This window comes from Saimiri boliviensis, chromosome 8 (assembly GCF_048565385.1).
Source record: "Saimiri boliviensis isolate mSaiBol1 chromosome 8, mSaiBol1.pri, whole genome shotgun sequence".
Taxonomy (NCBI): domain Eukaryota; kingdom Metazoa; phylum Chordata; class Mammalia; order Primates; family Cebidae; genus Saimiri; species Saimiri boliviensis.
This window is the reverse complement of record NC_133456.1, coordinates 109,620,764-109,692,244: the sequence shown is the minus strand read 5'-3', so window position 1 is coordinate 109,692,244 and position 71,481 is coordinate 109,620,764. Positions and strand designations below refer to the sequence as shown.

At 47.5% G+C, this 71,481-nt stretch overlaps 1 protein-coding gene across 1 annotated transcript; it reads left to right on the top strand.

Moving 5' to 3' along the window:
- The first annotated feature begins 52,197 nt into the window (after positions 1-52,197).
- ECHDC3 (enoyl-CoA hydratase domain containing 3) lies at positions 52,198-70,575 on the top strand. The gene is made up of 5 exons (XM_039478980.2): positions 52,198-52,553; positions 57,775-57,896; positions 59,880-59,977; positions 66,020-66,220; positions 69,723-70,575. The coding sequence occupies exons 1-5, from the start codon at positions 52,384-52,386 to the stop codon at positions 70,041-70,043; spliced, it is 912 nt and encodes a 303-aa protein (XP_039334914.2). The 5' UTR covers positions 52,198-52,383; the 3' UTR covers positions 70,044-70,575.
- The last annotated feature ends 906 nt before the right edge of the window (positions 70,576-71,481 follow it).

The following is a 71,481-nucleotide window of genomic DNA, read 5'->3' as shown; positions in this document are numbered from 1 at the left end:
AGCTTCCTGAGGCCTCACCGGAAGCAGATGCTGCCGTGCTTCAAGTACAACCTGCAGAACTGTGAGCCAATTAAACCTCTCTTCTTATAAATTACCCAGTCTCGGGTATTTCTTTACAGCAGTGCGAGAACAGACTAATACAGTGACTGCTGATGGTAGTGGGTTGGCCACTGGAGAAAATGCTGATACAGCAGAAAGCACTTGGGAAGAAACCATTAAACACTGAAAGGGGAAGAGGTGGTGGAGATACAGTGGAGAAAAGAAATACCATAGACTTATCTGAGGTCAAATCAACAGAACTCAGCAATCGATCAGACGTGGAGAGTGAGAAAGCAGAAAGAGGAAAATAATACTCCACAGTTCTAGCCTGAGTGATTAAGGGCAGAGCCATGTTCTGGACCTTGCTGGGGAATTCAGGAAGAAGAGGGAAATCTGGGTTCATTTCAAGGAGGGCTGGGAAGGAGAGATGACACAAAGGAGGACGGGAAGATCAACTATTTCAAGTTAGACATGCTGCTGGAGGTGCTATTGTGCATTCCAGGTAAGGTGTCCACCAGATAGTTAAGAGCTATGGGTCTGGAACCCAGGAGATACGGGGCTGGAAATGCAGGCTTGTGAGTCATAATTATAATGCTGTTCTCAGTCTTTTGGATTTCAAAATTTAGAAAAATTCTTAAAAGAAAAAAAGGCAATTTGCATGAATGACTTTTTTGTTTGTGAATTACCACCATCTACTTTCACAAAGAACTAGACATTGTAATTCCAAAAAGGTATAAAAGGCATCATCTTAGAATAAAAGGTACTCCTTTAAAGAGAATAAATTTAGCTTTATAGAAAACTTTCTCCATCATCCCCATTTTTTTCATTTTGCTGCAAACCTGTAAAACTTGTGTCCCACAGACAGTTTGGGTTGCATTTGGCCACCAAGGGTTTGAGACATGGGGGAACAAAACTGTGAGGTTTTTTTGTTTGTTTGTTTTTGTTTTTTGTTTTTTTGTGGAGAGGGGAAGAAGTCTCACTCTATCACCAGGCTGCAGTGCAGTGGCATGATCTCAGCTCACTGCAACCTCCACCTCCCAGGTTCAAGGGATCCTCCTGCCTCAGCTTCCCAAATAGCTGGGACTACAGGTGTGTGCCACCATGCCCAGCTAATTTTTATATTTTTAGTAGAGATGGGGTTTCACCATGTTGGCCAGGATGGTCTTGATCTCTTGACCTCATGATCCAGCCACCTTGGCCTCCAAATTGCTGGGATTACAGGTGTGAGTCACCATTCCTGGCCAGAGTTCTTTTGCTTGTTTGTTTTTTAGAGACAGAATCTCACTCCATTGCCCAAGCTAGAGTGCAGCGGCACAGTCCTGGCTCACTGCAGCCTCAAACTCCTGGGCTCAAGGGATCTTTCTGCCTCAGCTTCCCGAGTAGCTGGGACAAGAGGTGTGCATCACCACCTGGCTAATTTTTTTATTTTTTTGCAGAGACGAGGGCTTACTATGTTACCCAGGCTGGTCTCAAACTCCTGGCCTCAAGCAATCCTCTTGCCTTGGCCTCCCAAAGTGCTGGATTACAGGCATGAGCCACAAAGCCCTGCCAACCATGAGGTCTGATGAGACACCTTCTAAGGGCATTTAGAGTTCACAGGGGAGATGGGAACATGGAAGAAAATGGAACCTTAGGAAGTCAACACCTAGCATAGGAGATGGGCACAGAGGCAGAAGCAGTGGGGGAAAATCAGTGAAGAACAAAAATAAGCATGAGAAGCATCCTTCTCCCTTTTAATCACACTCTGATAGAAACTGGCACTCATATCCCTGCATTAGTAGAGAGAGGATTTTGATCAGGGTGGCAAAGATGAAGCCACAAGACCCCAATCGCCAGGAGGAGATTCATGCGAAAGCCACAAATTAAGAAGAGTCAGGGCCAGGCGTGGTGGCTCACACCGGTAATCCCAACACTTTGGGAGGCCGAGGCAGGAGGATCACTTGAGACCAGGAGTTTGAGACCAGCCTGACCAACATGGTGAAAGCCTGTCTCTACTAAAAATACAAAAATTAGCAAGGTGTGGTGGCACATGCCTGTAATCCCAGCTACTTGAGAGGCTGAGACAGGAGAATTGCTTGAACCCAGGAGGCGGGATTGCAGGGAGCCGAGATTGCACCACTGCAGTCCAGCCTGGGTGACAGAACAAGACTCTGTCTCAAAAAAATAAATAAATAAATAATAAAAAAAAGAAGAGTCGGCAAACTGCAGGCTCTGAGCCAGGTCCACCCTGCCTGCTGCCCACTTTTGTGCAACACATGAGCTGAGAATGTTTTTACATTTTAAAATGGTTTTAAAAAATCAAAAGAAGAACTCTATTTCATGACATGTGAAAATTATTTGAAATTCAAATTTCAACACCCAGAAATAGTTTCACTTGAGCGCAGTCACCCTCAGCTGTTCACATATTGTCTGTGGCTGCTTTCCGGCTGCAGGACAGAGTTGAGTCAGCGTGAAAGAGAATGTGTGGTCCAGACAGCCTAAAACGCATCCTGGCTGGGCGCCACAGCTCACATCTGTAATCTCAGCACTTTGGGAGACCAAGGACAGAGGATCACTTGAGCCCAGGAGTTCGAGACCAGCCTGGGTGACACAGCAAGATCTCGTCTCTACAAAAAACAATTTTTTTTTTGAGACAGTCTCACTCTGTCGTCCAGGCTGAAGTGCAGTGATGCAATCTCGGCTCACCGCAGCCTCCACCTCCTGGGTTCCAGGGATTCTCCAGCCTCAGCTTCGCAAGTAGCTGGGATTACAGGTGCATGCCACCACGCCCAGCTAATTCTTGTATTTTTAGTAGAGATGGAGTTTCACCATGTTGGTCAGGCTGGACAAAAAAACTTTTTAATTAGCTGGGCATAGTGGTGCATGCCTGTAGTCCCAGCTAAACAGAGGGCTGAGGCCGAAGGATGGCTCACGCCCCAAAGATCGAGGCTGCAGTGACCTATGATTGTGCCTCTGCACTCCAGCCTAGGTGACAGAGTGAGACCCTGTCTTAAAATAAAATAAAATATGTACTATCTGGCCCTTACAGAAAAAGATTGCCTACCCTTGAAGTGGAAGCAGGAGGGAAGGAGATGGGCTTGTTGGAAACCAGGAAAGGAGGAGTTGGGAGAGCTGCAGGGGGCAGTCCTTTCCCACCTTCACCCAGGACTAAGATCAAGTCATACAAAAGCCCTGCGTTGTTCAGAGGCGCAGAGGGTGAGACTGGAAACTGCAGTGCATGTTGGCACGTGACTTACAGATGCATATTTGGATCTTTATTATGGTTGTTGCTTTATTGAATGTGTGTTTCCCTATTACATTTATTTATTTATTTACTGATGAAGTCTTGCTCTGTTGCCCAGGCTGGAGTGCAGTAGTGTGATCTTGGCTCACTGCAACCTTCGTCTCCCAGGTTCAAGTGATTCTCCTGCCTCAGCGTCTTGAGTAGCTGGGATTACAGGCGCGCACCACCACCCCCCTCCACCGGCTAATTTTTCTATTTTTAGTAGAGAAGAGGTTTCACCATGTTGGTCAGGCTGGTCTCAAACTCCTGACCTCAAGTGATTTGCCTGCCTGGGCCTCCCAAAGTGCTGGGATTACAGGTGTGAGCCACCATGCCCGGCCTCTATTACCTTTAAAAGTGCTCCTTGAAGAGAAAATCCACTCTGCTGTCTCAAGCTTGACTTCCCTCCTCCCCAGTCTTAGGGACTGATCATTGGGACAGAGTGACATTTTCCGACAATGCTGGCTCATTATTTTCCTTCTGGAATTGCAAATCCAAGAGTCAAGTGGTATAGCCTGCACCCATCCAGGAGGGGAGGGAATCCCACCAGAGGTGCCCTGAAACAAAGAAAACAAATAACTTCAAAACCACCTCCTAAAACCTGGCCCTGTGACAGGACAGATGGAACTCTGGATTGTTTGATTCTATCAGCAGAACAGAGGAAGGAAATGTTTTAAAATGAGATTATGTTATTCTCCCCAGCTCTTATTATGAAACCTTCCTGAAATGAACTTTAAATATTGGCCACTGCTTTCATGGTGCTGAATGGGATTCAGTAGTTAGGAGCATTGCAGGGAAGCGTGGCAGGGCAGAAATGGGACAAACTGTAGATCCCTGTGGGGTCCTGCAGCCGGGTGACAATTAGACTATAACCCACAGCTGTGTGTGTAGGGAGGGAATGGTGTCTTCGAAAAGCTCTGTGCCCAACAGGAACATTAATTAAAGGGTCTTTTTTCAAAGGACATTAATTATAATGAATAAAAAGCCTTCTGCAACTTTTGCCCTCAATGAGAAAATGATTGACAATTACTTACTGTATAGAGAAGAAAAAATGTCCTAGAAGTTATGAACATTTTCCCAAAATGAAATCATGCAATAATCCTTTATAATGCTAGGCTTGCTAGACAGAATTTTCCAAAGGAAGCTGTTTATATCATTCAGCCCAAGCACTGCTGAGTAATACACAATAGCTGTGTCATTTGCGTCCTCTGGCCAAATGACTGTCCAGGCAGGATGACAAGGATGTTGCCACTTGTCCCCTCTGCATGGGTGTCCTCACACACATGCCTCTCAATGTCAGCGTTCCCCAAGACCCACTGAGCGTCGGCTCCTATATCCAACTTCTTACCTGACATTGCCTCCAAGAAGCCTTAGAGCGCCTGAAATATAGTAGTCTTCCCCAGGCTCCTCCCAGTCTTCACCATCCCCCTAAATGGCATCAACATCCATCCACTCATCAAGCCAGAACTGAGGATCCATCCCCAGTTCTTCCCTCTCCCCAGACATCCAATTCTTCAGTAGATTCTGGGGCTTCACTCTCCCAGCAATCTCTCCCATCTGATGATTTCCTTCCAGTGGTTGATTGTTGCTGTCCTAGTCTGGGTGACCATCATCTAGACTTCCCCTGGACTACTACAAGAGTCTACTAAGTGTTCTCTCTTCGTCTGTTCCCAAGACCATGGCCAGACCATCTCTAAAGAGTTGAAAAGAATGAGTTCTAAAGGAGTGAATAAAGCCGTCTCATTGCCCTGCTTAAGATCCCTCAGCGACTTCCCGACTTCCGGTAGCACTTAGAATACAATTCAAACTCTTTTTGACTTGGTCTGGCTGTCTTTCCAGCTTCTCAGCACCTCTGTCCTCACCTGGTATTCCAGCAGCTTTGGGCTTTCATAGCCCCCAAGCACTCTTGTTCCTCCCACTTCCAAGCCTCTGTGTGTTCAGTTCCCTGTGCCAGAAAAGTCCACCCTCTGCTCCCCAACTTCAGAGACCACCATTTTGGATACAAAGCATTGGCCTGACATTCTTCCTCTTTAAACTATGAGACTTTGGGACTCACCTAACTGTCACTATTGGAGTTCAACATGGCCCCCAAAAGAGCACCCTGCTGCTCTAAGTTCTGAGCCCATTGAGAAGTGAAACAAAGAATCTAAGCAGATGGAGACCAAATGCATCAGCTCTATTTCTGAGAATATTGATACTGAAGAATGTGGCATATGATACCTGCAAACAAGTGGCTTCCTAATACCCAGATTGGATTTACCCACCCAGATAGAGGCCATGCAGGGTCTGGGCAGATCCCCGAGGTAGGGGTGGGGGGTCTCAGGGCCTTGGTGCAGCCCTCCTGGCACGCCCAGCTTCCCTGTATTATTGTGCCTGTATGTTCTATCAGTCCATGAACTTCCTAAGGGCAGACATCAGGCAAAATAAAGAATGGAGGGAAAGGCCGGGCACGGTGGCTCACGCCTGTAATCCCAGCACTTTGGGAGGCCAAGGCAGGTGGTTACTTGAGCTCAGGAGTTCGAGACCAGCCTGGGCAATGTGGCAATAGTCTGTCTCTAGCAAAAATACAAAGAAATAGCTGGGTATGGTGATATGCACCTGGAGTCCCAGCTAGTCAGGAGGCCGAGGTGGGAGGATGGCTTGAGCCTGGCATGCAGAGGCTGCAGTGAGCTGGGATGATGTTACTGCACTCCAGCCTGGGTGACAGGGCAAGACCCTGTCTCAAAAAAAAAAAAAAAAGGAAACGTTGGGACTTTAAACAAAATGTGAGCCAGCGGAGGGGACCCTAGCAGGGCTGGCCCAGCCATGAAAACCCCAGTTCTGGAGAGCTCTGTCTCTTCTGGGCTCAGCTAGAGGGTATAAGGAGGACAAGGGAAGCTCTTTCCTCCTCACAAAAAACATCCCAGGTCCTTGTGTGATGTTTCTTCTACTCTCTTCTTCCTCCTCCCCTTCCTCCTCCTTCTCCTCCTCTCCTCCCTCTCCCCCTCCCCTTCTCTCCCCCTCTTCACCTCCTTCTCCCCCTCCTCCTTCCCCTCCTCTCCCTCTTCCTCCCTCTCTTTTCCCCCTTCTTCTCCTCTCACTCTCCTCCTCCCCCACCTCCTCCTCCCCCTCTCCTGCTTCTCCTCCTCTTCCTCTCCCCTCTCCTCCTCCTCCTCCCTCTCCTCCTCCCCATCCTTCTTCTCTTTCTCCTCCTCCTCCTCCTCCTCCTCCTCCTCCTCCTCCTCCTCTTCTTCAGTCATTCTAGAAACAGAAAAAGTGGCTGCCCATGACTTCAGGGTTAAATGGTTCAATTAATGTCACAATAGCTTTGACTTCCTGGTGAAAAAATGGGCCCTTAGACATTTAAAACCAGTGCCACTGCATTTGAAGTCTCTCTCTTCCAAAGAGATTTAAGCCACCCCCATACAATACATATGTGGTACTAACCATTGTGCAGGCATTTCTGAGAACTGGTATAATCACTACTTAAATCCACAATCTGTCTAACTCTGCGCCCTCTCACGCTAGCATTTACATTCTTTGCGAAGGGTGATATTTAAGCCTGAAATACTGCCTAGAATGAGGTAGAATGCTCTTACATGTAGGACAGGCAGCCCATGGGGGAAGCCTAACCTACCAGATTGAGGACAGTAGGAAACAGAGTTATTAAAACCTAAGTCACAGCCAGATGGAACAAGCTCTGTTCCCTAAGCCCTGCTCTGCACCCGCTACTAGGAGATCCTGGAGGCCCGGGGACTGAGCAGGGAGGTGGTGCTATTCATTGCTACCAAGAAAGACTCCTTTAGAGCTAGGTGTACATACAGAAACATTTACACAGACCTAGGTGGGTAAATGTGTACAATAAATCCTTAAAGAACCACCCCTCCCACCGTGTTCCATGTGCAACTTCTAAATACACTGGACTCAGGGGCTTCTTCCCTTCTTCCCTTCCCGTGGTGTCTGTGGTGACCTTCAACTTCAGCTGTCAATCAAGGAAGGGATGGGGCCCAGGGGGACTTGCCTGATCCCACACTATTTGTAGGCAGCACTCACTGCCTCTAAAACTAGATGAAAACGGTGCATTTATTGCACACCACTCCTCTCTCTCTCTCTAGATGAAAACGGTGCATTTATTGCACACCGCTCCTCTCTCTCTCTCTCTCTCTCTCTCTCTCTCTCTCTCTCTTTCATACAGACAGACACACACACACATACATGCACACATCCAATGGCAGGGGTGTGGACTCCCAGCTGCCCTCCTAGGCAGAGTCTGGGCTGTACACACAGTAGGCACTTAATAGGTGTTTCTTGAGTAAATGCATCTGTGGATGACAATGCACAGAGAAGCAGAAATGACATCCACCTCCGAACAGGAATGTGACCTTTGGTTCCCCTTTTAATTGTGAATTTGCGTTGGAGTAGCCCCTGCCTTTCTCAGTGGGGCCCTGGAAACGTGGAGACAAGAACCTGAATGGTAGGAGATGAACCCTGAGGTGTGGTGGGCTGGAGAGGCAGGGAAGGTTGGATCCCAGGGCCCCAAAAATGTCCCCTGGCTCTAGAATGTGGTCCCTGGTAAGCCTTCCTTCATGTTCATCTCCTGCATGGAAATCCAGAAGCTGCCTTACTTCTAGAACCCTCCAATCAGAGCCCCTCTGCTTGGCGCCTCCCAGAATCACCCAAGGAAAAGAATCCCCCTTCACCTCTATCTCCTTCTCCCCGATTCACTTCCCCCTCCCCCTCCTAGGGTATATACCCAGTAATGGGATTGCTGGGTCTAATGGCATTTCCAGTTCTAAGTCTTTGAGAAATTGCCAAAGATACATGCATGCACAGGTTCACCTCAGCACTATTCACAATAACAAAGACATGGAATCAACCCAAATGCCCACCAATGAAAAGAAACCATAGTGCATATACACCGTGGAGTGGAATACTATGCAGCCAGAAAAAGGAATGAGATCATGTCCTTTGTAGGGACGTGGATGAAGCTGGAAGCCATTATCCTCAGCAAGCCAATGCAGGAACAAGAAACCAAACATTGCATGTTCACACTTATAAGTAGGAGCTGAACAATGAGATCACATGAACACAGGGAGGGGAACAACACACACTGGGGCCTGTCGGGAGAGGATAGGGGGAGGGAGAGCCTGAGGGAAAAGAGCTAATGGATGCTGGGCTTCATACCTAGGTGATGGGTTCATAGGTGCAGTGAACCACCATAGCACACGTTTACCTATGCAACAAACCTGCATATCCTGCACATACTACTTTAAAATATATATATAAAAAATATTATATATATTTTTAAATACGTATTTTTATATTAAATATATATATATTATATATAATATATATATAATTTTTTTTAAGGAATCTGCCTTTGATAGTCCAGGTCTGCCTGATCACCGGAAAAGCACATCCTTGGTGACCAGTGGGACAAGGCTGTGAAGAGCTGGGCCTTGAGCCCCGGGAGTGGCCCTGCCTGGCCATCTGCGCAAGCAGCTTGCAAGTCCGATCTGCAGCCAGTACACCTCGTTCTTCTGGGCACTCGAGCGAGGCCCACGTGAAACCTCTCGGAGGAGAAGAAAGTCTACCTTTCATCTCAGTGAGCCAACAACAGCCTCACATCTTCAAGTCCCGCCTAATCTTACGTGCCATCAGCCATCGAGTCATCGCTTCTTCCCTGCCAAGTCATTCAGGATTCAGTGACTCCAGCTGCCCCCGGGTCCTGAAGGAATCTTGAAGGCCCAGTTCTGAGACTTGAAGGCCCAGTCCAGGGCAGAGAAGCCCCCAGCTGGGTCAGGGCCTCCTCAGCTTCAGGGCAGAACCCACCCCAAAGCCCCCAAGGCAGTAGAGGCCTGTTTTCTGGTCTATTTTTAAAGATCCCTAGCGGAAGTGGTTTCTGAACACTCTGCAGGAGGAGGCTGTGAATGGAGATTGTTTCACTTGCTTGGGGCTGGGGACCAAGGGATTCACAACCTGTTCTCACCGCGCCAGGGCGGTAAAAAGCACCGCAGACTATCGTTACCTTTTGCCAGTTGGACTGGTTGAGGAAACGGATGGCTTCCCTGCAGATGGGGAGGCTGCCAGCCCCGGGTTTCTTGGGACAGTCCCTGAATATCCTGGTCTGGCTTCGAATGCACTTGCTTTGTGAGTCATCGTCCAATTAAAATAAAAGTGGCCAAGGAAAAGGAATCGAAGGAAAAGACGGGAAAACGACGCAGAGGATCCAAAGCAAGTACGCATTTATGGAACAGGCATGCCTTACCCTAAACACACCGACACAAAATCATCTCAACTTACAATACAGAGATTGCCTAGAATAAAGGCAATTACACTCATGGCAGAATGTGAATGATTTTGTTTTACCAAAAAAAAAAAAAATTCATCAGAAGTTTCCTTTTGGTCTCTTCCCTAATGAATTTTAAACATTACCAAACTCACAGAAATCTGATTTATATCTGACTCTTCCCAACCCCCCTCCCTCATGGTATAAAGTAATCCCTTGGATTCTGAAGCTGGCCACCTAAGCTTGGAAAACACCAAATGCTTTTGTAATTCTAGGCGATAATAAGCGCTTGTTTGGCATGAAAGAACATGAACTGTAAACACCAGCTCATCAAAGGACTTCAAACGTCTTAAAAAGGAAAGAAAACAATCCAGTCCAGGAGCCAAACATGATAACAAACCCAGCTCATAGAAGGCTTCCGTCATTAGGCTCGGAGCCAACAGAGGCTTCGCTCTGGGTTCTTCCTCTTTCGCAGCTGAACAAGTGAGAGAGGCGGGGGTTGGGTTCACCACGTTTACCACTGGGTTGATCTTATTTTTTTAAACCACTTTATTGAAGTAAGGTTGGCATGTAAACAAAAGCTGTACATATTTAATGTCTACATTTCAATGAGTTTGGGATAATGTATACAATGGCGAAACCATTACCACCTCAAATCTATGAACACATCCATCACCTCCCAAAGATTCCTCCTGCCCTGTTTATTATTATTTATTTGTGTGTGCACACATCTGTGTGCATGTTAAGAACACAGCACATGGCTGGGTACGCTGGGTCACGCCTGTAATCTCAGTACTTTGGGAGGCCAAGGAGGGAGGATCACTTGACAAGCTCAGGAGTTCGAGACCCACCTGGACAACATCCTATCTCTACAAAAATATATATACATAAATTAGCCGGGCGTGGTGGTATGCACATGTAGTCCCAGCTACTCGGGGGGCTAAGGTGGGAGGATCCCTTGAGCCCAAGAGTTCAAGACTGCAGTGAGCTATATTGCACCACTACACACTAGCCTGGGCAACCAAGCAAGACCCTGTCTCTAAAAAAGAAAGAACACTTGACTGACAAGCTAAGGTAATGTCAGACAAAAAATCAAATTAAATTAGGTTAAAAAATAAAGAAGGAACACAACACAACATCTGCCCTCTGCACATTTCCATATACAATACAGTAGGGTTAGCTCTAGGACCTATGCTGTCTAGTAAATCCCTAGACCTCGCTTATGTTGCATAACAGAAGCTTCGTACCATTGAACCATTGTCCCACGGCTGGTGACCACCATTTGACACTGCCTCTATGTGTGTAACTATTTTAGACTCTGCATAGAAGTGAGGTCTTATTTTGATCTAATATTTTAAGTGAGGTTTAGGTTTGGCATGGACAGGGTAAGAGGAGCAGAGGGGCCTTGTGGACCCCTGCTTCTAGTCACCCTCTTTCCCACATCTGGCCCAAAGCAAGATGAAAGCCTAGGGACAAACTCTAAAGCAGATAAAGTGTTAGCTTCCTCAGCCTTCCCTCCCGAGTCACTGTCTCACTCCTCTTCCCAGAGAGTCCTCCCAGTCCTGGGTCCTCCTAGAAACCAGATGCTGAGGAGGAATGTGGCTGTGCCTCTCTGAGTAGCAGCTGCGTCTTGCAGGTTGACAAAGCCTTCAGGATGTGGAATGCGCTCTAACTGGAATTTCAGATGTCAGAAGGAAGGGGAGGCACTGGGCAAAACCTCACTTTGTGGTGGGGAGGAAACATACGGAATGAAGTCGCAATGAGGCCCAATGTGAGTCACAGGTGAGACCAGGCACGATGTAGCGGGTAGACCAGTTGCAGGAGAAACCACTGTTCAACGCCATGGGTCTGTCTCCTTAAACCCCTTCGGTCAACTACTTATCTAGTGGACAAAAGTGACCCCAACTGCTGCCAGCTCTTCCCATGTGGCCTCAGTAGTGCTCTCGGTTGGGGGTGGGAGGGTTCTGACTTGAAGAAAGAAGCCTCCCCTCCACAAACTGTCCAGGCACAGGGTCAAGGGGAGCATCTGGGGATAGGAAATGGCATCAGCAGGCATCCGGCGTGGCCCCGTCTGAAGGTGTTCTGGGTTCATGCCAGGTAAACACATGGGAGGATGTCTTATCACCAGCTGTGCCTGGAAAACCAGTTCTACCCGCCCACTGCCTGCAGCTGCCTGGAGGGCAAGCCCAGGAAAAGCCTTAGTGAGACCCAATTCCTGGGCAGAAATACCTCCCTTGACAGCCACACCAAGGCCTCTTTTCTCTTGGGTGAGGAAAGAATGAGAAATAGATGAGCTGGAGGAATAGTCTTTCCATTTCCTCCTCTGGTGTGTTTCACAAAGTGGTTCCCCAAGTTGCAGACCCCACAAGTTAGCACTCAGGAGCCTGAACCACACCACCTTGGGGCCTGGGCCCAGCCATCTGCCGTCAGCCATCCTTGGCTGCAGCATGCTCCTGTGGCAGGGACACCTCCCAGCCTCCCAGGTGAGTGGGCAGCTGAGTTGTCAGCAGCAATGCAGCAGGTCCAAAAAGAGCTGGGGGTCAGCAGCCTCTGCTGCAGCGTGATACGCTGTAGGGCACTGCAACTGACTTCTGGGTCAGGATTTCCTCCAGGCAGGTTTCTGCATCTGTCACTGGCACAGGTGTTTCTTCCTTCCTTTTTCCATTTAATCTATTATTTAGACAGAGTCTTACTCTGTTGCCCAGGCTGAAGGGCAACAGCACAATCTCAGCTCACTCCAGCCTCCGCCTCCTGGGCTCAAGAGACTTTCCTGCCTCAGCCTACTGAGTAGCTGGGATTACAGGCACCCGCCACTACACCTGGCTAGTTTTTGCATTTTTAGTAGAGATGGGGTTTTGCCATGTTGGCCAGGCTGATCTTGAACCCTTGGGCTCAAGTGATCCACCCACCTTGGCTGCCCAAAGTTCTGGGATTACAGGTGTGATCCACTGTGCCAGCTCTTTTTCTCATTACTATGCCTGAGGTCTGCACTGGGGTCCCAACGCTCTGTTTCTCTGTCTTGGAGGGAGGTTGGACTCTCCTTGACATACTTCACTCCTCGTCCTATTGCTTCTGTGCCTACCCTTCTGAACGACACTTTGGGGACAGAGATTTTGAAGTTAGAGCCACTTTCCTGGACTAAGTAACTTGGCAGGAAGAAATCTCAGCGAGAGATTTGGCTAGAGTCTGGTGCTGCCTTTGCTGGAGAAGCTGCGTCCTGCCTTCTCGGCTGAGATTTTGTGAAACATCTTGTTCCAGATTTCACCCTACTTCATTAGGGCATTCTTCCTGCCATATGGAGACCTCAAGTCTTCCAGTCATTGCTTTCCATTTTGTGAAACTCTGGAAAGGGGCTGATATCCTGAGAGCCTGGGATATGCAGGAACTTTTATCCTCATGACATTTCCTGACTCATGAAGCTGCTTTATTTGTTCCAGAGAGTTCGTGAGAAATCTCGGGATTCGATGAATTAACCGTCCTTTATTAGAGTGGAGATTTCACCTTCCTATCTGTAGTCCTGCTTTATTGGAGGGGGGCCAATGAAAGCGGAGTCTCGAGCTACTTTGGGTTGTGCCAAAATCATGTTACTTTCCTCGACAATACTATGCAACTTTTTTTTTTTTTTTTTGAGACAGGGTCTCATTTCAGGCTGAAGTGCAGTGGCACAAACATAGCTCACCACAGCCTCGATCTCCTGGATTCAAGCAATCCTCTTGCCTCAGCCCCATGAGTAGCTGGAACTGCAGGTGTGTGCCATCACACCCAGCTAATATTTTGTAATTTTTGTAGACAGAATTTCACCATGTTGCCCAGGCTGGTCTCAAACTCTTGGTCTCAAGTGATCCTCCCCCACTGGCTTCGCAAAGTGCTTCGATTACAGGTGTGAGCCACCACGCCCGATCAATTTTCAGCATTTTAAATGTGGGCTTGTACTTGTTTCCATGTTTGGCTGTTGACAGTGATTTTCTGTGCTGTACATGACCATGTATTGCTGAATGTATTAAGCTTTGGGGAGGGAGAGAGCTGTGGTCTGGCGTTAATTACTCTTGAGAAATATGGACCCATGGAAGCAGGAGCCATGTCACCTGGCAGGGTGTGGGCAGCAGCGGGCTGCGGGGTTGCCTCATGGTTCTGGAGGAACAAGCAGCTCAGCCAGCTACACAACTCCTTCATCAGCCTTTCCCCCGCAACCTGGAGATGGCCCTGGACTTAGCCCTCAGCCAGAGCCAGAAGATACAGGCCCAGCTTTCAGTGGAACTTACACTGGAGAATAAGAAGTCCTTCTATTTCTTTTAGAAGCCTCCACTGTTTACCAGGCGAGGTGGCTCATGCCTGTAATCCCAGCACTTTGGGAGGCCGAGGCAGGCAGATCATGAAGTCAGGAGATGGAGACCATCCTGGGCAACATGGTGAAACCCCGTCTCTACTAAAAATACAAAAATTAGTTGGGTATGGTGGTGCATGTCTGTAATTGCAGCTACTCGGGAGGCTGAGGCAGGAGAATCACTTGAACCAGGGAGTCAGAGGTTGCCATTGCACTCCAGCCTGGTGGCAGAGTGAGACTCTATCTCAAAAAAAGAAAGAAAGAAAGAAAGAAACCTCCACCCTGACCGCTAATCTCTCTGTGCACATTCAACCCACAGGAATGACTTCACTGGAGGTCCCCTCAGTGTGACCTTGGAAGGAATCCACACTCCCTGATTTCTCTGCCATTACCTTCTCTGGGCACTCAGGAGTCTATCTCCTCTCAGAGAGAATCTTTTCCCAAGGTAATAACTCCCAACTTTGGCGTCTGGAGCTAGGAAGATGAAGAGTACCTTTGTGGGCCAAGTACAGTGGCTCACACCTGTAGTCTTAGTGGTTTGGGAGGCCAAGGTGGGACGGTTGCTTGGGGTCAGGAATTCGAGTCCAGCCTGGGCAACACAGCAAAACCCTTATCTCTACAAAAAATTTAGAAAGCTAGCTGGGTGTGGTGGTGCACACCTGTAATACACCTATGCTACACCTGTAGCTACCTGGAAGGTTGAGATGGGAAGATAGCCTGAGAGTTTGAGGCTGCAATGAGTCATGATCGCGCCACTGTACTCCCGCCCAGGTGACAGGGCAAGAGCCTGTATCTGAACATAAATAAAGACTGGCTGGGCGCGGAGGCTCACGCCTGTAATCCCAGCACTTTGGGAGGCCAAGGCAGGCAGATCACTTCTGAGGTCAGGACTTCGAGACCAGCCTGGCCAATATGGTGAAATCCCATCTCTACTAAAAATACAAAAATTAGCCAGGTGGGGTTGTGGGCACCTGTAATCCCAGCTACTCGGGAGGGTGAGGCAGAAGAATCACTTGAACCCGGGAGGCAGAGGTTGCAGTGAGCCAAGCTGGTGCCACTGCACTCCAACCTGGGCGACAGAGTGAGACTCTGTCTCAAAAAAAAGCAAAGAGTGAAAGGGTGCCCTCAAGTCCATGGAAGAGCATGGTGAGGCATGAGTGCCCTTGCATGAGCAAAACCCTTTTCAAGCACCCTGACATCCAAAGTGGCTGACTCGGGGACAGGGTTCCCTTGCCACCCCCAGCCAGAGAGCTCCCCTCAGGGTGGGGATGGGATGGGGAGAAGCATGGTAGGGTATTTCTTTGGAAGTCAACTGGCAACTTTGCACAATCTCTGAAAATCGTTATTTCAGAATTCAGCCCTCTCTAGAGTGTGGCGTACTGCGGCAAAATACAGCCTCCCTGTCCTGATTTGGACTTTCCACTTTCCAAGGAAGGCTGTCGGCCTGCTCCTGTGTGTGGCTGGGTCAGCGCCAGCCTTTCTGGGCACCAGGCCTCCGCTTCTGGAGGCTTATCGCGGATTCCCAAATTGGGAATGGGAGCAGAGACAGCCAAGGAAGAATTTGCTGAACAGACCTAGGGGCTGTCACACTCTGGGCGTCGGAGGAAAGGCTAGAAAGAAGGAGAGCCGCTATCTGGCAAGCCTGCTCCCGTCTGCCAGAGACGGAGGAATTCCTCACCTGACTCGCTGCTGCAAATGCTCCTGTAACAAGCCATGGCTCCTCCACCTGCCGCCTTGGGAGCCACCTGGCTCTGCACGTGTGGCCTGTGGGCTAAGAGCTCTCAGGGAGGGTACGTGCGGTGGGGGGTCGGGGAGGGGACACCACTGGATTCCACCGCTCCATTTCTGGCTTAAATTATCACTGTTTGATTTTAAGCAGCAGAATTCCTGCATTGGAATAAGGCTTTGTCTGAGAGGTGGTCGCAGAAACAGAGATGTACAGAATCTCCACTTTCAGCAGCAGCTCCCAGACGCAGACATACCCGGGCAGGTCTGGCCCTGTGCGGCCAGTAGGAGGTGCTCCTCCTGGTGTGCGCAGATGGTCACATCTCATTTTATTTATTTATTTTTATTTTTTGTTTTTTTAGAGACAGGATCTCGCTCGCCACCCAGGCTGGAGCGCAGTATGCGATCATCACTCACTGCAGCCTCAAACTCCTGGGCTCAAGCAATCCTCCTATCTCAGCCCTCCGAATAGCTGGGACTATCGGCACACACTGCCACACCCAGGTATGTTGCCCAGGCTGGTCTCAAACTCCTGGCCTCAAGTGATCTTCCCACCTCAGCCTCCCAAAATGCTGGAATTACAGGTGTGAGCCATAGTGCCCGGCCACATCTCTTATTTTTACCATTAATCCCTCAGACCCTATTAACTAGAATTAATGGGAAATCCATCTATCTTCTTCAGGGGACTCTCCCGTCCCCTCCTTAACCCAAAAAGTCCACACTGGCTAAGCAGAGAAAGCCAGCCCTGACATCTAAAGAGCCTCTGCTTCCAGCCACCGCTCAGTATCACTGCTGGAAAGTGGCCCTGCTCCACCCGCCAACAATCCTGCCCACCGCTCAGCCAGGTCCCTGCAGGCCACCTGGGTTCTTGGAGGAAAAGTAACAACCGGAGAGCCCCAAGGTTGCTTCTCAGTTGTACTAATTTTCTGTGGCTGCCAGAATAAATTACCACAAACCAGGTGGCATAAACCAAGAGAATTTTTTTTTTTTTTTTTTTTTTTTTTTTTTGGAGGCAGAGTCTCACTCTGTCACCCAGGCTGGAGTGCGGTGGCATGATCTTGGCTCACTGCAACCTCTGCCTCCCAGGTTCAAGCAATTCTCCTGCCTCAGCCTCCGGAGTAGCTGGGACTACAGGCACCCACCACCATGCCCAGCTAATTTTTGAATTTTTTGTAGAGATGGAATTTCACCATGTTGGCCAGACTGGTCTTGAACTCCTGACCTCAGGTGATCTGCCCACCTCGGTCTCCCAAAGTGCTGGGATTACAGGCATGAACCACCATGTCCAGCCAAAACAACATAAATTCATGTTCTCACAGTTCTCAAGGCCAGAGGTGTGGAATCAAGATGGGGGCAGGGCCAGCCCCTTCTGGGGGCTCTGAGGAGATTCCACCCCATGCCTCTATTCTGGCTTCTAGTGGCCACGGGTGATCTTCTTCATTCCAGCTTCAGCCTCCCTCTCCACCTGGCCTCCTCTGCTTCTCCTCTTCTCTTCTGTGTCTTATATGGACAGTTGTCACTGAGCTTAGGGCCCACTCAGTTCACCCAGAATGTTCTCACCTAGAGATCCTAAATGCAATTACATTTGCAAAGACACTTGCTCTACCAATGCACCATGGCCTTCTCCTGGGCTCAGCATCCCCAGTATAGTATACTTTCCTCAAACAGGAGTTGCTCCACATTCCAAGCCAGAATAGTCCAGAGTGGCTATAGGCACATTGGTCCTGTCCCCTCTGCGATCTTTCTGTGAGTGTGGGCCCCAACACACTTCATTATTCTTACAACTGTCTCCAGCCAGGCTCTGCTCTCACCTGCTCTGCACATTGTTTAAACTGCAACCTTCTAGTTGCAGAACCAAGGTCAGCCCTCAGTCTTCATCTTACTTGGCCTATCCACAGCATTTGACCCAGCTGATCCTTGAAACATTTTCTACAATTGATTCCTAGGCCGCTATGCTCTCTGCCTTCACCTTTCTCTCTACCCCATCCTTCCGTCTTTGTTAATTTCCCTCCTCCCTGCATCCTAGGACTGTCCCCAGAGCCTAATGTTTGTGATTCCTCTTATGCCTAGACCACCACCCACATGGAGGTCACTCCACAAAGAACGCCTCCAGCCAGCCTATAACCAGGGCTCAGTTGCCACTCCAGCCTGTCCATGTGGATGGTCAACTTGACATTGCAAGCTGACCATGGCCAAGACCAGACTCCTTATCTCCCCACCAATGACACCTGCTGTGCTCCCAGCCTTACTTTTTTCAATGAATGTGCTCTTCATCTTTCTGGTGGTTCAGGTCCAAAACCCTGGCCTTGAACTTGACTCCTCCCCCACACCCTGTCCAATGCATCAGCAAATTCTGCCTGTGCTGCTTACAAAACACAGCTGTACCCTTACCACATCCACCACTGTCACCACCTCTGGCTTCCTGAAAACAACCTGCTCCAACCAAATCTCCATAATCGCTCACTTGGATAGTTAAACAATGGCCTTTTTTTTTTTTTTTTTTTTTTTGAGTCTCACTCTGTCTCCCAGGCTGGAGTGCAGTGGCACAATCTCTGCTCACTACAACCTCTGCCTTCCAGGTTCAAGCAATTCTCCTGCCTCAGCCCCTTAAGTAGCTGGGATTACAGGTGCCTGCCACCATGCCCGGCTCATCATTTTGTATTTTTAGTAGAGTCAGAGTTTTGCCTTGTTGACCAGGTTGGTCTCAAACTCCTGACCCCAAGTGATCTGCCTGCCTCGGCCTCCCAAAGTGTTGTAATTACAGGTGTGAGTCACCACACCCAGTCCTCCTTTTTAAATTTGATTTTTTACTGCAGTAAAATAAATAACAGAACATTTACAATTTTAGCCATTTTGAAGTATACAGTGCAGTGGCATTAAGTGCATTCACAGTGTTGAGCAAACACCACTCCTATTTCCAGAACTTTCTCATCTTTCCAAACAGAAACTCTACCTATTAAACACTAACCTCCTCTACTCCCCTACCCAGGCCCTGGCAATGACGCTTCTGCTTTCTGTCTCCATGGATTGGCCTCTTCTGGGAGCGTACCTCACATAAATGGAATCGTGTAATAGTTGCCCTTTTGCATCTGGCTAATTTCCCTTAGCAAAATGTGCTACAGCCTTTTGACTGGTCTCTCTGCTTCCTCCAACTTTTCCCTCCTAAGTTCATTTTCAAGAAAACTGCGAGAGCAATCCTTTGAAAATGCAGGTCATTTGCACTGCTCACTGCTCTGCCCACATCTGCCAGTAGCTTCTCAGCTCCCTTAGCGTAAAATGCAGTCTACAGTATCACAAACTCCTTCTGCTCTGCTGCCCCAGCTCCTTTGTTTGATCCGCAATGACCTCCCTGTGTCACTGAAACTCACAGGAGGCATGCTCACCTCAGGGCCTTTGCACGGGCTTTGCCCTCTGCCTGGGACTCTCTTCCTCTAGATGGTGACATGACTTAACCTCACCTGCTAGCCTCTGCTCACTTGGCACCTGGGTGACACCTTCCCCCACCCCACTCCCTATCTCCTTTTCCCACTTAATTTTTTTCTAAGCGCTCTTCACTTAGAAAATATATAACATGCTATGTCATGTACTTGTTTTGTTTATTGAGTGTCTCTTCTAAGACTCTAGTAAGTCTTCCCTAAAGACTTACTGACATATTCACTGCCTGACATATTCACTGCTCTGTCCCAGAGCCCAGAACTGTGGCTGGCACACAGTAAGTATTTGTTGGCTGACTTACTGAATGTAGGGGAAGCTGTTGGTATTCCCCCTAGGACGAACAGTTCTCTACTTCTAACTCCACAGTGCAATCACCTAGAAATATATATATATTTTTTTTATGTAGAGATGGAGTCTGGATATGTTGCCCAGGTTGGTGTCGAACTCCTGGGCTCAATTGATCCTCCCATCTCAGCCTCCCAAAGTGCTGGAACTATAGGCATGAGCTCCCATGCCCAGTCAAAGGAATTTGTTTTTGTTTTTGTTTTTTTGAGGTGGAGTCCTGTCGCCAAGGCTGGAGTGCAGTGGTATGATCTGGGCTCACTGCAACCCCCGCCTCCCGGGTTCAAGAGATTCTCCTGCCTTCAGCCTCTCGAGTCACTGGGATTACAGGTGCCTGCCACCACACCTGACTAATTTTTTCTATTTTTAGTAGACACCAGGTTTCACCATATTGGGCAGGCTGTTTTCAAACTCCTAACCTCAGGTAATCCACCAGCCTCGGCCTCCCAAAGTGCTGGGATTACAGGCGTGAGCCACAACACTCAGCCAGGAAATTTTTTTTTTAACTGACTTCAGGTCAGGCATGGTAGTTCACGCCTGTAATTCCAACATTTTGGATGGCTAAGGCAGGAGGATTGCTTGAGCAGGGAGGTCAAAGCTGTGGTGAGCGGTCATTGATCATACCATTGCACTCCAGCCTGTGACAGAGTATGACCCTGTCTCAAAACAAAACAAAACCCTGACCTCCAGGACAACAATAACAAAAGACTATCTGGTGGCGAGGTCTGAACACCAGTATGTTTTTCTTTACATTTCTTAGGTTATTTTAATGTGCAGCATGAGTTAAAAATCAGGGTCTTATCCAAACACATCCCTAAAGACAAATATTAATTCTCAAAAATAATATGTCTAAACCCACAATGAGAAAAGTGCCATTTTCCTAATGGACCCATAATTTGCGGTATTGCCTTTCACAGCGGAGCAGGCCACACATTCTGTCTCCTCCCCATTCCGTGTCAATCAAGCTCCTTGTACCTGCTACAAATCAAGCACTGGCCTAGTGACTACTGGATTAGATGCAGCCAGACTAGGATATTCCGCTAAGATGTCCAAGTACTTCTTTGTAAGAGTCAGAGTAACATGAGAGTCAGGGGTCGCCTTCCCTCCAGGTCTCTGTCCAGAAGTGGCACAGAGCAGGGAAGTGTTCTAGCTCCTTAATTTAATGTTTAAAACAATTCTACAAAGTAGGCGTATTGTATCAACTTGCTGGTGGGAAAAAAAGGCTCATCGAGACAAACTAGCCAGGATTATGCACAAGTAAGTGTCAGGATCGGAGACGCTACTCGGATGGTTGCACTCCAGAGCTTGTTACAGTTTAACCACCGTGCCCTTGGCCTCTGGGGCACAAGGCAGCAGATCATATGGAGTTGGGTTCCCGGGAGCCCACGCTAAAACTTGGGGGACCACATAGCCTAATCCCTCACCTTCTAGAAGTCTTTTGTTTGCAGACAAGTTCAAGCTCTAACCCAAAGAAATCAGACAGGAAGAGGATCAAAAGCAAGAAGTGTGCCCGGGCGCGGTGGCTCAAACCTGTAATCCCAGCACTTTGGGAGGCTGAGGTGGGCCAATCACCTGAGGTCAGGAGTTTCAGACCAGCCTGGGCAACATGGTGAAACCCTGTCTCTACTAACAACACAAATATTAGCCAGGCGTGATGGTGGTGCCTATAACCCCAGCTATTCAGGAGGCTGAGGCAGGAGAATCACTTGAACCTTGGAGCTGGAGGTTGCAGTCAACCAAAATTGCACCACTGAACTCCCGCCTGGGTAACAAGAGTGAGACTCTGTCTCAAAAAAAAAAAAAAAAAGCAAGATGCTGTTATTGATTGAACTGTGTTTCCCAAAAATTTAAACGTTAGAGTCCTAACCCTCAGTACATCAGAATGTGGCTCCATTTGGGGCCTTAACAGAGGGGAGAAAGTTAAAATGGGGCAGTTAGGGTGGCCCTAATCCAGTCTGATTGGTGTGATTGGTGTCCTTATAAGAAGAGAAGATTAGGACACACAGAGACGCCAGGGGCACACACAGAGGGAAGACCATGCGAGGACGCAGTGAGAAGGTGACTATCTTCTTCCACTTATTAAACTCACTGGCCACAAGATGAAATCACATGTTATGAAGAAAACAGGGAGTATTGGCTTCAGATCTTACTTCCTCATAGATTTTCTAGGACAACCTTGACTTGGTCACTAAACATTTTAGAAGAGATATAGGGAGAGGTAAAGGCTGGTGACCTAACGTGAGGATGGTGCAAAGGTTTTCTGTCTCCAGAGAAGCTTTGCACACAGGCACAGGTGGCCTGTCTAAGGATGATCCTTGCCATGTAATTTATGGTAGCAAAGAGTTCAGCGTAACCTATGTGTCCATCGGCAGGGGAATGGGTAAGTAAAATGTACTTTGGACACGCAATGGAATACCATGTAGGTGACAAAAGGAATGAACTAGAATGATCTGATCTATAGTAACATGTTTGAAGGCAAAAACCTAAGAGCAGCTAAGTGCAATGGCTCATGCCTGTAATCCCAGCCCTTTGGGAGCCCAATGTGGCAGATCACATTAGGTCAGGAGTTCAAGACCAGCCTGGCCAATATGGTGAAACTCCGTCTCAACTAAAAGGACAAAATTAGCCAGGTGTGGTGGTACATACCTGTAATCCCAGCTACTCGGGAGGCAGAGGCAGGAGAATTGCTTTAACCAGGGAGGCAGAGGTTGTAGTTAACTGAGATAATGCCACTGCTCTCAGCCTGGGTAACGAAGTAAAACTCTGTCTCAAACAAACAAACAAATACCTAATAGCAATGAATATAGAACTAAAATAAGACATGTTATAGCATAATGCCTTTTTTTTTTTTTTTTTTTTTTTTTTTTTTTTGAGACAAGGTCTTGCTGTCTTGCCCAGGCTGGAGTGCAGTGGCACAATCATGGCTCACTGAAGCCTCATCCTCCTGGGTTCAAGTGATTCTCCACCTCAGCCTCTCTAGTAGCTGGGACCACAGGTGCATGCTATCATGCCCAGCTAGCACAGTATCTTTTTAAAAATCTTTTGAAAGCATTCACAAAACAATGAATACTATATGCTTACATCTATTTATTAGAGAAAAAGTATGGACATGGATTCAAAGCACGATGGGTGATTTTGAGAAGAAAAGGAATGGAGTTGGGGATGAGGCCTCAAGGGAAAATGAAATATAATAAAACTATAGCTAATGATAAAGGATAACACAGTTAACTCTGTGTAGGGCACTTCTCTGGAGTGCATTCATCAAAAAGTCAAGTTATGGCCAGGCGCAGTGGCTCATGCCTGTAATTCCTTCACTTTGGGATGCCGAGGCAGGTGAATTATGAGGTCAAGAGATCAAAACCATCCTGGTCAACATGGTAAAACCCTGTCTCTTCTAAAAATACAGAAAATTAGGCCAGGCACTGTGGCTCAAGCCTATAATATGAGCACTTTGGAAGGCCAAGGCAGGTGGATCACCTTAGGTCAGGAGTTCGAGATCAGCTTGACAAACATGGTGAAACCCCATCTCTATTAAAGATACAAAAAAAGTTAGCCGGGTGTGGTGGTGCATGCCTGTAATCCCAGCAACTTGGGAGGCTGAGGCAGGAGAGTTGCTTGAACTCGAGAGGCAGAGGTTGCAGTGAGCAGAGATCATGCCATTGCACTCCAGACTGGGCAACAGGAGCGAAACTCCATCTCAAAAGACAAAAAAATACAAAAAATTAGCTGGGCATGGTGGTACATGCCTGTAGTCCTAGCTACTTGGGAGGTTGAGGCAGGATAATCGCTTGAACCTGGGAGGTAGAGGTTGCAGTGAGCCAAGATTGCGCCACTGCGTTCCAACCTGCCAACAGAGTGAGATTCTGTCTCAAAAAAAAAAAAAAAAAAGTCATGTCATTTTCACTGTGAAGTAGGTATTATTATTTTCCTGTTTTACAAAGAAGAGAACTCACGCACAGAGAAGTTGAGTGATTTACAAAAGGCAGCACGGCTGGGAAGTCAGTGTGCTGAACTCTCAGAGCCGCGCAGTCCCTGCCCTGAGAACCATTACACCATCCTGGAGGGATTTAAAAATAAATAAAACCTTGATTCAGCAACACACCCATTTTCTACATCTGCAGATGAAGTGAGCAGGTTTCTTTAAAGCAAAAAGGCAGACATCAGGGTAATGCAACTCTAGTTTTTCACAGCATGCCTGACAGATCTCCCTTGCCCACACAGTGACTGCAGAACTCAAAGGCAAGGCTGTCTCTTCATCCTCAGGACAGTCGGGCAGCCTCTGATCCCTTTAGGATCGAGTCTCTTCTTGTTTCTCCTTGGCGAATTTAGGTTGCAGAAGTGCATTAAACCTGGGTTCACCATCTGACGGAGTGGAGGATAATAATAGTAACTAATATCTATCCCCCATCCTTTTCTTATTTTTGAGGCAGAGTCTCACTCTGTCACCCAGGCTGGAGTGCAATGGCGTAGTCTCGTCTCACTGCAACCTCCGCCTCCTGGGTTCAAGCGATTCTCCTGCCTCAGCCTCCGGAGTAGCTGGGATAACATGTGCATGCCACCATGCCCAGCTAATTTTTGTATTTTCAGTAGGGACATGGTTTCACCATGTAGGCCAGGCTAGTCTCAAACTCCTGACCCCAAATGATCCACCCACCTCAGCCTCCCAAAGTGCTGGGATTACAGGCCACCACTCCCTGTGTCCCCTCCTTGCTTAGTACCTGGCACTGTGTCATGCAGCTTTGACAAACATCATTTTATTCAGTCCTTATAGCAGCCCTCTGAGACAGACAAGGAAGTCCCCTATTGCAGAGGTGAAAAAGCTCAGCCCCCGGAGAGGCCAAGCGATCCATCCAAAGTTAATTAGCCATGAAATGGCAGAGTCAGGCCTCAGACTCCAAAACCTGGTGAGTCCTGCCGTCTGCTTGCCACCCAGCGAGCCAGTGATCAAAAAGCTGGCTGGCCAGGAAGGTCCCCCAGAGGCCTACAGATGCCACCAGGATCCCTGCAGGGAAATCTTCGCAGGGACTACAGAAAAGCTAGACACAGGGGGATTTCTTTTCTTTGCCACATCAGAGTATAAGCACAACATTTGCATTATGGGCCTTCGGCAGGCCATGTGGTGGTTTGCAGCATCAAATGGGGGGCTGTGGGGTGGGGAAGCGCGCTGAGCAGTTAGGGTGGGCTGCTCCATTACGCTTCTCCCAGGGTGCTTTTAAAATCAGAGTCCTGGCCTCCACCCCAGACCTATTAAATCAGAATCTGTAGGAGGGCTACTGGTACCTCTAGTTTTTGTCTTGTTTTGTTGTTTTCTGAGACAAGGTTCTGCTCTGTTGCTCAGGCTGGAGTGCAGTGCTGCCATCTTGGCTCACCGCAACCTCTGCCTCCACCTCCCAGCTTCAAGTGATTCTTGTGCCTCAGCCTCCTGAGTAGCTGGGACTACAGACACGTGTCACCACACCCGGCTAATTTTTGTATTTTCGGTAGAGATGGGGTTTCATCGTGTTGCCCAAGTTAGTCCCGAACTCCTGGCCTCAGATGATCCACCCATCTTGGTCTCCCAAAGTGCTGGGATTATAAGCGTGAGCCACCACATCCTGCCTGGTTTTGTTTTTGAGACAGGGTCTCTCTCTGTTGCCCAGGCTGGAGTCCATTGGTGCCGTCTCAGCTCACTGCAGCCTCAACCTCCTGGGCTCAGGCAATCCTCCACCCCTCAGCCTCTCAAGTAGCTGGGACCACAGCTGCACACTATGACACCTGGCTGATTTTTGTATTTTTTGTAGAGATGGGGTCTTGCTATGTTGTCCAGGCTGAACTCACTCCTGGGCTCAAGTGATTCCCCCACCTTGGTCTCCAAAGTGCTGAGATTAGAGAAAGAGGCATGAGCCTCTATTTTTGACAAGCCTCCATGTAAACCATTGGAGCACAGAAGTTTTAAGTCTTACTGGCTGTTACAGATTGAATTGTGTCTTCTCCCCCTAAATTCATATGATGAAGTCCTAACTTTCAGTCCCTCAGAATGTGCAGTTATTTGGGGCTAGGGTCTGTAAATGAGGTCATTAGAGTGGCCTTAATCCATCATGATGGGTGACCTTATAAAAAGGGAACATTTAGGGCCAGGCCTGGTGGCTCATGCCTGTAATCTCGGCACTTTGGGAGGCCAAGGCAGGTGGATTACCTGAGGTCAGGAGTTTGAAACCAGCCTGGCCAACCTGGAGAAACCCTGTCCCTTCCAAAAATACAAAAATTAGCCAGGCATGGTGGTGGGTGCCTATAATCCCAGCTACTCGGAAGGCTGAGGCAGGAGAATCACTTGAACCTGGGAGGCGGAGATTACAGTGAGCCAAGATCATGCCATTGCACTCCAGCCTGGGCAACAGAATGAGACTCCATCTCAAAAAAATAAAGAGAACATTTGGACACAAAGACATGGATAGAAGGAAGGCAATGAGAAGAGATAAGAGAAGAAGATGACCATTTACAAGCCAAGGAGAGAGACCTGGAACAGGTCCTTCTTCCCCACCCAACCTGGCTGTGCTGCTGACCCCTTGACCTTAGACTTCTGGCCTCCAGAGCTGAGAGACAATAAATTTCCATTGTTGAGGCCACTCAGTTTGTGGTATTTTGCTACAGCAGATAAGATATTGCCTCTGCAGAGGGAAGGATCTCAGCAGTCTGTCTCATGACCACAGGGCTGCAGGGCGGGGCACCCAGAATCTTCTGAGCTGCAACACCCAGATAGGAATTAGGATCCACTTTCCACCAAACATAGAAGGAAGCAGCTCACACAAAGTTCCTCAAGTGAAGTAATCTGAGAACAGCAGGAAAATCAGCCAGGGTAACACTGGGGCAGAGAGGAACGAATGGAACACAAGGGTCTGGCCCAAGGAGCTGAAAAAAGTGGGAGAGAGAGAAGGATTAAAAGTCAGAAAAAGGGAGAAAAGATTAAAAGGCAAAAAAAAAAAAAAAAAAAAAAGGCAGGGAGAGAACCCAGGGTCCCAGGAGATTATAGTTTTCATTCATCATTTGTTCCTAACTTACTGGCTGGCTACAGGGGGTCTTCTTTTCTCTACTTGCAGGAGTTTCAAAACTAGGACCCTTTGTTGGTATTCTGAGCGAGTCTGTTACTTTACAAGATCAACGCGCCTCTGAAGGGTTCCTGTATTCCAGCCAGTGTCCTCTGGGTTCTCCAAGATTACAGGCTGCTGTCCGTACTCGAGGGTCTCTGTGCCCCTAGAATGGGGTAGGGGTTGCAAGAAGTGATGCCAACCACTTAATGAGCCACCTTCTGTTCTCTCTAGTGAGCTCAACAGCCCTTTGTCCCTTCTGCAGAGGCCTTGAGGCTCCAGGCCCTTGAAGTCCTGCCTTCGAAAGGAGGGAGCAGCTGCAATGTGGGGTACCGTCTCCAGGTTTCCCTGTGGGCTCAGGGCAGGAGCCCTGAGTCCCTTGCCCTTAGCACAGAGCCCTTCATCAATAGCAGCTGTTGAGTCACTGCATATTGAAGTGCGGACCCCATGAATACTCGATTTCTAACTGGGTCACCCAAGGCTTTAGGATGGCAGCCATACTGCACTTTTCTACCCCAACCTCCATGAGCTGAATTATTTCCCATCCAGACTAAAATTTCTCCTGTTTACAATTAGTTCTACCTCCCTTCTCTCTCTACCCTAAGAAATGGAAGAGCATTCCCATGAGATCCTAGCCTGCCGTAGCTGCAGGGAATCTTAGCCATCTTACTGTGGTCTACCCCTAATTTTACTGATGAGAAAAACAAGGCTCAAAAAAGGCAGCTCCAGTGTCACCCAGACAATCAGCGACAGTCTCAAGTCCCTGCAGAGGTTTTTCTATGATACCAAAGCCAAATTCTAGTCCACCCAGCAGGCTGGAGACTTGGAAGGGGTATGAGGGAAGGATTTCCTGGTTAGATTAATTTTCAAAATGGAACAGAGACTCCAAGCACTTTCATTTCCAGGGCCTTTGCGTACACCATCCCCCTACCTGAAATGCTTCAAACCCACGCTCCTTTCACTTAGGAAACACTGCTTTCTTCTTTGGATCTGAACTTAAACGTCATTTTCCCAGAAAAGCTATTTCTGATTCTCCAGACTTGAGCAGGACCTCATGATGAATGTTCTCTCAAAACCCTGCTTTCTCTTTTGAAGCACATATAATTGCATCATTAGCGGGTACTTAGTTGGTTAATGTCCATCTGCTGCTAACATAAACTGCAGGCAGGAGCCACGTCTTTCCCAGGCCTCTGTTCCCAGCACCCCAAGAGTACCGTGCATACAGCAGGCAGTTCATCAATGCGTGCTGATTTGATGGCTGAACTTGCATATTAAAGACTGAAACAAGTTTGGCAAGAGGGCCGTGTATGGTGGCTTGGGAAGCTAAGACAGGAGGATCACTCGAGGCCAGGAGTTCAACACTGCAGTGAGCTACGATTGCACCACTGCTAGACCCTGTCTCAAAAAAAAACAACAAAAAAATTTGCAATAAAGAAGTCTATGTAACTTTGCTTTAATTTCACATTTCCCAGACTTACTAGACCACAATCATTTTTTGTATAGTCTGTTCTCATGCTGCTGATAAAGACATACTCAAGACTGGGTAATTTATAAAGGAAAGAGGGTTAATGGGTTCACAGTTCCGCATGGCTGGGGAGGCCTCACAATCACGATGGAAGGCAAAGAAGCAAAGGCACATCTTACATGGTGGCAGGCAAGAGAGTGTATGCAGGGGAACTGCCATTTATAAAAACCTCAGATCGGCTGGGCAAGGTGGCTCATGCCTGTAATCACAGCACTTTGAAAGGACAAGGCGGGTGGATCACGAGGTAAAGGGATCAAGACCATCCAGGCCAACATGGTGAAACCCTGTCTCTACTAAAAATACAAAAGTTAGCTGGGTGCAGTGGTGCGTGCCTGTAATCCCAGCTACTCAGGAAGCTGAGGGAACAGAATTGCTTGAACATGGGAGGCAGAGGTTGCAGGGAGCTGAGACTGCACCACTGCACTCCAGCCTGGTGACAGAGCGAGACTCTGTCTCAAAAAAAAAAAAAAAACCCAAACAAAACAAACAAGCAAACAAAAATCATCAGATCTCATGAGACTTACTATCATGAGAACAGCATGGGGGAAAATCCTGCCCTATGATTCAATTACCTCCCACCAGGTCCCTCCCACAACACATGAGAATTATGAGAGCTACGATTCAAGATTCGGGTGGGGACACAGCCAAAGCATGTCACTCTTCTTGAGAAACAATGACAGTCTGAGGCGTTGATCTATTCATATAACAAGGACAAGCTTTGGAAAACGCTGTGCTAGACTAGTCACAGACTGCCAAAAAATAAACAAAAGTGAAACCAAAAAACAGTGCTGGTGCTCCCTGTCCCTCATCCCAGAGAGGACCACACATGGCTTCTGCATTAGAGATGGAAACAAGTTTCACCTTCACAACTGTGGAGGACACAGTTCCCGTGGCCACCCGAGAAAAGAAAGTGCAGGGCTTTCCTTGCCTGATCCACACTCTCAGATCACACAGATCTGCAGAATTCAGGACTCCACAGTCAGGTGGTTGCAGAAGCAGAGATGTGCAGAATCTCCACTTTCAGAGGCAGCTGCAAGACGCAGACATACCCGGGCAGGTCTGACCCTGTTCGTCCAGTAGGAGGTGCTCCTCCTGGCGTGTGCATATGATCACATTTCATTTTATTTATTCATATTTTTTATGTTTTATTTTTTTACAGACAGGGTCTCACTTCACTCTGTCACCCAGGCTGAAGTGCAGTGGTGTGATCATACTCACTGCAGCCTCAAATTCCTGGGCTCAAGCGATCCTCCTGCCTCAGCCTCCCTGGGTTCCTGCAGCTCTTCCAAAGAGGGCAGACAGTGAAATCAGCATTGATCGTGCGTTCCTTAAGGCCAGAGCAGGGCCGGACTCTCAAACAGCATGGAGGAGGAAGGCGGACATTCAAAGGGATCATGAGAGTTTGAGGAAACCAAGTGCCCACAAAGGGACGGTATTGGGGTGCCAGACAATGCCTGGATGATTTGTTTATGCATGGGAGATTAAACAATGCCAAGTGAGTAGGATTCAGGGTGGAACCAGCCTGCATCATCGTGAAACCAGGAGGAACAAGCCAGAGTGCAGAGGAGAGTGAGAAGGAATACACATCTCTGGCATTGCCAGGAGATCAGAACCCACTGGAGGGCTGGGGATTCCAGGAAAGCACCAGCTGCTTCCTGGCCAGTAGGTGGTTTGTCTCTGTCCATTATCTTTGCTGGCTGCAGCTGCAGCACCTGGACAAGGAGCAGAGCCTGAAGGAAGTGCATGCGAAGAGAGCTGTCCAAGAAGCGGAAAGTGGATCAAGGGTGAACACCTCGCTCAGATGAAAGTGGGTGGAGGAAGACGGCTGGCTGACTCTACAAAAAAAGGCGCCATCTGTGACCTTTGGAAGGAGAACACTTGCTGCTGCTGAGCGTGGAAACAGGAAGGACATTGAGGAAAGGGCAGAGAGGTGACAAGTATGGCCGATGCTATCTGCTCCATCCACAAAGGAAGAAGAGAAAAGGGTAGAAGCCAGAGGGGCAGCGGATTCAGGTTCAGATTGTTTCCATATTAGGGAGGAGCTCAATGTTCTCCAGACAAATGATATGGACCCACCACGTTTCTTGCAGGTCCTGCTGTCTGACCGAGATGTGGGCTGGGGTGGAGGAGTCTCACACAATGCCCTTACAGTTTATGAGTTATCATTCACGATAATAGCAAAACAATACTTAAGTGATATATTACTTTTGTGGTTGCCTAAAAGTGTTCCCTTGGTGAGGGACAAATGAATGCTAGGAATTAATAATCCAGACGGACCTAGAGCCTACCTGGGTATTTCATTCCATTCATTCAACAAATATTGCTTTTTTTCTTTTATTTTAGATGGAGCCTCACTCTGTTGCCCAGGCTGGAATGCAGTGGTGCAACCTCGGCTAATTGCAACCTCCGCCTCCCAGGTTCAAGCAATTCTTGTGCTTCAGCCTCCTGAGTAGCTGGGATTACAGGTGCATGCCACCTTGCCTGGCTAATTTCTGTTTTTTGTTGTTGTTGTTGTTTTTTTTTTTTTTTTTTTTCAGTAGAGACAGGGTTTAACCATGTTGGCCAGGCTGGTCTCAAACTCCTGATCTCAAGTGATCCACTGGCCTTAGCCTCCCAGTGTTGGGATTACAGGTGTGAGCCACCATGCTGGCCCCATTCATTCAACAAATATTTCCTGTTGAAATATTTTCTAGGAACTATTCTAGGCACTGTACTCTTTATTTGTTTATTGATTGAATCAGGATCTTGCTATCTTGCCCAGACTGGTCTCAAACTCCTGGGCTCAAGCGATCCTCCCACCTTGGCCTCCCAAAATGCTAAGGTTACAGGCATGAGCCTCCCTGCCTAATCTGTTCACTATATTCTTTGGCTTGGGCTGCCATCGCAAATTCTCACATACTGGGAGTCTTAAAACAACCAAAATGTATGGTCTCATGGTTCTAGAGGGCGGACGTCTGAAATCAAGGCATCGGCAGGGCCACGTTCCCTCTCAGGGCTGCAGGGGAGGATATTTCCTGGCACTTCCAGCTTCCGGTGGACCGTGCTGTTCCTTGGCTTACAGTAGCATAACTTCCCTCTATAACCACACGCCGTCCTTCCCTGAAACTTTGACTATGTATCTCGAATCTCCCCCTCCCTTCTCTTACGAGGACATCAGTCATAGAATTTAGAGTCCACCCCAAATTCAGGATGATTTCATCTTAAGATCCAGAACTTAACTACTACATCTGCAAAAACCTATTTCCAAGTAAGGCCACATTCACGGTAATGGGACTTGGGACTTGGGCATATCTTGGAGGTGCAGACCAACCTTCAAAGCTGGTGTCAACCTGCGACACTAGCTATGGACAATTGCTTATTCCTTTTGCATCTCAATTTTCTCGCCTGTGAAATACAAAATCTAACTTGAAGGGGTTGCTATGGAGGTTTAAAAACATTAGGATCTGCCAGGTGCGGTGGCTCATGCCTGTAATCCCAGCACTTTGGGAGGCTGAGGCGGGCAGATCACCTGAGGTCGGGAGTTTGAGAGCAGCCTAATGAATATGGAAAAACCCCGTATCTACTAAAATTATAAAATTAGCCAGGCATAGTGGTGCATGTCTGTAATCCCAACTACTCGGGAGGCTGAGGCAGGAGAATCGCTTGAACCCGGGAGGCAGAGGTTGTGGTGAGCCAAGACCACGCCACTGGACTCCAGCCTGGGCGACAGAGTGAGACTCTGTCCCAAAAAACAAAAAACAAGAACAAACAAATGAAAAACATTAGGATCCTATGGCACCACGGGGATGAACCTTAGACACCACGCTGTGAAAGAAGCTAGTCACGAAAAAACAAGAACTGTATGGTTTCCCTTATCTAAGATTCCCAAAACAGTCAAATTCATAGAAACAGAAAGGAGAATAGTGGTTCCCAGAGGCTAGAGTGGCCGCCAGAAAGGGGAGTTACCATTTAGTGGGTAAAAAGTTTCAATTTTGCAAGATGGAAAACTTCTAGAGATTGTTTGCACAGCAATGTGAATGTGCTTAACATGACTGAACTATACACTTAAAAATGGTTAAGCCCGGCTGAGTGCAGTGGTTCATACCTGTAATCCCAGCACTTTAAAGGCTGAGGTGGGCCTTTAAAGGATCACCTGAGGTCAGGAGTTCGTGACCAGCCCAGCCAACAGGGAGAAACCCTGTCTCTACTAAAAATACAAAAATTATCCGGGCATAGTGAGCGTACCTATAATCCCAGCTACCCAGGAGGCTGAAGCAGGAGAATCGCTGGAACCCCAGAGGCGGAGGCTGCAGTGAGCTGAGATCACACTTTCAAAATACCTAGTTTTAAAACCAGATATTCAGGTTTCCCCCACAGGTCCGAGTGGAGTTGGAAATACCCGTTGTTAGATTCTACACAAAGAGTGTTTCTAAACTGCTGAATCCAAACATAAGTTAAACTCTGGAAGGCGAGTGCACACATGGCAAAGCAGTTTCACAAATAGCTTCCCATTGGTTTTGATCGTGAGATATTTGTCTTTTCACCATAGGCTTCCATTCAGTCTGAAATGTCACTTTCTAAATTCAACACGAAATGTGTTTCTAAATTGCTGAGTCAAAACATACGTTTTGACACAGCAAGACTCCGTGGTAAAAAAATTTTTTAAAGATTAAGCTGGCATTTTTTTTTTTTTTTTTTTTTTTTTTTTTTTTTTTTTTTGGAAGACAGAATCTTGCTCTGTCCCCAGGCTGGAGTATGGTGGTGCAGTCACGGATCACTGCAGCCTCTGTCTCCTGGGCTCAAGCAATCCTCCAACCTCAGCCTCCCAAGTAGCTGGGACTACAGGCACCCGCCACCACACACTGCTAATTTTTTATATTTTTTATAGAGATGGGGTTTCACCATGTTGCTGAGGCTGGTCTAGAACCCCTGAGCTCAAGCAATCCTCCTGCCTCGACCTCCTGCTTACAGGTGTGAGCCATCATGCCTGGCCTAAGCTGGCTAATTGTGTGTGTGTGTGTGTGTGTGTGTGTGTGTGTGTGTGTGTGTGTGTGTGTTGGCCACAATAAAAAAATTGCCTAACGAACAACAGCAACAAAAAGATGGGGTGATTGCACTGCAAGTGCTTTGTGAACTGGAAGGCACGCTGCACATGCAAGGTGACTGCCACGTCCCACACAGGCGGTGCCTGGTGCCTAGCAAGCGCTCACTCAGTGTTCACTGAGTGAGGGAATAATCTCTATTCTTGTTCTTATGATTGATGGTGGGAGAAAAGAGGCCATGAGAGAGGGGCACTCCGGGGCAAAAGCCAGCCCTGGTGATAGGGTTTGGATGTCTGTCTTCTCCAAGTCTCATGTTGAAATACCATCCGTAGTTTTGAAGGTAGGGTCTGAAGGGAGGTGTGTGGGTCATGGGGGCTTGGTGCCCCCATCCCTTTATCCCCCATGGTAATGAGTTACAATGAGATCGGATTGTTATAGTCTCGGACCTGCCCCACCTCTTGCGCGCGCTTTCTCTGTCTCCCTCTCTCTGTCACTCCCTCTCTCACCACAAAATTCCTGCTTCCCCTTCTGCCCTGAGGAAAAGCCTCCTGAGGACTTCCCAGAAGCAGATGCCGATGCCATGCTTCTCATACAGCCTGCAGAGCTCTGAGGCAAAAATCCACCTCTTTTTTTTTTAAAAGGATCCAGTCTCAGGCATTCCTTTAGGGCTGCACAAAGCGGACTAAGACGCCCGAGGATCAGAGGAAAAGTCTCAGGACTGCTGGGACCCCCAGGAGGACTCCTGATCCCCCAAACCTGCACCAGCTGGGAGGAAAGTTGTCCACTGTGTCATCACGTCTTGAAAGCCTGGTAGAGTCCTGTGATTCCTACGCAGAGGCCCCTTGATTCCACAGTCACCATCTCCCTGCCCCCACATTTTCTGCAGGGGCGACAGGCCGGAGGGAGGAGGGGATTCTGACACACCAAGAAAGAAAGGCAGGTGTGGAGCAGAGGCAGGGCAGCTGGTGATCCCCCTATGTCTGCGGAGACCCTCAGGAACATCTTAGGAGATCTCTGAACCTGAAAAGCTTCTCTGTACCCCACACCCAGAGCTGCTCCAGCAGAGAGGCCAGCACTATGGGGTTTGTCCCATACAAGAGATGGTCTGCTCCATTCAGGACCTCTGGGCTCTCCTAGGAGTCTTGTCACTTTCTCACCTGCTTTGGTGTAACTCCAAGAGCACATGGGACAAGGCTGCACCTGTGCATTTTTTTTCCATTTGCAAGGAGACATCTCTGGCATTGAATCAACGTAACATCAATATATGTTTCCTTTCATCCTGAAAAGACACCTTAAACTCACAGAATCCTTGCTGCATTTGTTGCCTTTGAGAAACATCTCTTATTTGGCACTCCATAGCTCCAGTTCTTTCTCTCTGCTGTACCCCCTTGAGAAGTCTACTGTAGTGGAGGTGTGGGTGTTTCCAGAACTCCAGGACAAAGAGCCAGTATGCGCCCCGCTCACATGAAATCACAAGAAGCAGAAGTGGAATTGGCGTGAAGCCTCAGCCCGGGGGGGATATGTTTGAACTCGCCCCCGCTGAGTGTACATGCACAAGTGAAAGGAAGCCTGGGTGGCCATGGAAATCTAGATAAAAGGACACCCACACACTCCCACACACTCCCGTGCGCCAGCATCCACACACATGCTTTGAAGAAACTGCCAGACTCCAGCCACGCCTGGGGAGAAGGGAGCCCAGATAGCCAGGGGTGTTTGCCTGGTATAAGGTGTGGGCACCTCAAGCCTGTTCTCAGCCTTCTGAAATTCCTTTATCCTCATAAGGAACTTTCATAAAAGTCACAGGAGACAGCAGACATCTACCCTTAGAGGTGGTGGAGAAAGATAGTATGGACGTTATTGAAAGACTCAAGGTCTTGGTTGGGAAAAATCCCTGCTGCATTTTGCAGGGGCTGGTTCAGGAGGGGGAGTTTTAGAGAATAAAGATGCCGATTCATCAGGGGTCCCTCTGAATGGCATAGGGCAGATTCTCTCTTCTGACATGATGGCCGGAAAAATCTGGAAAGCCTTCTCAGGAATCCCAAACAGAGAGGCTGGTAAGGCTGGCCTCAGCCCAGCACTGAGCACCAGTCCCCAGGAGGAAACCTCAATCCAAAGACAAAAGCTAAGCAGAAGCCTGGGCCCTGGTCCTGGTCCCCTCTGCAAGAGGGTGTGAAAATTCACCCAAAACTACAGGGGTGATGCCTTTGCACCACAGACATGCCTGAGACTATGAAGCGCCTCTGAGGATGGGTGGAGTGGAAACTACACTTGGCCCTGAATAAAGAACTGTCCTTTCATAAACGGAGCTGGCATGGCAGGGAGCCAGGGGAGAAAGGAGGGTAAAGGTCCTGCTGGCACTGGGGACAAGGAGGGACCTCTATGCTCCAATCTCTGCCGGCCAGCAGGCCCAGGATGTCTGGCTGGACACAGGGGCCATCTTTGTATCAGCTACCTCCCCCGGGGACCCTGCTTCCCTCCCTTCCAGGACAGGCTGACCAAGGGCCAGAGCCCATGAGGAGCCAAAGGAGAGGCAGCTTGGGACCTCAGCCGTCCAAACTCACAGCAGCAATGCACACTTTCCATCTCAGTGCAAAAGATGCATTCAGCCTGCTGGAAGCTACCTGTCCCATCTCAGAGAGAGAGAGAGAGAAAGAGAGAGAGAGAAAGGGACTGGGAAGGATGGACAGAAAGGGGAAAACAGATGCCTCTTTCCTCTGCCTGGGTTTAGAGGACACTTGGCAGGAATCAGAGCACAATGTTTTGGTGATGAATGGGGAAGGGGGTCGTTTCTGTTTGTTGTTGAGTTTTGTTGTGTGAGCTATTGATTCTTCCTGGGGGAAGTAGCCTCCCCTCCTGCTACACTGGAGGCTGTAGAAGCCCCTGCCTGCCTGGCATGTGCCACGGTGTAGGCACAATTGAATTACTTGGAATGGGCCAAGTTTGGACCACTGAATCCTCTTAGTGGCTGCTTGGTAGGCATGAGTAAGGGGTGGCCCTTCTCCATCTATCATTCTAGAAGAGACCCATGCTGGGGTTAGGAAGCAAAGGAAGAGAGGGAGACAGGAGAAACAGAGAAACAGCGAAACAGCTTCCTGCCTTTGGTCCCCACAAGGTGAGAAAGTGGGACTGGACTGCAAGATCAAAGTCAGGATGGTTCAAGGGTGAGTTGGTTCCTGCCTAACAGAACCCTGACAAACAAAGAGTCATTCACCCTAGGCCTGTGGGCTGAGAGCGTGGTTCATTTATTCAGCAAATATTTATCCAGTGCTGCTCCAGGCCAGTCACTGAGCTGTCATTCTCTGTGGCACAGTCTCTTAAAAAATAAGGTCTCTCCGAAAGTTACCACTGACTTGAACCTTGCCCACACTTGGGCGAAAGCCCTAGAACTCCTTGTTCCAGAAACTGTGGGAGGCAGTCTCTCGGGAAGGTCGCGGAGCCGTGGCCAGCAGTCACCAAGGCATACCTCAGAGTGCTGGAGCAAACTAGCAGGGTGAGCAACAGCCAGGAGGGGTGTTTGCAACACACTGGCGTCCTCAGATAGTCCCAGAAACACTCCGGAGGTGATCCCAGGAAAGGGGCTTACTTATGTTTATAGTAAAATAAGATAAAAATCTAACCAGGCAGCAGTGTCGATATGACCTCACAGGCCATCTCACTCGGGTGAGTGGGGCACAGGTGCAGTAACAAATGGGATAATTTGCTTCAGAAGGAATAGGAGAGGGCAAGAGCAATATAGTCAAATATAATAATTTTTTTAAAATTTACCCTTTGATCAAACTTCAAAAAATTCAAACTTTATGTCTGGATCCATCACAGAAACATCTACAACGCTTGGACCCTGTACAATGGGAGAGGGTCTGTCCTGGCAGGTGGCTCAGAATGTTGTTTGCATCGAGCTCCTTTTTACCACTTAGCTTTCCTGAGGAAGTCAGTCTGGGTGAGACCAGCTGAAGAAAGGAAGTGACTCTCAAACTAGTGGCCAGATGGCTGAGCTGCTGCCATCTTGGGAGGAAGCCTGAGTGCTGGGGGCAAATCCAGCAGTGACTCTGTCTTCTTCTGGTGCATGTTCTGTTTTCTCCTCATTTATGAGTTTTACGGTCATCCATGTTGTAGCACATGTAGTACAAAAGAATTTCCTCCTTTTGTAGGATGAATAATATTCTATTGTATGAATAGACCACATTTTGTTTATCCATTCATCTGTCAATGAACATTTGAGTTGCTTCTGCCTTTTGGCTATTGTGAATAATGCTGCTATGAACCGCAGGGTACAAATATCTCTTTGAGTCTCTGCTTTCAATTCTTTTGGGTCTGTACCCAGCATTGAAATCGATGGATCATATAGTAATTCTGTTTAAGTGTTTAGGGAAAAGACACACTGTTTCCACAATTATTCTGCTTTCTCCTGGAGTGTGAGTTTTATGGTCACAAACCTCAGCATGCAGATGTAGGCTTTCTATATTTTTCTGTGATAATATCATTTCTGTCTTGACAGCAGAAATTAATCTTGTCACTTCCAGGAAAGCCCAAGTCATATTACTGACTTCTCAGTCATTTCAAATTAGTCAGATCAGGGTTTCCCTGTCCCCACTTCTCTCCCAGAAGGCTGAGCCACTGCTGCAGGGGCAGGTGAGGAGGGGCCATCTTCTGTCCTCCAGGCATCTCTACACAGATGCCACTGGCTCTAGCAGAGGTGACTTCTCCAAGACTCGAGCTTTTCCCAGATCCTCCCAAATCTATTTTCAACTTCTAAAAATCTCATGTGTTGAATTGTTTTTAAATTGTAGTAAAATGCACATACTGCATAAAATTTACCATTTCAGCCATCTTAAGGTCAACAGTTCAGTGGCATGAAGCACATTCACATTGTGGTGCCACCATCACCATCATCCATTACCGGAATCTTTTTGTCTTACAAAACTGAAACTCTATACCCATTAAACTACAACTTTTGACCAAGTACAGTGGTTCATGCCTGTAATCCCAGTACTTTAGGAGGCCACGGTGGGTGAATCACCTGAGATCAGGAGTTTGAGACCAGCCTGGCCAATGTGATGAAACCCCGTCTCTACTATAAATACAAAAATTAGCTGGGCATGATGGGGGGTGCCGGCAATCCCAGCTACTCAGGAGGCTGAGGTAGGAGAATCACTTGAACCCAGGAGGCGGAGGTTGCAGTGAGCCAAGATCGCTCCACTGCCCTCCAGCCTGGGCAACAAGAGCAAAACTCCATAAAAATAAAAATAAAAATAAAATAAAATAAAAACTACAACTCTCCATTTCCCCGTCCCCCAGCCCCTGGCCACCAGCATGCTACTTTCTGTTTCTATGAATGTGATCACTCTAGGTACAGCAACAAGAATGGTTTCTTACAGAAACCAGTAAGTGAAATCATATAGCATTTGTCCTTTTGTGCTGGCTTATTTCACTTAGCATAATGTCCTCGGGGTTCATCTATATTGTAGCACATGGCAGAATTTCCTTCTTATTTAAGATTGAATCATATTGCATCGTGTGGATAGACCACAGCTTATTTATTCATCCATCTATCAGAGAACATTTGGGTTGCTTCCACCTTTTGGCTATTGCAAATAATGCTGCTGTGAACATCAGGGCACAAATATCTCTTCGAGTCTCTGCTTTCAGTTCTTTTGGGCCCATACCCAGAAGTGGAATTTCTGGGTTACATGGTAATTCTATGTGTAATTTTTTGAGGAAGAGCCATACTGTTTTCCACAGCAGCTGCACCATTTTACTTTCCCAACACCAGTGTGCAAGAGTTCCAGTTTCTCTGCTTCCTCACCAACACTTGTTATTTTCTGTCTTTTGGGTAGTAGCCATCCTCATGGGTGTGCAGTGGCTTCTCATCACAATTCTATCTTTAATTTTTTAAAAATTTTACTTCTAGCCCCTTAAAGACTCTACCAGAGAAAAAGCCCTTTGTAGAGTATCCACATCAGAGTCTTGCTCTGTTCTCTGCAGTCTACACAGTTTTTAATTTTTATTTTTTGAGACAGAGTTTCACTCTATTGGCCAGGCTGGAGTACAGTGTCGTGATCTCACCTCACTATAACCTTCATTTCCCAGGTTCAAGTGATTCTTCTGCCTCAACCTCCCGAGTAGCTGGGATTTTATGGTCATGCGCCACCAGGCCTGGCTAATTTTTGTGTTTTTAGTAGAGATGAGGTTTCACCATGTTGGTCAGTCTGGTCTCAAACTCCTGACCTGAAGTGATCTGCCCACCTCAGCCTCCCAAAGTGCTGGGATTACAAGCATGAGCCACTGGGCCCAGCCTAGATGTTATTTTTATCTCTTATTTATGGGAAACACAGCTCTCACATCGTGAATTCTTTGCATTTCGTGGTTTACTTGGCAGAACTACATGTGGACTAGCAGCAAGGGGATACGATGTTGACCCCTTCAGCCTCAGGTGGCCAGGTAGGGCGCAGTGGATGCTCACCCTGGGTGGTGGCAGGGCGTGACTCAGTGTGCTGGACAAACACAATGTCGTCTATCTCCTCTGTTGCCACAAAGTGGAAAAGCTTGGCTGGGAAGCTTGGCCTGATGGTATAAGCTTTGGGTGTTGAGTTCCTTGGGCTTTCCCTATTAGCACTCAGAGTTCAGACTTTGGAACTTGAAAATCCTTTTCCTTTCCAAAAAGCTCAACTCTCGCAAATGAAATAGGCCTGAGCTGTCACATCATGAACTCTGCTGTACATTTAAATATTATCTTGAAACTCAACTGCCTGCTTGGTTTCTCCTGGATCGTGCTGTAACCTTCTTTATGCCGTTTGCTTCAAAATATGAATGCCCAAGGGCAACAAAGGGCTCAATGAGACAGGGTCAGGCAACAAGGGTGAACCGCCTCCTTATTTTCTCCAGCTACCCAGGACAGGTGTCCTCACCAGCCTCTCACCTCCACCCAGAAGGTGGTCTTTGGACTCGGAGGCCCCGCCTTTCTCAGCCCACAACCTGCCAAATGATGATGCACTTCCCAGAAAAAGAAAAGTGAAAGAGAAAGAAGCAGTCCGGGGGCCACCAAGAGATCAGAAAAGAGAACTAAGTCTCTCGGCGGCAGGGCAGCGCGTAGCAGAAAGGGAACTGTTTTTAGGAAGCTCAGATCCTAGTGCATTGGCTTGGATAGACAATGTGGGCCATGCGAGGTCAGTGGCTCATCCTTTTCGCGCCCCAGTTTCCGCTTCTAATCATACTACACCATGTGTCGTGGAAATGGATGAATAATCAGGGCCTCCCACAGAGGACGAATGCCCCAGAATGCAAAGTTAGGAATGGCGGTGAATACTGATGACTGGGAAGTGAGAGAGACGCGTTCAGACACCAAGCTGCCGCCTTGGCTGTGCGCATGAGCTTCAATCTCTCCTTGAAGGATGCATTTCTGACAAAATAAAGAAGTGACTCAGCGTAGTAAGTTGCTGTCATTCATAAAATCTCTCCCTCCTCCTCATGCGAAGTTCCGTGGGAGAAAAATTAAGCTCTTCGCTTTCTTTAGACTGATTCAAAATCGTAAAATGTCGCATCTGAAAGCCCCTCTCCCCACCCCCGCCACATGTCTTGTTTAATGGCCTTCAAAATTGGTTTGTATTTAATCAGTAGAACTCAGGTTTCAAACAAATTTTCGACAGTGCGGTGGTGCGTGCCTGTGATTCCAGCTACTTGAGAGGCTGAGTCAGGAGAATTAATTGCTTCAGGTCAGGAGTTTGAGACCAGCCTGAGCAACATAGCAAGACCCCCATCTCAAAAAAAAAAAAAAAAGGCCTGGCGCAGTGGCTCACGCCTGTGATCCCAGCACTTTGGGAGGCCAAGGCGGGCCAATCTCAAGGTCAGGAGATCGAGATCAACCTGGCTAACATGATAAAACCCCGTCTCTACTAAAAATACAAAAAAATGAGCCGGGCCTGGTGGCACGTGCCTGTAGTCCCATCTACTCGGGAGACTGAGGCAGGAGAATCGCTTGAACCCAGGAGGTGGAGGTTGTGGTGAGCTGAGCCGAGATTTCGCCATTGCACTCCAGCCTGGGTAACAAGAGCAAAATGCTATCTTAAAAAAAAAAAAAGGCCGGGCGCAGTGGCTCAAGCCTGTATGTAATCCCAGCACTTTGGGAGGCTGAGGTGGGTGGATCACGAGGTCAAGAGAACGAGACCATCCTGGTCAACATGGTGAAACCCCGTCTCTACTAAAAATACAAAAACTAGCTGGGTGTGGTGTCACCTGCCTGTAATGCCAGCTCAGGAGGCCGAGGCAGGAGAATTGCTTGAACCCAGGAGGCGGAGGTTGCGGTGAGCCAAGATCGCGCCATTGCACTCCAGCCTGGGTAACGAGCGAAATTCCGTCTAAAAAAAAAAAAAAAAAAAAAAATGGAGAGAACCCAATATATCAAACAGGTAAGGGGGGACGCCGTTGAGGCAACTATGAGGTTGGCACCTGTCCCTTCAGGCCTCTTAGCACCACCCCCTTTCAATTCATAGTCCGAAGCCTTCTCCTTAGAAGCCCTAGGGCTTCCTGTCAAACTGTGAAAATATCTCAAGGAGCTTAACTCTCTTATTTGACAGTTGAGTAGACAAATCTAGAGACAATTCTAGGCAAATCTAGACAGATCTAGATGTCTTGATTCCGGGCTCAGTTCATTTCCCCTTCCTCCATGCCAAGAATGGCAGACCCATTGGTAGAGAAGAGATCCCACTGTATGGTCCAGTGATGGTGGTGGGGATGAGGGCATCAAGGTGGGCAGGCAGGAAGACAGATACAGTGCAAAAGAGGGATATGAGCAACACTTTAAAAAAAAGAGCAAGTGTGTCTAACTGAAGGAGGTCAGAAGCAGTTTCCTCATAGACAAAGACAATGCAAATCAAAGCAAGGAGACCTCTTTCTTCTAACCTGGGAGAGGGAAGGTGACACTATGTTCTGCTTGAGTCACTTAGGCAAGAGGAACTTTTTTTTTGGTGACAGGGTCTCACTCTGTCTCCCAGGCTGGAGTACCGTGGCATGAGCATAGCTCACTGCAGCCTCAACCTCCTGAGCTCAAACGATCCTTCCACCTCAGCCTCCTAAGTAGCTGGGATCACAGGTGCACCACTACACCAAGCTATCTTTTTTATTTTTTATAGAAATGAGGTCTCACTATACTGTCCAGGCTGGTCTTGAACTCCCCAGCTCAAGCAATCTTCCCCCCTTGGCCTCTCAATATGCTGGGATTACAGGCCACATTTCTGGGACTTAAATTAAATGAGATTGGATAATACCAAAAGAGGCATTTTGTAAGATGATATTTCTCAAACCATTGGTGATCTAACCTTAAGTATTGTAACGTGTGGGTCTTTTGCTGGAGTCTTTGCTAACCAGTCTGTGGAATACCTGGAAAGATTAACCAGCCCAGCAAAGCTGTAGTGATTCTGAGATTTCCCTGTTCTGTTCCCCTCTGCTCATCCCCATCTCTGCCACGGTGATGGTTAATTTTCGTGTCAGCTTGACTGGGCCTGGGTACCCAGATTCGACACTATTTCTGGGTGTGTCTGCGAGGATATTTTTGGAAGAAACCAGCATTTGAGTCAGTGGACTCAGAAACTAGATCAATCTCCCCAACGTGGGCAGGCCTTGTCCAATCTGTTGAGGACCTAAATAGAACAGAGGAAGAAAAATGCACCCTTTCTTTCCTGCCTCACTCCTTGAACCGAGCCGTCTTCTGTCCTCCTGCTCTCCACCGGGGATTTCCTCCACTGGGACTTAGGCCATGGCTCCCTCAGGCCTTCGGACCCAGGCTAAATGACGGCACCAGCTTGCCTGGGTCTCCAGTGCACAGATGGCCGGCCGTGGGATTTCTCAGCTTCCATAATCACATGAACACATTCCCCATAATAAACCTTCTTCTATACATTTGTAACATATTTTAATATTTTTATACAAACATTTCCTACTGGGTCTGTTTCTCTGGAGAACCCTGACTTACTGCAGCCGCATTTCCCTTACTTATTATTGGAAATGCAGAAGAGGTCTTGAAAATACCTGAAAAGCTGTTCATTCTACAAGGTTGTGTGTGTGTGTGTACACTGTAGGGCATCCAGCGGGTACTGTCATCTTTGTGGAGCAAATTCAACCACATCAGTAGGTAGTTTTCTTTTATTTTTGGAGACAAGATCTCACTCTGTCACCCAGGCTGAAGTGCAGTGGTGCGATCACAGCTCACTGCAGCTGCAACCTCCCTGGTTTCAGGTGATTCTCCCACCTCAACCTCCTGGGTAGCTGAAACCACAGGTGCATACACAATAACAGGCTAATTTTTGTATTTTTTGTAGAGTCGGGGTTTCGCCATGCTGCCTAGGCTTTTCTCGAACTTTTTTCTTCAAATGATCCTCCTACCTCAGCCTCCCACAGTGCTGGGATTACAGGTGTGAGCCACCACACCCAACAGGTAATTTCTAAGCTGGTCATGCCCTTTCTCTTAAAAACACCTGGACACTATCAGCTACATTCCTATCCTTTTACCTAGCAACACTTCTAAAAATGCATCTGAGAGAAAGCAGAGACATGCAGAGAAATTTATGTTAAAGTTTGTTCACTGAGGTATTATTTATAATATGAAAAATTAGGAATAATTTAAATGCCTGTCAAAAGAGACAAGCATTTTGTAGGAAATATTTTCCTGCAAATGACCTGAATGGCACCATGCTATTTTATCATATAGTGCTACCATATATGGAAGGATTTATAATGTATTGGGGGAAAAGCAGGTTACAAAGCATTACACTATCTTATTCCAAGTTTATATTATACATTACAAAATTTATACATTTAGAAAATATGTGAAACTTAGATATAAACTGGGGCCTCTCTGTTTATCAAATCTATTTATACTTAGTTATAAAATAAAAATAGAAGGCCGAGAATGGTGGTTCACATCTGTAATCCCAGCACTTTGGGAGGTTGAGGTGGGCAGATCATGAGATCAGGAGTTCGAGACCAGCCTAACCAACATGGTGAAAGCCCATCTCTACTAAAAATACAAAAATTAGCCAGGTGTGGTGGCACATGCCTATAATCCCAGCTACTCAGAGGGCTGAGGCAGAAGAATTGCTTGAACCCAGGAGGTGGATGTTGCAGTGAGCCAAGATCACTTCACTGCACTCCAGCCTGGGCTACAGAGAGAGACTCTGTCTCTAAATAAATAAATAAATTTAAAAAACCCTAACTTCCTGACAAATTCCACGGATTGTGCAAGTTCAAAGACTTTCTGGGGATGCCCATGATCCCACGTGTTTGGATGGGAGAGAAGACACGTTATCATGGCTGTACCATGTTGACAGACATAAAACTCAGCCCTGTCTTTAACTGATACAAATATACGATTATGTACAGACACACACACACTGGTGCAAAATATTTGGGTGGATGGACAAGTAGAGAAAAGAAAGAAGGAGTTTATATTTCAACCTTGTAAACCATTTGAAATGGCACCTTACACTTGTTCACTACGTGCCTTTGAATTTTGCCAGTTTCTTCAGTTCATTCAACATGAAGTTCACTTTGTTCAAATAAATAAACATGTAAATTCTAAAATGTAAAAGTCTTACAGTAGTGCAGGAAAGCAAAGAGGTGTCAGGAAAGTCACGGTTTGACACATGTAAATCCAGCCTGTCAACATGCCGCAGGTAGCAGCATATGTAGCTACAGCTGTACAGACATCCTGGGCTAATTACATTTACTGCTTTGCACATTTAGACCAAGAATTTTTAAAACTCCATTTAGCCCAGCTGACAAAGCTGTTGCAAGCCATTTCCCACATCATGTCCCATCATTAAGAGTAGAAAGATGGCCAGGCTTGGCGGCTCAGGCTTGTAATCCCAGCACTTTGGGAGGCTGAGGTGAGAGGATTGCTTGAGCCCAGGAGTTCCGGACTTGCCTAGGAAACATAGTGAGACCCTCCTGTCTGCAAAAATAATGTAAAAATTAGCCAGGCATGATGGTCAATACCTACAGTCCCAGCTACTCAGGAGGCTGAGGTGGGAGGATCACCTGAGCCCAGGAGGCAGAGGCTGCAGTGAGCCATGATCATGCCACTGCACTTCAACCTGGGTGTAACATACAGCCCAGTGACCATAGTGAATAATACTGAATGGTATACTTGAAATTTGCTAAGAGATCTTAAGTGTTCTCATAACATGCAAAGCATAGCAACTGTGTGAGGTGAATAATTAGCCTGATTACATTTACACATTTTGAAGAACCTGTCTCCAAAAATGAACAAAAAAAAAAAAAATGGAAAAAGAAAAAAGAAAGATTACATTCAAAAATATAAATAAAACTCTAATCCAAGCAAACCAATGAAAGAGATTTGTCACCAACACACCAGTGATTGAAAGAAGAGAATGGTTACAGTTTTTATCACACGTAAGACAGGCCTTCAAAACACCACACTTACTTTAAGAAAACAGCAATCAGAGGATCTGATGGGGGAATTGAAATCCTACATTTCAGCATTTTCTCATCTGAATGACGATTTCTCCGGGCGGGGGTGGGGGGTGGGGAGGCGTGAAGAAGCTGGAAAGGCGTCTCCCAAGCCCGCAGCCCTTCCTCCCTGAGAGGTCCAGCCTTGCAGTATCACATCCACAGCTATCACAGGGCCCTCGCTCTGAGAAAGCAGGTGTTGCCTTTTCTCTCTGAACAGAGGCTGTCCCCGCATTTGATGTACTTACTCTCTTATGTGACCCATTAAGTCGTCCTTTACATTTCTTTCCTGTGCCATCCCTAGCTGGTCAATATGACCAGTGAGACAGAATTCAAAAGAGGCCTCATCATCTTTAAAACAGCTTAGACCTGAACCCAAACTGGTAGAGCCCAATGCAGCTTTGCTTGTTTAGGCCACCCCCATGTGTCTCTAGAGGGGAACTACCATTTCGGCACCGTCACTTTGAATCCATCTACATAAGCAATTTTTGTCTACTTGCAAAGAGGACCTGCTGTGTCTGAAGCGTCATGGTGACAGACACAAAAGTGATTAGGGCATTGGTCCTGCCCTCAGGAAACTTGTGGATTACCAGGGAAGAAGAGACGTGCAGAAAGAAACTTTAAGATGGCAGAAAGCAACAAATGCCTTTCCTTGCCACAGCAAACATGCTAGGAAGGCGGGAAGAAAGTAGAATTAATTCCAGCAGGGACAGTATCTGAAGAGGCTCCCTGGATGTGGTGCTTGATGTGGGCTGAAGACTGGGGATGATTTGGCCGGGCACAATGGCTCATGTCTGTAAATCTAGCACTTTGGGAGGCCGAGGCAGGTGGATCACGAGGTCAAGAGATTGAGACCATCCTGGCTAACATGGTGGAACCCTGTCTTTACCAAAAATACAAAAATTAGCTGGGCATGCACCTGTAGTCCCAGCTACTCAGGAGGCTGAGGTAGGAGAATCGCTTGAACCTGGGAGGCAGAGGTTGCAGTGAGCTGAAATCCCACCACAGCACTCCAGACTGGAGATAGAGTGAGACTCTGTCTCAAATTAAAAGACTGGGCATGATTTAGGGCCATTTATTCACTCACAAAATAGTTTAAGCAGTGGTAAAATCATGTCATCAAGGCAGAAAAGCACAGGACCTATAGATAAAGTAGCAAGGTTTGTGTTTCTGAAGCATGGATTTTTGAAGGGCGATAATGTGAATTTCGATGTGAAAAGAAGGTCAGGGCCTTGTGTATCAAACTAAACAACTTGTGCTTTTTCGGGTGATGTAGCAGGAGCCAGAGAAGGTGTTTGAGCAGAGCAGTGAGCTCCTATATGCTTTTATGTATTCAACACATAGCAGTGTGGCTATCTGTGCCAGGTGCGAGGCATTGGGTACACAGTGGTAAGAAAAATACACTTGGCTCCTGCTGTCACAGAACTTACAGCACAGTCAGGAGAGAGACGATAAAGAAATATGCAAAGCAACATCTGGCCAGGCGCCGTGGCTCACACGTGTAATCCCAGCACTTTGGGAGGCCTAGATGAGTGGATCACCTGAGGTCAGGAGTTCCAGACCAGCCTGGCCAACATGGTGAAACCCTGTCTCTATTAAAAATACAAAAAAATTAGCCAGGCATAGTGGTGCATGCCTGTGGTCCCAGCTACTCTGGAGGCTGAGGTGGGAGGATTGTTTGAGCCCGGGATGTAGAAGTTGCAGTGAGCTGAGACTGCAACCCCTGCACTCCAGCCTGGGTCATCCTGCCTGGAAAAAAAATCACATTGTACTCCTTGAATCTGTGCCATTTTTATTTCTCAGTTATATCTCAATAAAACAAACAAACAAACAAAAAAACTAGAAGCAGGCTGCTGTGAGGGGAGGGCAGGAGCAAGGAAGAGGGTGGCAGGGGCTGCTCAGAGACAAACGGGACCCTGTCATGCACACGGCAAGGAGCCTGGGTGTTTGGTGCTGTGGGGGGCTAGGGAGCAACTTGATCTCATCTGCAATTTAGAAACAATGCTCTGGGCACAGCATGGAGGATGCCCTGGAGGGGACATGGGCAACTCTGGGACATCCATTAACAGGCTTCTGCAGCTGCCAAGTGGGACTGTGGTGGCTGCAGCAAGGCAGGCATCAATGGGGTCGACAGAAAAGCTCCCAGAAGGTGAACGTGGTCATGGCAGGGCTTGGAGGAGACAGGCTGGAGGCAGGGAGGCCAAATTAGGAGGCCACTGCAATTGTCTTAGTGGGATATGGGAACAAGACACGAGAGGGAAGGAGGCTCAGTATGTTGTTTGGAAAACACCCCAGCCGACTCCTAGGGTGGTGAGTGCCCTGTTGAGGGGGAAGGCACAAGTCAGAAAGGCACTCAAGGGGAAACAAAAGCTTTGAGCCTGCATGGCTTTGAGCTGGCCACAGGATCAAAGTGTGACCAGGAGAGGGCAGAGGATGGGTTTGCCCTGGGACCTCTCAACTTTGGGGAGTAAGGACATGACTCAGATGGAGAGATCTAGGAGCAAGAACTCAGTCCAGACACAGGGTTCATTAGACTGCGATGATTCTCCAACTCCCGACCAAGCTGCATTTCATGTGGGGAATGGAAGAGAAGACACCCCGGCTGGAGTGGGGTTGCAGAGGAAGGACTGAAGGTATCACTGGGGGTGGGGAGGGGAATGAGGAGGGGAAATGCAACATAGTCACCCACAGCCCAAGGCAGCTCCAACACACACACACAGAAATGCACATGGAGGTTACCTAAAATAATTTTCATCTATTTTGACATTGTATTAAATTATGTTATATAATCATCATAACAACAGCTAAACATTTGCTCAGTTTCTTTGATGTAACAGCTCATATTATGTGTCCATGTATGTACTAGGCTGCTCTTGCACTGCAATAAAGAAAGACTCGAGACTAGGCAATTATCAAGAAAAGAGGTTTGATTGGCTCACAGTTCTGCAGGCTGTACAGGAAGCATGGTGCTGGCATCTGCTCACTTCTAGGGAGGCCTCAGGAAGCTTCCAATCATGGCAGAAGGTGAAGGGACAGTAGGCATGTCACCTGGCGGAAGCAGGAGCAAGAGAGATTGAGTCGGGGAGGAGAGCACCGGGACTACTGGTGTGAGCCACCATGTGTGACCTCTTCCCGAATTATCAAAATGTAACTGAACCTTCTCTTTGTGTTGCAGGATTAAAATTATTGTGAGATGTGAGGCATGTAGCCGAGTTGCTGTATTAGTCTGTTTTCTTGCTGCTAATGACATACCCAAGAATGGGTAATTTATAAATAAAAACAAGTTTAATGAACTCATAGTTCCATGTGGCTGGGGAGGCCTCCCAATCATGGCAGAAGGTAAAAGGCATGTCTTACATGGTGGCAGATGAGAGAATGAGAGCCAAGTGAAAGGGATTTCCCCTTTATAAAACCGTCAGAGCTCCTGAGGCTTCCTCACTACCATGAGAACAGTATGAGGGAACTGCCCCCCATGATTCAATTGTCTCTCCCACAACACATGGGAATTATGGGAGCTACCATTCAAGACGAGATTTGGGTGGAGACATGGGGGCAAACCATATCAGATGCAGAGAGAGGCAGGAGGTATAGAAGATAGAAGTAAGTGGCTTTGGGACTTGGCTTGATCCTTGGTCTCCTGGTCCGTCCTCACTGAGGGACCCTGACTGGTGATCAGCAGCCTGAGCTCTGCAGCTGCCCCCCAGCTGTCCTTCTTTCACAGCAGCTGATGAATCCAACATCAAACATTCCTCTGCCAGGCGACTCTTGCCCTCCAGATGGTCTCTATCACTGTCATGATCATGATCCTTTAACTTTTCAAGCTTATTTAAAGTGTTATCTGTAACCAGGACACCATGAAATCCATACCTCTTCATCAGTTTACAGAGCTCTTCCAGATCCCTTACCTGAAGTTACTGAATCTGTTTTGTTTAAGGCATATAAGCAAACTCAAATATCCATGCTAAGTGGGGAGCAAAGGAAGTTCATTTCACCCTCACACCTCCATTTAGCTGGTTTTGTTTTTTTTTTTTTTTTTTTTTTTTTTGAGATACAGTCTTACTCTGTCACCCAGGCTGGAGTGGAGTGGCATGATATTGGTTGACTGCAACCTCCGCCTCCCAGGTTCAAGCAATTCTCCTGCCTCAGCCTCTCAAACTGCTGGGATTATAGGTACGCATCACCATGCCCAGCTAATTTTTGTATTTTAAGTAGAGACAGGGTTTCACCATGCTGGTCAGGCTGGTCTCGAACTCCTGACCTCAAGTGATCTGCCCGTCTTGGCCTCCCAAAGTGCTGGGATTACAGGCATGGCCTCCACTTAGCTTCTAAACTAATTTTCACCCAACTAGAGGTCTGAGTTCTTATGAAGACATTTAAGTTTGCAAAAGACACATGGGTAATGACTGATAGATTATTAATAAAATACAGAATCATAAAACCAGGACATGGCCAAGTATCTCCCGCTGTGTAGATCAATGAAATTCTGAAACCTTTCCGGTTTACAGGTGCTTGATCCTCCTTTGGCTTTGCAGGGCCAGGGGGACAGAGGTGGGGTGGATGAGGGTGGGAAGCTGGAATTTGATCATCTGTTACATGCCCAAGGGCTCTCACTGAAAGTAAGCCCTGCCATCTTCCCCACTGCACCTCTGAACCATGTCATTACATGTCTACCCTAGAAGGAACTGAAATGAAAAAATTTAAAAAGTTCAAAAACCACTCCATAAGAAGCTGAAAACCTGAACTTCACTTTCCCCAAACCCTGAGGGAGGAGGTCTAAGTCTTCCTTCATTCCTACATCAAGCCTGAGACCAGCTGCCCCAGAACCGTGTTTTCATTCTGCATTATTTCTGCATCGTTCTGTCAAGCATCTGCGGAGTCTTTAAAGGAAATGTGAAAAGGTAGCAAAGACACCTCCGTGCAGCAAAGACATGTGGCACAGTAAAGAAGTGCAGAAACCAAGGCCAGAGAGAAGCCTGCTGGCGACCTGGAAATCAAATTGTGTCAGGGAGAAGGCCCAGGTGGAAAATAGATTAGAAGGGCACTGAACAAGAGAGAAGACGGACAGGCAGCCCCTGCAAAAGTTAATGAGAAGCAAGGAGCCCAGGAGAAGCAGCCTGAATTTGAAAAGAATCCTGCACTGCTTGAGGAAGACTCAAGGTTCAATAAGTTCTGTCGATTTCTACCGCGTAACGCTGTGGCCGTCCACCTGCACGGCCCTCTCTGCACATTAGGCTCAAACTGCAGCTGCAGGCTCTGAAAGAAATCCAGGGAAGAGCCAGACATGAAAGGAATGAGAGAGCGGGGCTAGGACGTCAGATGAGAGGGGACCCTCCCTCCACAGCGCCATCCTTCATCTAACCTCCAGCCTCATCCTGACTGTAACTGCCGATCCTCGTGCCAACAGGGTTGGTGAAACCAGTGGGAACTGGGATAATGATACCTGCCTGGACTACCCCAAACGTTGAAAGAGACGGCAGAGGTACAGGCACTAGCAGAGTGGGGATCCACAGTGACCTGTTATTTTTAAACCAAATGTAGACGCAGGTGGAAATACCTTTTTTTTTTTTTTTTTTTTTTTTTTTTTTTTTTTTTTTTTTTTTTTTTGAGAAAGGGTCTCTCTCTGTAGCCCAGGCTGGAATGCAGTAGGGTGATCCTGGCTCACTGTAACCTGAGCCTCCAGGGATCAAGGATTCTCGTCTCTCAGCTCCTTGAGCAGCTGAGACAACAGGCACGCGCCACCACGCCCTACTAATTTTTTATATTTTTAGTAGAGATGGGGTTTCACATGTTGGCTGGGCTGGTCTCGAACTGCTGACTTCATGTGATCCGCCTCAGCCTCCCAAAGTGCTGGGACTGCAGGTGTGAGCCGCCGCGCTTTTGCGTTTCGTCTGCACCGCCCAGGCTCGGAGTGCTCTCGTCGCCCCTTCGCCTTCCCCAAATCCCGACTATCAGCTCCGTCTCGCGCAGCCCCGCTCAGGGGCGAGGCCTCCTCACCTCCTCCCAGCCAGCGAGAGACCCGCAGTGACCCTGGGCCCTGAGGGCGGTCACTTCGGTCAGGCTCCGTGACCCCGTGCTCGGCCTCGTCTGCGGCACTTGGCATGACTGAGGGGCCAGGCTCAGGTGTTCTAGAAACGTAACTTTACTTTGTGTATGAACTCACTTTCCATTTCCAGGTACCTGGTGGCAGAAACTTGAAGTGTGGACCCCCCGCGTCCGGAGGAGAGGACACAAAGCATTAAAAAGCCCGGCTTTTCCTGGGCAGGCGGGGAAGCGGTTGCTAACAGTGCAGCGTCCCGCACCCCTGACGCTGGTTTTCCTAATGCAGGCAAACGCCACTTTCCTGGTGCTGGTGCAAGAAATCATCCCACTCTTCCCCTCGCTTAAACTCTCCCACGGCCTTGCCAAATAACCCCACGAGCCCACCCGCGGGTTATCAACGCCCGCCTTTCACCCTGGGGGGCGGGGCGTGCCGGGGCGGGGCGTCGCGGGGATGGGCGGGGCGTCGTGGAGGCGGGCGGGGCGTCGCGAGGGCGGGGCGTCGCGAGGGCGGGGCGTCGCGAGGGCGGGGCGTCGCGAGGGCGGGGCGTCGCGAGGGCGGGGCGTCGCGAGGGCGGGGCGTCGCGAGGGCGGGGCGTCGCGAGGGCGGGGCGTCGCGGGGGCGGGGCGTCGCGGGGGCGGGGCGTCGTGGGGGCGGGGCGTCGTGGGGGCGGGGCGTCGTGGGGGCGGGGCGTCGTGGGGGCGGGGCCTGGCCTGGGGCGTCCCCGCGAAGCCTGGGCCTGTTGCGCTGCTCTGTCCGTGTGTCGGCTGCCGTCGAATTCAGTCGCGGCTCACAGTAGCGCCCTGGAAGCGCCCAGCGCCTGCGGCCGGCCGGGCAGCGCGATCTTGCGGCGTCCGGCCCCCTCAGGCATTTCTGGATGCCATGGTCGCCGTCGCCATCTTACGGGCCTTCGGGGCGAAGGGGCCCTTGTGGCTCCGGCGCGGCCCCTGGGCCCAGCTCCCAGCCCGCTTCTGCAGCGGGGACCTGGCCGGGGCGGGGCGGCGGGAGTCAGACCCGCGGCCCACCAGCGCGCGGCAGCTGGACGGGATCAGGTCAGCCCCGGGCCGCGCGAGGCCTCTCGAGGTGGGGCGGGCAGGAGCTGGGGTCGGGCCCGGGGCCGGGGCGCCGCCGCCATTGACCTGGGAGGACACGGACAGTCGGAGTCCCGTTTACGTCCCTGGGAGGGAACCCCAGCACCCCAGACCCGGGCCAGGCAGCGAGACGCGCGGGGAGACTGTAGGACCGTCGGCAGGACTGCCCGGGGTCCCGAAGCCCTCAGGACCGCCCGCGGGGTCACCGGGCGTCCAGCCGCTGGGCCTAAGGAGAGGCCTGGAGAGGAGGGCTCTGGGACCCAGACCTGGCTCCGAGGGGTGCGTGGGCTCTGTCGAGCTGCTCCTTAGCCCTCACCCAGAGGTGCAGTACTGGGGGTGGGACAGTAAATAGGACGAAGGACACAGTGTCCTGATCGCTGCCTTTATGGCTGCAGGCCCAAAACCCTTAAAAATGTGCTGTTGCGCAAACTGGAAACCGGGCGATGGAGTCATGAAGGTGCAGGGCGCTGCCTCATCCCGGCCTGAGGCTGGTGCATGCCTGGCCCGGGCCCGGGTGCAAAGGGAGGCCTGCACAGCATGTTTCAGTTCTAAATCAAGCTGTTAAATAAACGCCTTCTCCTACCCTGAGACATAAACCTTCCCAAAAAGACCTTGAAGGCCACGTGTGAACTGATAATCCTCACACAACCGAGTGGTTCCCAGCAGGGGTGGAGAGCCAGCCCCAGTTTCAGCGTGTTCCTTTTCTCCCTACCCTCCTCTCACCCTTTCCCACCTCCGCATCTGTCCTTTCTGCTGCTCTGCAAGGGCCTGGGTGCACAGATCTGCAGACACTCTTCCAGCATGCCCTGTTGTCTGTCCCCTCATGCCCTATAGACAACTGCTCTTGGCCACCTTTGAGCCTGGTGCCCATGGTATGGCAGGGAATTCCAGGGAGTCGGTAATGGCCCAGGGTTTGAAAAGGGGATGGTTCCCTTCCCTGTGGACCCCTTGCTCATCGTCTACAGGAGCACAGGAGGCCAGAGCAGGGGCCAGGCGAGGCCTTTCTTGCCCATTCTGCTTCTGTAAATCTGACCACAGCTGGTTGGAAGCCTGAGTTCTGGGCATGGCGGCCAGAAGACAAAAAGGAGGCCAGTGGAGCTCTCCAGAGTTAAACATGAATCAGCAAGGAAAATGACCGAAACACACTCGCATGAATGCTAGGGGTTGTTTAGTGGAAAAGAGGAAAACTTAACCGAGCATTAAAGCAGCACCGCAAAGCAGGTGAACTTGAGCAAGAACTTGAGTGACCCATCACTCTTCAAGTGTCCCTTTTCCATGCTTCTCCTCCCAGCAGCGCTGCTGTCATGTACCCAGGGCCTGCTCTGTGCTGGGCTCTCTGCATCCATGATCCCAAATTCTTAAAATGGCCTGCAAGGTGGACAATTTTATGCAAGTGAGGAAGCAAGTTCAGAGAGGTGACAGCCTGTTCAGGGCCACATGGCCAGTAGGTCAGATCACCAGGGTTCAGAGAGGTCCCTCTGCCCCAAAGTGGTGTCTACTCCTTTGCTACTCACCACTCGGGTTGAAAAGAGATGGTGAAAAAAACGATGTGATGTAATTCCACTGCAGTGGATGGAATTAGCTGTGAAAAATAGAAATGCTGTTTTTTGTCTTGAGGTCCACAGATATTGAGTGTCCTCTGGGTGAGAACGTGACAGTCCCTTGCCTCAGGGACCTTCTTGTGGTTTGCAACAGTGATCTTCAGACAGCTCATGGGGGCATTTATAGGGACCATCTGTTACCTTGACACTTATCACATGCCCTCATTCTTTTTTGAGGTCTTGGTGACCTCATTCTTTCTTTTTTTCTGGAGACCGAGTCTTGCTCTGTTGCCAGTTTGGAATGCAGTGGCACAATCTCGGCTCACTGCAACTTCTGCCTCCCAGGTTCAAGTGCTTCCCCTGCCTCAGCCTCCCAGGTAGCTGGGACTACAGGCATGAGCCACCACGCTCGGCTAATTTTTTGTCTTTTAGTTGCGATGGGGTTTCACCATGTTGGCCAGGATGATCTCGATCTCCTGACCTCATGATCTGCCTGCCTCGGCCTCCCAAAGTGCTGAGATTACAAGCATGAGCCACTGTGCCCCAGCCTATGATCTCATTCTTAAAGAGGTTTCCTCTTCAGATAGGTGATATTGGTGAAGCTCTCGGTGCAAGGTCTCACATGTTTCGAACCAAGATGGCCATTGGGAGGGTTCAGTGATGAGATTTTTTTAGGAGGTATTATTCACAGGCTTTGATGCCAGTTGAATTGGTAAGGGACAGAAACTTAGAATGACTTTTTTTTTTTTTCTGATTCGGGCAACTAAATGGCAGTGCTGAGATAAGGAAGAGAGGAAAGGAGCAAGTTGGGACTGGGAGGAGATGCCCAAGGACACTTAGATGGAGAAGTCCAGTAGGCATCGGGATGAACGCATGGACCTGGAGCTCAGCGCAGAAGCGGCCATTGATGTCAGGGCCTCAGTGAACTTGCCTGGGAAGGGTGCAGAGGACAGAACTCAGGATGGCTGGCATTCAAGTGTTAACAGAGGACTAGTAGCCCACAAAAGAAGTCAAGAAGGACCGGCCAGAGAAGTACAGAACAACCAGGAGAGAAGAAATCTGTTTCCAGAAGGAGGGAGTGATAGAGATGGCCAGTAGATTTGGATCTGGCAATTAGGAGATGGTTGGTGGGAAGAGCTTGGCTTGAGCAGGCAGAGCTGAGCCTGGTTCCTCTGGGTTGGCGAGTGAACTCTGCTTTAGAACGCTCTCAGTGTGGCTCATGTAGGAGCCAAACAGCTAACGGGACACATGAACAGATTCCACAGCGCACAAGGGCTTCGGGAGCTGGAATCTTTTTATACAATTTTGCCTGAGACCTTAGCATTTCGTTTCAGCAGATGTCACTGATGGGATGGCAGCTTTTTATATTTGCTACAAGAAGCACCCTCATTGCCGGGCGCGGTGGCTCAAGCCTATAATCCCAGCACTTTGGGAGGCCGAGGCGGGTGGATCATGAGGTCAAGAAATCGAGACCATCCTGGTCAACATGGTGAAACCCCGTCTCTACTAAAAATACAAAAAATTAGCTGGGCATGGTGGCGCATGCCTGTAATCCCAGCTACTCAGGAGGCTGAGGCAGGAGAATTGCCTGAACCCGGGAGGCGGAGGTTGTGGTGAGCCGAGATCGCGCCATTGCACTCCAGCCTGGGTAACAAGAGCGAAACTCCGTCTCAAAAAAAAAAAAAAAAAAGAAGCACCCTCATTATTTGATTGAGAGGTTTATAAGCAGTTCTCCCACCACACCCACCAAATAGAAGTTTTGAAGTCTATCAGCAAATCAGCAAAAGCAGTTTTTGTGCTTAGGACAGAACAATGTTTATAAGAAACAACAGATGAATAGCACAGGCACCTGAATACTGTGGCAACCTTGAAATGGTATTGCAAAGAAAGTGCTTATTATTGAAATAAATTCAGTCATCAAAGTTGTTTTTCAGAAAACCATAACCTAGAATGCTACTTACAGAGGATCCAAGTTGGCTGTGCCGCGGGAGGAATATCAGATTCAAAAAAGAATGAGGAAGGCAGGAAACACGTGGGTGAAAACTGATAGGAAACATATAAAATATATAATAACAATCTGGTGTTCGGCTCTTTGCCCACTTCTTGTAACAGCCAAAAATAAGATATTTCTGGGGACTGGCAGCAAGATGACAATACAGGTTATTTTATTCAGCATGTGGGATGCCTTAAAAGATCAAGGAAGCCCTTTGGATGCCAGCTTTTTGTGAGAGGTTATGTCCGGAAGAGCCCTCTTGCCGTATGGCTTATACTTTTATTCTTCATGGATCATCCCATTCTCAGACAGCACAAATTGTTTTGTAGACTTACAGAATGCCACTATTAAAAAAAAAAAAAAGACGGGCCTGGGCACAGTAGCTCACACCTGTAATCCCAGCACTTTAGGAGGCCGAGGCAGGTGGATCACCTGAGGTCAGGAGTTTGAGACCAGCCTGGCAAACATGGTGAAACCTCAGCTCTACTAAAAATACAAAAATTAGCTGGGTGTGATGGCACACACCTGTAATCTCAGCTATTTGGGAGGCAGAGGCAGGAGAATCACTCGAACCCAGGAGGCGGAGGTTGCAGTAAACCTAGATCACGCCACTGCACTCCAGCCTGGGCAACAAGAGTAAAACTTGGTCTCAAAAAAAATAAAAGATGGACTGGGTACAGAAAAATAGAATGAATGAATAAGGCCTAGAATTTGATAGCACAACAGGGTGACTATAGTCAATAATAATTTAATCGTACATTTGAAACTAACTAAAAGAGTATCATTGGGTTGTCAATTTTTCCTTTGTTATCCACAAAGGATAAATGCTTGAGGGGATGGATACCCCATCTTCCATGAAGTGTATTGCACGTTGAATGCCTGTATCAAAACATCCCATGTACCTCATAAATATATATACACCTACTATATGTACCCACAAAAATTAAATATAAAAAATTGGGTCAGGCACAGTGACTAATGCCTGTAATCCCAACACTTAGGGAGACTGAGGTGCGATTACCTGAGGTCAGGAGTTCAAGACCAGCCTAGCCAACATGGCAAAATCTCATCTCTACTAAAAATACAAAATTAGCTGGGCATGGTGGCACATGCCTACAGTCCCAGCTACTGGGGAGGCTAAGGAAGGAGAATCGCTTGAACCCAGGCGGTGGAGGTTGCAGTGAGCTGAGTTCTGGGGCGTTATGTTCATTCTGGGTTTCTTTCCTAACCTTTTTCTAAAGAACAATGAAAGAAAGCTGTGGAAGGTAGCCACCGTTTGTGAGATTTCTCTGGCTCCTGCTGCTGACTTGCTAAGCTTGCAGCCTCTCTGGGCGGTGTTGATTTTGGAACCGCCATGCTTTGCTCTCTCTGTGGAGGTGGCAGTCGTGTTTCTGACAGCAAACGTGGAGAAAAGAGAAACGAATCGAGGGAAGAGGGAGGAAACCCAGCCTGTATTTCAGGTTGCCTTTTTCTTGTTTTGACTTGGCTGTAACTCCAGAAAGTTGACAGACCCTCTAAATTGGCACTAAGCCCCAGTGGTTCTCTTTTCTTGTGTTTAAAAATAGCTCCTAAATTAGACAGGAATCACAGGGGTCCTCACTTGTTTTGACTCATGCGTGACCTGGTGATTGTAAAATGTTCTTCACAGGAACATTGTCTTGAGCAATCCCGAGAAGAGGAACGCATTGTCACTTGCAATGCTGAAGTCTCTCCGAAGTGACATTCTTCGTGACGCTGAGAGCAATGATCTGAAAGTCATTATCATCTCAGGTATGTGTCTGATATCTATCCTCAGTATTCTGCAGCACCTCGAAGAGCTTTCTTGAGAGTCTGGTTAACTGGGGGCATCCCTTCACTTAACTGGAGAATTGTTCTGAAGCTCCTTTATAAGAATATTAATTATGGAAAACACCTGTGAGGTTGCTGTGTTAGTCCTAACACTATTAACTGCAGAATTTGTAGCAAAGGTGAAAATATGTCTTTTCCTTTTTGTCAGATACTAAAACATTTCTGTACTTGGCTAATGCTGGTCTTCCCCTCAAAATCAGAGAATTTATTTCTTCATGGACCTTATAAAATGGTTTTAACCACTAACTCTTTGGGGCGTTTGACTGGTTTTTCTGTTCTTACCAAGCTTTCAGACCTGCAGTGTCTTATTTAATGGTGCTGGAAAGGGTGCCATATTCTGCTCATTTGTCTGCTTGTTCCAAAAAGAATTTTTACAGAATTATATCTTCTTGTGATAATGAGACTGGTGTAAATAATCGTAATACTAGCATTTTAAAGCATGCACAAAAAATATGACGATGATGCTTTGTGATGCTTTGTTTGGCAAATTAACCATCGGTGTTTTTAGAGGCAGAAATTCAGAATGTTACCATCTTATCCATGGTTAATCAAAACTGTTCAACTGTTTTATATGGTGAAGAGAAAAGAAATTAGAACCAGTATAGTCCAGCAGCCATGTGGGATGTTTCCTGGATAAAGCAAAGGCAGTTACTTCTTTTTTTTTTTTTTTTTTTTTTTTTGATACATAGTCTTGCTCTGTTTCCCAGGCTGGAGTGCAGTCATGTGATTATAGCTCACCGCAGCCTCAAATTTCTGGGATCAAGTGATCTCCCAGCTTAGTCTCCTGAGTAGCCGGGACTATAGATGTGTGCCACTACACTCAGCTGAGTTTTTCTTTTTTGTGGAGTTGGGATCTTGCTCTGTTGCCCAGGCTGGCCTCAAACTCCTAGCCTCAAGCAACACTGACACCGCTGAGCCTGGCTAACTTTTAAGGTTTTCTTTTTCAGAGACAGAATCACACTATAACTTCTTAACTACACAGTTACCTCACTTGTAAAAAGACAGTAATATTGCCTATCAGTCAAGAGAACTACAATAGCCAGGAATGGTGGCTTATGCCTGTAATCCCAGCACTTTGGAAGGCCAAGGTGGGCGGACCACTTCAGGCCAAGAGTTGGACACCAGCCTGGCCAACATGGCGAAACGCCGTCTCTACTAAAAATACAAAAATTAGACAGGCGTGGTGGCAGGTGCCTGTAATCCCAGCTACTCGGGAGGCTGAGGCACAAGAATTGCTTGAACCTGGGAGGTGGAGGTTGCAGTGAGCTGAGATCATGCCACTGCTCTCCAGCCTGGGCAACAGAGCAAGACTCTGTTTCAACAACAGCAAAAGGGAAGTATGAGAAAATGTTACCAGCTCATCAGTAGGATGATGTTTCGTTGTTGATGACAGCAGTGAGAGCAGCCACATCCTCTGATTCCTCATCTGTAAAGTAAAGACCAGAAGGCTTCTGAGATCTCTTCCCACCCTCACCTTCCCAGTTCAGCCACGATGGCTGGTCACCACTTGTAGAAGAAATGACAAGGACACTGCCTTCAGCATAGGGGATTTGGATGAGCTTGCGTGACTCAATAAACGCAGGCCAGACCAAATCCCCAAATGAAAGCTCTGTATAAAATACCTTTGCCTTGGTAACTGAACCTTCTTCTTATGTAATTATATATTTCCATCATTTTCCATCAAGGACTTGTAGGACACAGATGCCTCACCTTGCATCTTTCATCACAAAATTCTGGCTGGAACTTTTCAAGCAAACTAGAATTATTATTTTCAAAAGTAGGCCATTAACTTGCCCTAAGGGAAAGTTTGCAGAAGTTGCTCAGTAGACAAGGAAGGGAACTAACTGCCCAACTCTGGCTGTTTACATCGTTTTCTCGTCTTTTCTCAATTGGAAACATTTGCAGCTGAGGGGCCTGTGTTTTCTTCTGGGCATGATTTAAAGGAACTGACAGAGGAGCAAGGCCGTGATTACCACGCTGAAGTATTTCACACCTGTGCCGAGGTAAGCCAGGACGATGGTCAACAGTGCAAACTTGCAAATGATCATTATATTAAATGTTGAGTTCACCTTCTAGCTTATGGGAAAGGTTTTATTCATGAGACCCACCACCCAGAGCTACTGGAAACTCTTTGGTCATCAGATCCCTCATCCAAGCAATTACTTGGTTTAGACATTTTTTTTTTTTTTTTTTGGATACAGAGTCTCCCTCTGTTGCCCAGGCTAGAGTGCAGTGGTACGATCTTGGCTCACTGCAGCCTCTACCTCCCAGGTTCAGGCGATTTTCCTGCCTCAGCCTCTCCAGTAGCTGGGACTACATGCCTGACCAATTTTTGTATTTTTAGTAGAGACGGGGTTTCACCATGTTGGCCAGGCTGGTCTCAAATCCCTGACCTCAGGTGATCCTCCTGCCTTGCCTCCCAAAGTGCTGGGATTACAGGCGTAAGCCACCATGGCCTAGTTTAGACTTTTAAGAAGTGACTGTAATTTGCTATTGATTTTGTTTTGTACCAAAGAAAGTAGAATATAGGATGGTACTCATAGTTGCCGTGTCTAGCATTGTGGGAGTGTGTCTTGGTGTAGAAGTCTGGAGTAAGAGGAAAAAGGTGAAAATGTATGTGTTTAGAGAGGAAGAACCCAAGATTATCATAGTTAAAATTTTTTAAACTAAAACAACTATTAAATGAGAAAGAACGTTCATACATGGAATAACAATTATGGTTTTTAAAATTATTTTCAAATGCTTCTTTCAACCAACCTTATAATCACCATCTCCAACTAGGAAAATTAACTTCTTCGTTTTTGCTTCGTTTCTGCCTCTTTCACCATATTAAGGATGAAAAATACCAACAGCCACAGAGGAAGAAGAGGTACAAAAAGTTTGAATGATTGATAAATGCATGAAATCAACCCCTTGAATAACGAAAAATTGAATAGAGAATCCAGCTTTAAGGAATAATACATTGTTCATCTAGTGACTATTTATTGAGCACATATTATAATACCTGCAAGGCATTGAGGGAAACAGAAGAAAAAATTGTTTTCTGTCAAACTGAAAGTGAAATTTATTTGGGAAACAACACATATACTAGTTTTATAACCTGCTTCTAAGATAGTTTAAGCTAGTTTTCTATGCATTTATTGACTTATTCATTCATGTATTTGGTAATTAATGATTTCACAGATATTTAATGTTACCTACTATGCAGACAAGACAGAAGTGAGGAACAGGAAAGTGAACAGGAAGATGATTAAGACATCCCCATTTGTTTTCCTCGGCCTTCCAGAAACCCATAGAGAGATCAGGTTATAGTTTTCTCACTCCGTGGAAGGACAAACAGGAAAAACAATTTACTTGAAGCTTCGTGGGGAAGTGGGAGCAAGTTAGAGCCAAGACCTGGGTCTTTAGTTTCCTACATTAATTATGTTTACGTAACATTCCGCTCTTGGGTTTGCCAAGGCTTGGTGCTTTAAAAGTTTTTCTGCCAACATCCAGTATATTTGGTTAAAGTTGAAAAGCGTCAAAGAGAACTAGTAAAGCCCTTTATCCTCCCTGAGGATCTGTTTTTAGTCACTCTGCTCTGGTAACTTCATGAACTGGGATCTAAACAGGACAGCCAGGGAGCCAGGGCTTCTTCAGAGGATAAAGCCCAGACTTCTTAGAAGGCCCTAACCCTTGGATGCCTCTGACTCCCTGAAAAAGACTCAGTGCATAAACAGGGCCTAGCCCTAAAGTAGTAAAACAGGACTGAAGGTGTATTGATTTCTTTAAAGCATTTCTAAGAAAATCACATTGGCTTGGATAAAGATGAGCACCATGAGCTTGTGCAAGATTTCTATTTCCAAGTATAATCAACAGGCAGATTGGAACAGAATGAGCTAGATATTTCATTGTTCAGTTCACTCATGAGAAAATTTGAGTTTAGAAAGGAAGATAGAGGTATCTGAATTAGCTGAGCATCTAAAAACTGTACCAATTTGTTACAGACCACAAGTGCTGCATGATAGTTAATTATGTACAAACCAGGAGTAGGGCAAATTAAGAATGAGTAGAATGAGAATGAGAAGAACTTGACTCCGGAAGGGTGAAAATGACCTTCCATGGCGCTCATGTTAGACTTCTTCCTGGTCCCTCTACATATATCCTGTTGAAGTTTGGAGATGGAAACTCTAGTTCAGGAGAAGATTCTGCTCTTTCCTCTCACACCGTGTCAATCAGATGACAATGGGACAAGGTTTCTTGCTTTGGGAAATAAAATGAAACCCTTAGTGACGGTGTTAAAGGAGGTTAGGGCAGAGTTCAATTTATGTCACATTTTCGAGTCAGCAGACCCAAAACAGTACATAATTCAGGAAGGCCAAATAGGTATAATCAGTTCTTGACTATCAAGTGTTTGATTATCCTAACTTGTTGATTATATAAGTTCCCCTTGTCTTTTCTGAACTTCTCTCTCTCTTTATATTTAAAATATATTTTTTTTCTTGAGACAGGGTCTCACTCTGTCAGCCAGGCTGGGGTGCAGTGGTGCAATCTCGGCTCCCTGCACTCCAGCCTGGGTTCAAGAAGTTCTCCTGCCTCAGCCTCCCGTGTAGCTGCGACTACAGGCAGTTATGCACCATCACACCCAGCTAATTTTTCTTTTCTTTTCTTTTCTTTTCTTTTCTTTTCTTTTTTTTAGTAGAGATGGGGTTTTACCATGTTGGCCATGCTGGTCTCGAACTCCTGACCTCAAATGATCCACCCAGCTCGGCCTCCCAAAGTGCTGGGATTACAGGTGTAAGCCACCATGCCCAGCCTAAAATAGTCTTAATCATGAAAGTAATAAGTACTTATAAATGGTTTCGAAAGTCTAGAAAAATAAAAGATTACTGATGTCATACCATAATCATACCACCTAGAGAGAACTATAATTAATATTTTGCTGTATTTTCTTTTAGATCATTTTTCCATGTGTCCCTGTTTTTCTAAATGATCATATGTAGATACGATTACAGTATAGAATTATATGATCATAGTACTGAATGCTTACTATATGTCAGGTAATATTTTAAGTACTTTAGATATGTTAATTTATGTAACTGTCATGTTCTATAAGGTTGGTGCTATTATCATGCCCATTATACAGATGTGAAAACTGAGGGGTTAAATGACTTGTCCAGGATTAGGCAGTGAGCGACAGACTAGGCGTCAAACCCTGGCAGCCTGGTTTCAGACCACTGCATAAGCTCCAGATTGCCATGCTGGTGTTTCTCTTGGAAATGTTCATTTTAGTGAGAATACAGCATTCTAGTCAATGGATGTAGTTTAGTTTTCATTGCCATTTATTTATTTTGTATGTTTATAGTATTTATAGTTCTTTATTATCATAAAATAATGATTTGGTGAGCATCTTTGGCATAGAGCTTTATACCTATTTCAGATTATCTCTTAGAAGTAGAATTCCTAGATCAAAAGTGAATGTATGCATTTTTAGGCTGGCACGGTGGCTCACGTCTGTAATCCCAGCACTTTGGGAGGCCAAGATGGGTGGATCACTTGAGGTCAGGAATTACAGACCAACCTGGTCATCATGGTGAAACTCTGTCTCTCCTAAAAATACAAAAAAATTAGCCAGGTGTGGTGGCACACACTTGTAATCCCAGCTACTTGGGAAGCTGAAGCAGGAGAATCACTTGAAGCCAGGAGGCAGAGGTTGCAGTGAGCCGAGATCATGCCACTGCACTCCAGCTTGGGTGACAGAGCAAGTCTCTGTTTCAAAAAAAAAAAAATTAATAATTATATGCATTTTTAATGCCAAATATATACTGTATTACCTATTTTTCTGCAAAGTTTTATGAAATCCTAGCCACTCACATGATGGTGAACAGGACAGGTAGATTGTTCAACTCTAATCCTAGTCAGTTGGCTTTTCATCAGTAACTTCAGTTCCCTGGGTGAAGCAACCACACTCACAACTAAAACAAAATATTTTATTTATATATTTACTTATTTGTGTGTGTGTGTGTGTATTCCAGATAGTAATCTTTATTATTATTATTATTATACTTTAAGTTCCAGGGTACATGTACAGAACTTGCAGGTTTGTTACATAGGTATACACGTGCCTTGATGGTTTGCTATATCCATCACCGTGTCATCTACATTATTTCTCCTAATGTATCCCTCCCCTATCACCCCAGCCCCTGATATCCGCCCCCAAGCCCTCCACCCTCCAACAAAATCTTTTCTTTGCAGCAGGACTTTAGAAGTTCTTGGGAGTTCTTCCCCTTGTTACTCATTCCAGTTGACTAGTAATGAGTGCTCGCACTAGCCCATCCCCAGCCTTGCCTTAGAACCCCCTAAATCCGTGAGCATTGTTGTGCACAGGTGTTTATTTATCTGTGCATTCTTCTTCTTCTTCTTCTTTTTTTTTTTTTTTTTTAAGACATCATCTTGCTCTGTCACCCAGGCTGGAGTGCAATGGCATTACCTCCTGCAACCTCCACTTCCCAAGTTCAAGCAGTTCTCCTGCCTCAGCCTTCCAAGTAGCTGGGATTACAGGCACGTGCCACCATGCCCAGCTAATTTTTGTTTATTTTTTAAGTAGAGACAGGATTTCATCATGTTGGCCAGGCTGTCTCAAACTCCTGACCTCAGGTGATCTGCCCACCTGTGTTTTTCTGAGGAGGATGCATTTCCTCCTTTACCCTAGGGAAGATAAATGTCATTAGCATTTATCAGATTCTCAAAAGGAGACCCCCTCCCCCCAGAGAAAGTCAAAAAGCGCTACTATAAGATATGATACCATAGCCTCAAATATATAATTGGTTATTTTAGAAGAAAGCTAACAAATATCAAATGTTTATGGGTATGAAAGATAAGTTTCTTAGACAAAATCTTGAAATCAATGAAGGTCATTTTTCTTTGAATACCTGCCTTGGGGAAAGTAACCCAAATTTCATTCCTATCCTTTCTCTCCCTGCCAAGGTTGAAAGAGCAGCAATTTAGAAATTTAAGTTATGAAAACATCAGCTACAAAAATAAGTCCTGGAAATGTATTGGTTGGGGGGTCACTTTGGCACATTTTTATCTCTCCTCTCTGTGCCAGTGGGGCTATTTTAGGAATTTTGTTTATTTTGATGAGAGCAGGGTCCTCCTGGCCCCCATTTTAATAGAATTGAGGGTCTTCATGGTGGTAATTTGAGAAGTAATTACTAAGAAAACTGCCTTCAAGGCCCTTTCCACCTTAATTTTTCCAGGAAGCACCAAATACCAGCCTCAGACTTTTAACACTAGAGCCTTGCACAGGCACGGTGAGAACAGAACTGTTTGCAAAGGGTTTGTTTTGTTCCCCAGAGATAAAAAAAATCCACACTGTTCTTGAGCACATTTGCCAGGAAGGCAGGTGGGGGTCTGTCCCCACTCAAGTGTTGGGCTTGGGGCCACAGACCCTGCAGCAGCCCCTTCCAAGCTAACATCCTTCTTGTAGAAAAGGGCTCTCTGTCCCTGTGGGATTCTTGGAAAGACCAAATTACACAGCCTGGTTCACAGCAGATACGTAATAGGAGTTAGTGCTTTCTGTGCCTTTTTTTTTTTTTTTTTTTTTTTTTGCCCTTTTTCCATAGAATCTGATGAACTCACACATATGAAAAGTACTCTGCAAACAGGAGAGTCATATAAAATGATGGGCGTTGGCCAAGCTCAGTGGCTCACGCCTGTAATCCCAGCAATTTGGGAAGCCAGGTCGGGTAGATTACTTGAGGTCAGGAGTTCCAGACCAGCCTAGCTAACATAGTAGAACCTCATCTTTACTAAAAATACAAAAATAAATTTAGCTGGGCGTGGTGGCCTGTGCCTGTAGTCCCAGCTACTTGGGAGGCTGACGCAGGAGGAACGCTTGAACTCGGGAGGAGGAGGTTGCAGTGAGCCAAGATTTCACCACTGCACTCCATCAAGGGCAACAGAGTGAGACTCTGTCTTAAAAAAAAAAAAAAAAAAAAAAAAGATAGGCATTAATGTTGTGCCTCCCCCTGGGTGGAAGTGAAGTGGGTGTGTTTGTCCCGCAGGTCATGATGCTCATCCGGAACCACCCTGTCCCTGTCATCGCCATGGTCAACGGCCTGGCCACAGCTGCCGGCTGTCAACTGGTTGCCAGCTGTGACATTGCCGTGGCGAGCGACAAGTCCTCTTTTACCACTCCTGGGGTGAACATCGGGCTCTTCTGTTCCACCCCTGGGGTCGCCTTGGCAAGAGCAGTGCCTAGAAAGGTAATGTCACTCCCCCACCCACCTCTGCCTCCTAGTCTTCTCTGGAGTTCCTCCTCCAATGCTTGTGTAATGATTCAAGATCCTCTTGTTAAAAGTGCCTTTTATGTCAGGACATTCTGCCCAGAGCGCCTCTAGCTAGATGGGCCGTGATGTTCCCTCTAATGGCAGGGAGGGAAGAGCCGACCGCCTGCCTGTTCCTCTGTAGCTTCTGATGCCGGGCGTCAGTTTGTGAAATCACTGCATTTTCATCATGTGTACCGTCAGTACCACTGGGTAGGTTTGCCAGTTGGTTTTGTTTGTCTTCCTAAAGGCACGTATTTTTGTAATCTTATTTGAAATACAATTGAGACTCAGTTTTGTTGTGCTGAATGGTTGCCCGTGAGATAGAAGAGCGTGCTGACAAAATGCCAGTATCAAGAGCCTGGGATAGTAGCGTCGCTGGCTCACTCTTTGTCAACAATCTGTCTTGTTCCAGAACGGATTTAGAGTAGGTGATTTTTGGAGTGTGTTGGGCTTACAATAGTTGCATTTCAGGAACATGAATCTCCTGTGCGTGGTTTGTTGAATCTGCCCGAGAAGAGTCGTGTTGCAAAGTGGTTTTGCTAACTACAGTGAAGTCTGTTTCTGTCACAAAGCTTTCTTCCTTCCTATAACAGCATAAAATAATATTTACTAAACCTCCCTTACATGTAAACCAACTGTTCTTGTTGCAGAAAAAGAGCATCCTTGTTCTCAGTTGGAAATCTGTAAAAAGGTGGGCAGAGTCTTAGACCACATCAGTAGCGAAATTGCTTTCTAAAGTATATTACCTATTTTAGCATCAACTCTGAAAATTAGCAGTTGCTCACATGCCTAAGACAAGAGAAATAAGAGCCAAGGGAGATCCAGTAGCAGGACCAAGAAGCTTGGGGAAGTATTCCTTTCCTTTTTAGTGCCTCTTTGTTGGTTTTTGCAGAAATGTGTGTTTGTGGGGAAATCCTGAAGACAGATCCCTGTGAACACACACACTTTGGACAGTGGGCTGGGTGTGGACTCTGCACTGCAGTAGGTGACAGCTGGCCAAAGTGTCTTCAGACTAAGGGGATGTTTTCGACTCTGTCAAAATAGACATTTACCTTAAACTCATTCAGTAACTATTTCTCTTTTTTTTCTTTTTGAGACAGCCTCGCTGTGTCACCCAGGCTGGAGTATAGTGGAGCAATCTCGGCTCACTTCAATGTTCAGGCAATTCTCCTGCCTCAGCCTTTATAGTAGCTGGGATTACAGGCATGTGCCACCATGCCCGACTAATTTTGTATTTTTAGTAGAGATGGGGTTTCACTGTGTTAGCCAGGCTGGTCTCAAACTCCTGACCTCAAGTGATCCACCTGCCTTGGCCTCCCAAAGTGCTGGGATTACAGGTGTGAACCACCACGCCTGGCCCATTTGGTAAATATTTCTTAAGACTCTACTTTGTGTATTACAAATTGATTGTCTGTGTTTATTCATAAACTATCTTATAATTGCAAATCAAATCACAAGGCCTTTGTCATAAAAGACACCTGTGCTGACAGCTGCATGTCCTCTTTAACACCTGACATGCTGGAATATTCTACAGTAAGCATTTGAAACCTTGAAGTCAGCCCTACTGTCAGGGTAAGAACCCATTCTCTCTTAAACAAACTTTGAAATCAGGCTTATTAGATTTGATTCCTAGAAACTTAATGCCAGACCATGTTTATCAAGTTTTAAATTGATAAAAATTAATGTTTCTGAGAAGAGGGGGAAATATGACAAAAACAGGCCTTAAGTTCCAAGGAAGCCCAGTCCTCAGAAACCCTGTTTCATACTCACCCAGTTAGATGAACCAAAGTAGCTCTTATCTCCCAAGGACAGACCTCAGAAAATGGGGCAAAAAATCTCCAGCTGGCCCTGCTCAGGTTCCTGGTCTCTATTCTCATGTTCTGACCCTGAGAAGGGCTCTGAATCACTCGACTGGAGACTCGCCAGTTTTTTCTAATCAGCTGTCTGAAAGCAGTTCACAGTTGTGTCAACAAGTCCTTGCTTGCTGGGTTCATTAATGCTGGGCTACTTGAAGCCATGAATCAGAAACATAGCTTGGGGTCAACACTGAAAAGCAGAAATCACAGTACTGATAAAGGGAATTTTGTAGGAGGAAAAGTCTTTTGTAACTTCAGGCCTTTGCTAGGTTTCTGGATTTGCAGATCTAATTGTGTGGGCCTGCTTTAGGAGAAAACACTGGATTCGTAACAATTGAATAAACCTGACCCAAACCACCTGCCCGTTGTCTTTGCCGATTGCTCGCATGTGAACCCATCCACGGACATCCAGGCACAGGCCCATCGAGTATTTGGGGGCAGTGGGTGCATGTCCCTCCTGCATCCACAGGGAAGCTAGCAGGTACTTTGCAAACTGGTCTGAACAGGAAGTTGGTGCCTGTCTTATGCTGGCTAAGATGACATGTGTGTGTCACCAGTGCCCTCTGCTGGCCACCACAGGGACCTACTTGGCTGTGCTGGAGACTGGGGCAGAAACGATGGAATCAAGCCTGCGTGTTCAATCCAGGCTGAGCCTGGACATGAATAATGTTCCCCATTTGTAGAGTTTCTCTCCTTGGGCGTGATTTAAATAATGCATCTTCCATGCACCCTACAAAACACCCTGCCTGGTGCAGCTGCTCTGTTCCCAGGCAGAGCTGGCCTTGCTCAGACCCAGAGCCAGTGCCTCAAGCAGCCGGCCTCACTGGAGAGCACGTGGGAAATGAGAAGCTCTTCCTCCCAGAGCAGTCATTTTCCTAAGGCAGGCAGACTCTGATTTCCTAATCAGGTAATGAGAACAGAGTGGGATTTCCAAGCTGGAAAGATGGTTAAAGCCTGCTGCTCAAACTGGTGCAGATGTTAGAGAGGGGGGAAGCTGGGCCCCCACCCCACCCCACTCTTCGCCAGCCTTGGAACCTCAGGGGTGGGTTGTAGGAGGGGAGACAGCATCCTCTCCTTGCCATGTCTTGCCAATTGGTGAGTTAAAACTATGCTGGGCTCTACATCTGGTCCCTGAAGGCGTTGTCTGTAAATCCCTGCTTCTCTGGGAGACTGGGGGCTGCCCTTTGAATCAGGTCGAGGTGGCGGCCCATGAGCGCTTCTTGTGGGAAGCGCCCCGGCGGGTGTGGGTTCTGAGAGGTCCTGGAAGCGCGTCTGTGGGGCACCTGTCTGATTTGGCTGCCGTCCTGTGCTTGGCTCTCAAAAGAGGTAGACAAAATCCCCAGCTGTGGCAGGGCTCAGTGACCAGATCTGTGCAGGGGCGAGAGAACATGGGACAGTCACTGCTCCCCAGGGCTGGTGTGGTTTCTTCACTCGTGGAAAGACCCTGTCTCCTCCCTGGCAGGAGTTGGGGCTGGTGGATGACGTGGTATTTGAGGAAGCAGGTCATTGGGCTGAGGCAGGACTCAGGTGGCAAGGGTAGGTCACAGGGGAGCACCTCAGTGACCTCCCATGTCTCCCCGTAGGTGGCCTTGGAGATGCTCTTTACCGGGGAGCCCATTTCTGCCCAGGAGGCCCTGCTGCACGGGCTGCTCAGCAAAGTGGTGCCGGAGGCGCAGCTGCAGGAGGAGACTATGCGGATCGCGAGGAAGATTGCGTCACTGAGCCGCCCGGTGGTGTCCCTAGGCAAAGCCACCTTCTACAAGCAGCTGCCCCAGGACCTGGAGATGGCTTACTACCTTACCTCCCAGGCCATGGTGGACAACCTGGCCCTGCGAGACGGGCAGGAGGGCATCAGGGCCTTCCTCCAGAAGAGAAAACCCACCTGGTCACACGAGGCAGCATGAGTGGAGGCGGAGGACTGAGGCCCACGGGCAGTGCCCAGGAGCCCACCCTCCCCTCTGACTCACCCAACCCCACCACTGCCTCTCAGTTTCAACAGGTGGCAGAGAAGCTGCTTTTGTGACTCCATATTGATGTCACAGTATTTGGCCTACACGAAAAGCCACGATTTCATGGGGAAAGGACAAAATGGAGAGTGACAGAGATGCTGACCTCAGTGCAAGGCTGGTGAGCCCTGCAGCGGGCCAGCTATGCTGAGAAGCCGGCATTTGGGGTGCTCCTTACAGCATCTTAAGCAAGCAACCCCCACAACGTAGCAGAAGGTGACAAATCCCGGAGGCCAGAAGACGCCAGCCTGACCCTCATCAGAAATGTCCTCCTAGGCAGAGTCAATCTTGGCTGTTCAGGAGAGGCAACGCATTTCAAATCTCCATGAGATACTCTTCATGCAAAAATATCTTGATTCTACAGAGACGTAATCATGCCTATGGCTTTGAATAATCTTATGCGATTTAAATAAATTAAATCTTATAGAGACTGATGTGTTTTGTCTTCCCAGCCATGCTGCAAGCTGAGAAAAGAAATATCACTGAACTGTCTGCCCACGCTGATGGACATAGAGTAGGAGCCTCCTATTTTTATGACAAATGTCCTGGTTATCCAAGTTTCTGTGAAACTGGAACTCTAGGCTTAACCTGCAGATGAAAACACTGGGGAGACATAGCGGGAGGCAATGCACACATCCCATGCATTAAGAACACTTCCTCCCAGCCAGGCGTGGTGGCTCACCCTGGGCGAGTATGAGGCTAGCCCGGGGTCAGCAAGCCTGAAGAAATGGCCGTCCTGCCCCACGACAGTTTCCCAAGACAAATGAATGGCTCCAGCACTGAACCCCTTGCTACAGAACATTGCCACTGTGCAAGGGAAGGGACGCCAGCTTTGTTTATCCACAGACCACCAGTCGAGTTTTTACTGCTAAGTCATAAACACCAGGCTGAAGTTTCTAGATGAGGGCATGATGCGCTGGCTGTCATGGGCAGCTCAAGAATCCTACAGGTCTGTGGGGCTACCTGCTGTCTGTTCCCCTTCGAGGGCCTGCTATGGAAGTCACTACCTTGTGGTTGCCAGCTCACCATGTAGAGGAGAGGGTGTTATCTCTGGGCCTTGGAGAAAGTAACAAACCCTTCTCACACACTTGACAAATGAAAGTAACAAAACCTTCTCACTTCTTGACAAATGAAAATCAAAAGTGGACTTTCCTGTTTCCTCATTAGCACTATGCCCTCAAACCATGAACTCCCCCAGCCTCCAGGCTGGCTTCCAGGCCCTGAGCTAATGTGCATTCAGGGACTGCTATAAATTTTAATGGCTGCATGCCGGGCCACCTGAGGTCAGGAGTTCAAGACCAGCCTGGCCATCATGGTGAAACCCCATCTAAAAAAA

Coding starts and splice junctions, on each gene's coding strand:
- ECHDC3 (XM_039478980.2), top strand. CDS start 52,384: ATGGTCGCCGTCGCCATCTTACGGGCCTTCGGGGCGAAGGGGCCCTTG. Junction 57,897..59,879: donor GAAAGTCATTATCATCTCAG/GTATGTGTCTGA, acceptor AAACATTTGCAG/CTGAGGGGCCTGTGTTTTCT. Junction 59,978..66,019: donor TATTTCACACCTGTGCCGAG/GTAAGCCAGGAC, acceptor TTTGTCCCGCAG/GTCATGATGCTCATCCGGAA.